The 60,948-nt window shown below is 44.0% G+C and overlaps 2 protein-coding genes across 2 annotated transcripts in view; both read left to right on the top strand.

Moving 5' to 3' along the window:
- The first annotated feature begins 2,675 nt into the window (after positions 1-2,675).
- Positions 2,676-45,673, top strand: PIP5K1A (phosphatidylinositol-4-phosphate 5-kinase type 1 alpha). The gene is given in 16 exon segments (XM_047784673.1): positions 2,676-3,218; positions 24,362-24,393; positions 26,566-26,646; positions 29,043-29,173; positions 29,608-29,725; positions 30,017-30,169; positions 30,976-31,275; positions 35,381-35,586; positions 36,565-36,648; positions 37,786-37,834; positions 38,034-38,118; positions 39,161-39,307; positions 39,502-39,546; positions 39,549-39,630; positions 43,682-43,739; positions 44,015-45,673. Coding segments are annotated over 15 exon segments (1,554 nt in total). The 5' UTR covers positions 2,676-3,218; positions 24,362-24,381; the 3' UTR covers positions 44,018-45,673.
- An 8,488-nt stretch (positions 45,674-54,161) lies between these two features.
- The window catches only part of PSMD4 (proteasome 26S subunit ubiquitin receptor, non-ATPase 4), a 10,844-nt gene continuing 4,057 nt past the window's right edge, over positions 54,162-60,948 (top strand). The window contains 2 exon segments of the mRNA XM_047784674.1: positions 54,162-54,249; positions 60,106-60,246. Coding sequence (XP_047640630.1) covers positions 54,224-54,249; positions 60,106-60,246 — 167 coding nt within the window. The 5' untranslated portion in view covers positions 54,162-54,223.

Raw genomic sequence — 60,948 nt, 5'->3', positions numbered from 1 at the left:
ACGTCACCCCAGTTCTGCTATGCCAGGAATGTTACTGGGGAAGAGTGGCTTTATGACTCAGAGGCCTCCCCAGGGATTGAGTGGAAGTGGGGGCAGAGACAAGGTTTAGGGTGAAAATATGGGAAACACACCTAGCCCCATTTTTAAAATTTTGCCTTCATCCATTCATAAATTCAGGAGAATTTAGGTGTTGGGCACCTGCTTTGTGTCAGGCACCATTCTAGTTGCCTGAGATATAAAAATAGAAAAGATGTAGGGCTCTCTTGTGGCGTAGAGGGTTAAGGTACTCATCCTCTTATTTTGCCTCTGCGGAAGGCATTGTCACTGCAGCGGCTTGGGTTGCTGCTATGGCACAGTTTGATCCCTAGCCCGGGAACTTCCTCATGCCCCAGGAGTGGCCAAAAAGAAAAAAAAAATGGATAAGATATAATCTTTGTCATAAAACATTCATAGTCTATGAGAGAGACAAACAAGTAAACCAACTGACATAATACAAGGTGGTAGGAGTAATAGTAGATATATTCTGGTACATAAAGGAGAAACAAAGACCCTCTAAGAAGCTACAGAACAGGAGGCTCTTCTTCCAAGCGTGCTGAAATCAAATTCATAGATCAGATTCTTGGGAGAAGATCCCTCTGTTGACCTATTGCTTTTTTTTTCCCCCCATCTTTTTAGGGCCACACCTGGGGCATATGGAAGTTCCCAGGCTAGGGGCCCAATTTTTTTTTTTTTTGTCTTTTTGCCTTTTTTAGGGTCTCTCCCGCGGCATATGGAGGTTCCCAGGCTAGGGGTCTAATTGAAGCTGTAGCCACCAGCCTATGCCAGAGCCACAGCAACATGGGATCCGAGCCGCATCTTCGAGCTACACCACAGCTCACGGCAATGCCGTATCCTTAACCCACTCATCGAGGCCAGGGATCAAACCGAGTCCTCATGGATGCTAGTCGGGTTCAATAACTGCTGAGCCATGATGGGAACTCCTATTGCTTTGGCGAATAAGGGTTTTACTGGTCTATTTCCAGCTTTAAATTCAGAAACAAAATACTTCAATGCTATACATTCCATTATCATGGAGTTACAAATGGCAATTCAACCATTTGAAGTTTGTCTACCTTCAGCACCCAAATGAAGACAGATAACCCAGCAGGTGGCAGTAGGGAAACAATTATTTTAGAATTGTTTAAAAATATATTTATTTAAAAATTATTTAAAAAACAATCCTTTTTCTTTTGCTTTTTAGTGTCGTACTTGCGGCGTATGGGACTTCCCAGGCTAGGGGTCAAATCTGAGCTAAGGCTGCCAGCCTATACCACAGCCACAGCAACTCCAGATCCTATACCACAGCTCACTTCACCTTGAGGCCAGGGATGGAACCTATATCCTCATGGACACTGGTCGGATTTGTTTCCGCTCTGCTACAATGGGAACTCCAAGATCTTGATCAAGGGAGGGAGAAGGCAGAGGTAAATGCATGGGTTATTTTCTGGGCTTTTGGTCCTAGTTTCCTTTTTTTTTTTTTGTCTTTTTAGGGCCATGCCTGGGGCATATGAAGGTTCCCAGGCTAGGGGTCGAATCGGAGCTGTAGTTGCTAGCCTACACCACAGCCATAGCCAAGCCAGATCCCAGCCATGTCTGCGACCTACACCACAGCTCATGGCAACGCCAGATCCTTAACCCACTGAGCGAGGCCAGGAATTGAACCTGTGTCCTCATGGCTACTAGTCAGATTCGTTTCTGTTGGGCCACAATGGGAACTCCTTAGTTTCCCTTTCAATGACCCAGAAGACATGTGGATAGAAGACAACCAGGTCATCTTGGGGGTTACAATACATAGGATTCCCCCTCCCTAATCCTCTTCATTTATTCATTCCACAAATAACTATTGAGTTCTTACTATGTACAGAATTACATCATGGGAGGAGCTGGAGATAGAGTGAAATAGTTGTTGCTCTCTACCAGCTTACAGCCTATTCAGAGAGTCAGGTCTTCAGATCGCCACAAGAGTTCATAATTTCCAGGGTATATATATATATATTTTAAACTTTTCAGGTTAGTACAAAGATTAGAATAGAGTGGGGAATTTCTCTGTGCGCCTCTATGCTCTTTCGAACATCGGTAACTAAGAGAGGTTAAGGCTTGGATCGCAGGAAGACCGTGATGTTTCCGATCGCCTTTTGTGACCCTTTTTGACAGGTCTTCATTCGTTGTTCACTTTTCAAATATTTACTGAATTCCATCATCGTGCTCAGTATTAGGCTTGAGGCAAAGTGTACGTTGTGAACGTCATTGAGAGGAAGGCAAGACAGACATGCACTTTAAATAAAGCAGTAAAGCTGGAAGAATACTTGGTGGCATGTGATGTTTTATGATATTAGAATGTTGAATGTCTCTGGACAGCAGCGCTTCTATCGGGAGTTTTTCCTGGTCTGTGAAACGGAGAGGGCCTGCCCCGCGGACTCTTGCAGAGCTTAGACCTCTCCACCCAGTCCCTTCAAAGAGGCGAGCCTAGGTGGCCTCACCGAGACACCGTAGGGAAGGTCTGCTGAGAGGGACGCGCTGTCTTCGACCCTTGGATTCGTTAGGGCGCGCCCCACACGCGTCATGTGATCTGTAGCAGCCTCCTGATTGGTTTGGCTTCCCAGGCTGGGATGGGCACCAAAGGTTGGGCGCGTGCGCAGTGCCCGGATTTCACGGGCCACCCGGAGTCGAGCCTTGGGGTTGGGCGATAAACAGGCCGTGGCCAAGGAGGAGGGGGGAGGGGGCGTTCGCTCTGCCGGGACTTCTCACAGACACCCCCTCCTTGTTATTTTAGGTGTGGTTTGGTCCAGATGTGGGGTTCCGGTAGCGGGTTTGAGATTAATCTATTGTGAAAGGGGAAAGTAGCTCCGGCGGAAAGCGGTTAAATCTGCGGAGAGGCTTCGAGACGGGAGTTCTCCCCCATGCCAACCGAATGGTGTGGCCCTGAGTTGGTCTGGGAGCCGGCCCGACGTGTCTGAGAGAGGCCCCAGAGGGGGCGGGGAGGTGGCCCGCAGAACGCGGGTTCTGTGAAGAGACGTGGGGAAGATTCGACTCCGAGAAAAGGAAGATCCCGCTTGAAAGGGAGGGAGGCCGCTGAGGGGGCGGGGGGCTGCCAAGATGGCGTCTGCCTCGTCTGGGTCGTCGGCGGTCGGGTCTTCACCCGTGGATTCCGGGGGTCCCTCCCTGCACCTCGTCCTCAGGTAATCACGGTGGGGCGTGGGCTGAGGGTTGATGATGGCTGTGCAGTAGGAGGAAGAGCGAGACCCTGGAACGGCACCTTTAGCTGGGGGTGTCCGAGGCGTTGCCGGTAAGGACAGAGGGCTAGGCTTTCATACAGCAGGGTTTTCTGAGCGGACTGGGGGAATCTAAGGAAAGGGTGGATTTAATTGAGAAAAAAGAAGCTGTCAAAGATGTTGGTTGTCTTCGAGGAGACCGAGTTGAGGACTTGTAAGGAGTAGGGTCAGGAAGGGATGGAGATTGACGGTGGGAGTAGGAAGGAACCGAAGAGAGTAGAAAAAAGTAAATGGAGGCTTCACAAGTAACGAGGAATTACGTAGTGTGAGAGGTTGGTAGAATCCAAATTGATTGTGATGTTAATTGGATTAAATGTGGCAGAGAAACCATGGGACTTAAAAGGTATGGTGAGTTGTGGGACGCTTTCGATTGCTGGGGAGTTAGGGAATACTGTGGGTTTTGTTGGGGGTGGGAGTATTGAAGCCGTCTTTTTCACAGACTCCCCTTAATGCGTCATTACTTCTCACTGCGTGCCCTGCCCGGCCCCCCGCCACACATACAAACACGCGCCATCTCGCAGACACACGTACACGTTTTATCGAACATCCTCCTTTGAAGACTTACATCTCTAGACTGCCTAACTTGGGAAGGAATGGGAAGTTTTGAAAAGAGCCTGAGGAATGTGGAAAATTAGGGCTAAAAGACCTTGAAAACAGATGGAGAAGGCAGAATGCCGAAGTCTTGAGTTATGGTAGATATTGAGGGAGGTGATGCTGGCAATTAGGCCTGAGAAGGATGGGGTTGGGGGTGGCTCTTAAGTGTTGTTGGAGAATATTGCATAATAGGAAATGGATTGGAAGAATGCTTAGGCAGGAAATTGACAATTGGAGAAGGGAGCTAAGGGCATATAGCTCAGGGTAGTTAGAAACTGTTGAAAATTGAAGGAGGGCAGAAGAACCCACTAGAAAAGCAACAGATTGTGTGTAGGAGGGAAAATGTGTGGTGTCGGGATGTGTGTGTGTGTTGTGGGGGTAGTTTGAATCAGAAACTGTTCTAGAGCTTCCATCAGAAATGTCTGGTCTTCCATAGTGACTGTTGCCTCCACACTGAACAGGAGAGGCTGCCAGTTGATGGATGTTTTTCTTTAGACATTGACAGTTCCTTAGGCCTGGAATTGTATCCTTCCCATTTCAAATTGATTAAATAGAGGGTTCCATCTTTCATAGTCCAGCTCAGATGAGCGAATACTTGGTCACAAATATCTTTTTCATAAACTGCAGTTTTATTTATGTACATCTATTTTTAGTTTCTTGGGAGGTAATTTTTGCCTTTCCTGTAAAGGATTAGAGGGCGGGAACAACTCATGTTGCATTCTGTGGAGAAGGATAAAGTTAAAAATGACAGTTTTTGGTTTTTTTGGCTGCTCCCGGGGCATATGTAAATTCCCAGGCTAGGTATTGAATCTGAGCCACAGCTGTAGCAACTCTGGATCCTTAACCTCCTGCACCACAGCAGAAACTCCTAAAATGACAGGTTTTTTTTTTTTAACACAGTAGCGCCTTAACTTAAAATCTTTTCTTTCTAGGAGTTCCCGTCGTGGCGCAGTGGTTAACGAATCCGACTAGGAACCATGAGGTTGCGGGTTCGGTCCCTGCCCTTGCTCAGTGGGTTAACGATCCGGCGTTGCCGTGAGCTGTGGTGTAGGTTGCAGACGCGGCTCGGATCCCGCGTTGCTGTGGCTCTGGCGTAGGCCGGTGGCTACAGCTCCGATTCAACCCCTAGCCTGGGAACCTCCATATGCGGCGGGAGCGGCCCAAGAAATAGCAACAAGAGACAAAAAAAAAAAAATCTTTTCTTTCTAACTCACAAATCGGCTATTAGAAATCAGTTTAATCTTAAAAACCATGTGTTTATAGCCCAAAACTTGATTCACCTTCTATCTCCTGCAAGTATTGGCCGGGTGGACAGATTTAGGAGTAGAAGGAAATATTTCTGTCACATATTGATATATCATCCTCCTCTTTAGGTCTCAACTCCTATGAAGAGAGTCCCATTATCTTTATTTATTTATTCATTTATTTTGTCTTTTTAGGGCTGTACCCACAGCATATGGAAGTTCCCAGGCTAGGGGTCAAATCAAAGCTGTAGCTGCTGGCCTACAGCACAGCCATAGTAGATGTCACACTGTTTGATATTTTTGTATGTTTTTATATTTCCTGCCAGATCCTAGGACTAGCAGAATGTAATTCAGATTCTATACATGTTTATTCCTATTGTGTTTTCACCAGAAAGTCAAGTATTAGGCTTCAGTGGACTTCATAGCTCCTTGACTCTACTGTGTTCACATGTGAAGTCAAGATGTAAAAATGACTAAAAATAAATACCTTTAGATTCCTTTTTTATTTTGTTTCTTTTACACCCTCCTTCCCTACTTCTTTGGCAAATATTGAAACATTTGGGTTAAGAAATTAAGAAAAATTCTCATAAATATTCTTAAAAACATTACAGGATTATCATGGATATCATAAAACACAGGTATGCAGTGTTGATTTTTTTCTGTGTATCTGCACGTTCACTTAGGTTTTGGCTTATTGAATGTAATAGAATATTTTATTTCAAGGATTTTTTTTTTTTTTTTTTGCTTCTTAGGGCCATATTAGTGGCATATGGAGGTTCCCAGGCTAGGGGTGGAATTGGATCTACAGGTGCTGGCCTATACCACAGCCACGCTGGATCCTTAACCCACTGAGCAAGGCCAGGGATCGAACCCACAGCCTCATGGTTCCTAGTCAGATTCGTTTCCGCCGCACCACGACAGGCACTCCTTAAGGATATGTTTTTGAAGAGTATATGATGTTTGGTTCTGATGCAGAAAAGCTGTTGAGAATATGTTTTGTTTGTGATTGGAGAGGAGTGGTTCTCTGTCTGGATTGTACCAGAGAAATTAAGAATCTTTGGCCTTCAAATTAGGAAGGACAGGTAATTTAGAACTGTTGTGGGAGTTCCTGTCGTGGCGCAGTGGTTAACAAATCCAACTAGGAACCATGAGGTTGTGGGTTCGGTCCCTGCCCTTGCTCAGTGGGTTAATGATCTGGTGTTGCTGTGAGCTGTGGTGTAGGTTGCAGACGCGGCTCGGATCCCATGTTGCTGTGGCTCTGGCATAGGCCAGTGGCTACAGCTCCGATTCGACCCCTAGCCTGGGAACCTCCATATGCCGCGGGAGCGGCCCAAAGAAATAGCAAAAAGACAAAAAAGACAAAAAAAAAAAAAGAACTGTTGTGGTCTTTTATTCTGCTGACAAGTGAAATACAGAGGGTAGAGCAAAGCATATACTCTTAAGAGATGTTTGACATCCTTTCTCATTGAAGTAATTACCATGTTTGGATTTGAAGGAGGCAATTATAATGAATGTCAGCTTACAGCAGCCATCATCATGTGCTTGTTCTTAAACTTTGGTTGTTTATAAAAGGTGTTGCAGTTTCTTGTCAGCTGTTCCTTGTGTGAAGGAAATTTATTTCTTCTCTTCCTTTCTCCCACATCATCATTATTTGGACTGTGGCACCACTTAAAAAATCAGCCCTGATGAGGTACTGTTGACAGTACAACCATATGTCACACCAGTGTAAAGGGAACCTGTTTCCCTGTCTGCAGTTTGTCTAGTCCATCAAAAGAGTTTGAAATTGAGCCACTGAGTTCCCTTTTTACTACCGGAAAGGGAGTAGAGAGAGTTTCTGTTTTGGAGACTTGATTTGAAGTTAGTGGAGGAGTTAAAAAGTAAAGTTAGAGGGCTAAAGTGTCCATTGATCCACTGAAATAAGAGCTGTGTGATAATATCATGTGTGACTTCCCTGAGAAAAGCACTTGAAACTTTAGAAGTTGTACTTGAACCTGTAGCTTCTTTTGCTTCAGACCAGAAGATTTCTGAAATTGTCACACTTCACCAAAATTTTATCATGAGCACAAATGACTTGGAGGTAACTTTTACAGCTCCTTTTCTGACCTTTTCCCCCCTTAAATACTGAGGGAAACCACAGAAGACACAGGATTCAAGGGTTTTTTTGCTGGAAATCTTTATGGTTGGGCCGTTCTCATCAGTCCTTGATTCTGGTGGCTTTGTTCTTCCCCGAAGAGCTCCACCAGTAAATGTATACTGTAATCTGACAACTCCAAATGGTAGGGATTTTGTTGAAGTTTTTTTTGGTCCGTGTTCTTTGTCTATAGTGAAAGCTATTTGTACTGATCTCTTTCCTTTAAAGTCTTCCATACTAGTGAAATTAAAACAACCCTAAGCCACTTTACCGGAGTGAGAAATTGAAATTTGGAAGTGTTAAATATATATTAAAAAAAAAGAAATTTGGAAATGTAAAGATAGAACACAATGCCATGTAGTCAGACTATTACCCAGGTACCATTTTGCTAGGTATTTTATAAGTAGGGAGAGAATTTTCTTTTTTTCTCCGCAAAGGGTTTTGACACCTACACACCTCTTCCTTTTTTTCCTTTTATCCCCTTGGTAGATTCTATCAGAAAACTGACATCAGAATGTTTTTTTTTTTTTTTTTTTTTGCCACACCATAGCATATGGAAGTTCCTGGGCCAGGGATCAGATAGGAGCCACAGCTTCATCTCATCAACACCAGATCCTTAACTCATACCACAACGGTAACTCCCAGGATGTCCTTTTTTTTTTTTTTTGGTCTTTTTGCCTTTTCTAGGGCTGCTCCCGTGGCATATGGAGGTTCCCAGGCTAGGGGTCGAATTGGATCTACAGGTGCTGGCCTATACCACAGCCACGCTGGATCCTTAACCCACTGAGCAAGGCCAGGGATCGAACCCACAACCTCATGGTTCCTAGTCAGATTCGTTAACCACTGCACCACTATGGAAACTGCCCAGAATGTCATTTTTTAAATTACCCATTTATTTCCACCATGGCCGATCAGTGTCAAGTGTAATTATATGAACTTACTAGGCATCCAGTATGTGATACTAATTGGTAATGTGTACTTACAAGTTAGCTTTGAATATCAACGTGTGTATTATGTTTGTTAATTTCTGTATGCTATTGTGGGTTGATAAAAATTCTTCTGATTAATAATTTGCCTCACATATGTGCTAGCTGCTAGCTGTTACTTATTTTATCAGCCTATTCTTTGATAATGTAATAGCAACTATAGCTTGTGAAATGTACAACAGAGATAACACCAGGCCAAACTGGGGAGCAGGAAGATGGGGAGGTTATTTATCCTTTAAGCTGGATGTTTTCTTCCTAAAATTTTGGGGATATTCTTACTTGACATGAAGAAAGCAAAAAGACCAGAGTTGTCAGTTTCTTCTTCTCTTTCTTTTTTTTCCTGGGTATATCCTCTTAATCGAGGATACAAGTATACTTCGGGAAGTATGCTAATTTTCTGATAATCTGGTGGAGGGAATCTCTGTGTTACAAAGGTTCAACCCACCATTCAGATTCAGAGTATTTGGATTGATGGTGTTTCCTAGAGGATACCCCTTTCTAGCTCACTTCCCCTGCTGACTTTACTTCTCCACCCTTTCTTATCAAAGAGAGCATTGTTTAGTTTGTACATAATGGGTTGATCTTGTTTTGTTCATCTCTCCTAATGTGCTACTGTTATTTCTTTATTGTTTTCTGTTTGAACTTTTTCCCTCAACCCCTCCAAACTTTTTAAACTTTATCACTGATCATTTTTTTCTCCTTCTCTGAAATTAGTCTGTTTATTTTTAATGGCTGGATACAGTATGTATTAATTTTTAAACATCTGATTCCCAAATAGTCCCCTTACTGTTGGAATCTGAGGGAGACTGATAAAAAAAGAGAGAGAAGGGCAGGGAGTTCCCATCGTGGCGCAGTGGTTAACGAATCCGACTAGGAACCATGAGGGTTGCGGGTTCGGTCCCTGCCCTTGCTCAGCATTGCCGTGAGCTGTGGTGTAGGTTGCAGACGCGGCTCGGATCCCGCGTTGCTGTGGCTCTGGCGTAGGCCGGTGGCTACAGCTCCGATTCAACCCCTAGCCTGGGAACCTCCATATGCCGCGGGAGTGGCCCAGAAATGGCAAAAAGACAAAAAAAAAAAAAAACAGAAAGAGAGAAGGGCAGATTCTTTGTAGGGAGCTCAGTATAATTATTTGCCTTGTTTACTAAACTGAGCAATATGGAATTAACCCAGGATAAGCACTGTCCCAAAGGATCAGTAATGTTGATGGGCAGTGGGCAAAGGGAAGTTTCGGGAAGAGAATGAGAAGAGGTTTTTTTTAGGATATATAAGTAGCTTAGAATGTTAGCTTTCTTGTGCAGTGTAAGTAAACATACCTGGTAAACTTCAAGTTCTCGTTGACAAGAACGTGTGTAAAAGGGATGGCAGAGGAATTCCTGTCTTGGTGCAGTGGAAAAGAATCTGACTAGGAACCACAAGGTTTGCGGGTTCAATCCCTGGCCTTGCTCAGTGTGTTAAGGATCTGGCATTGCCGTGAGCTGTGCTGTAGGTCGCAAATGTGGCTTGGATCCTGAGTTGCTGTGCTGTAGGCTGGCAGCTGTAGCTCCAATTAGACTTAGATCCCTAGCCTGGGAACTTCCATGTTCCTTTTTTTTTTTTTTAGCTTTTTAGGGTGCAGCCCTAAAAAGGGGGGGGGGATGGCAGAGAAGTAACTTGAATGTGTCTCTGATTTTCTTGCATTTGAGTCCGGGGGTAGTTGAAGTGCATTGTTGGGAAAGTTAATGCTCATTATATCATTATGTTTGATTTTCTCAGCTCAAATACACACATTCCAAGTCAGGAGTATTCACTGCTTTTTTTCAAGATAGTTAAAGCCAGGTTTGGTAATAGAAATGGGAGGTGGTGACCTTCCAGAAATCTCAAATTCTTCTTGGCCATGGGTTGCCTTACCTGTAAGTCTTAAGTCTTTTAAAAAGGACTCAGTTTTTTTTTCCCCCCATAAATTTCAACAAAAATTTTAGTGCCAAGAGATACATAGTCGAGACCTGAGAACCATGAAATTTGCCTTATAGAACTTGAAATGAAAATTTATCACTAGAGGAAAATATAGAGGGTTTTTTTTTTTTTTCTTTTTTTTAGGGGCTGCACCCATGGCATATGGAGAGTCCCAGGCTAGGGGTCAAATCAGAGCTACAGCTGCTGGCCTACACCACAGCCATGGCAACACTGGATCCTCAACCCACTGAGGGAGGCCAGAGATCTTGAACCCGCAACCTCCTGGTTCCTTGTCGAATTCTTTTCCACTGCACCACAGTGAACTCCGAGATGTTTTCATTTTTAACCTTCTCATTTTCCAAATTAGGAAGCTGAGGTTCAGAGACATTGTTTTTTGGTTTGTTTGTTTGTTTTTTGTCTTTTTGCCATTTCTTGGGCCACTCCTGCAGCATATGGAGGTTCCTAGGCTAGGGGTCTAATCAGAGCTGTAGCCACTGGCCTACGCCAGAGCCACAGCAGCGTAGGATCCGTGCCATGTCTGCAACCTACACCACAGCTCATGACAACGCCAGATCGTTAACCCACTGAGCAAGGGCAGGGATCGAACCCGAAACCTCATGGTTCCTAGTTGGATTCGTTAACCACTGCGCCACCACGGGAACTCCCAGAGACATTGTTAATAGTCCAGAGACTTGGCATAAAGTCTAATAAATAAGACAGCTCTTAGTAAACCTTTGGCTCATTCCTTGCTGTTTACTTAGTTGGCTCTTAGCTGAGGTTACCCCAGGACTGGGAGATCAAACTGCTTTTGAGCTTTTGTTTTAAGAGCGTCTTTGCCTTTCTGACTTTTTTGTAGAAGATCCTTAGGAAAAATTGATACCTGCTAGGAAACAAAATTTATCTTTTCTCTGAGATGTGGCTTGATTTTCTAATTGGCTTGGTTTAGTTCTTTTTTTTTTTTTGTCTTTTTGCTATTTCTTTGGGCCGCTTCCGCAGCATATGGAGGTTCCCAGGTTAGGGGTCGAATCGAAGCTGTAGCCACCGGCCTACGCCAGAGCCACAGCAACGAGGGATCCCAGCCGAGTCTGCAACCTACACCACAGCTCACGGCAACACCGAATCCTTAACCCACTGAGCAAGGGCAGGGACCGAACCCGCAACCTCATGGTTCCTAGTCGGATTCGTTAACCACTGCGCCACAACGGGAACTCCTTGGTTTAGTTCTTATTGAGGGTATAGTAATGGTGTGTGTTTGTTTTTTGAACACCATCTCTTAGAACTGTGTGCTCTGCAATACTTCTCATTAGACAGGCTGACATTTTAGACATATTTCTGAGTATTTTCATTTGGATAACATGCCTCCTACATGCAATGATATAATTAAAATGGCTTTCAGTATTTCAAGTTAAAGAGGGCCAGAGAGATTGTTTGAGATAGTCCAGCAGACAGCTAAGCTGATGACGTTGTTTTGTTTTTGTTTTTGCTTTTATTTCTTTTTATTTTTTTGGTCTTTTGTCTTTTTTTGTTGTTGTTGTTGTTGCTATTTCTTGGGCCGCTCCCGTGGCATATGGAGGTTCCCAGGCTAGGGGTTGAATCGGAGCTGTAGCCACCGGCCTACGCCAGAGCCACAGCAACGAGGGATCCCAGCCGAGTCTGCAACCTACACCACAGCTCACGGCAACGCCGGATCGTTACACCCACTGAGCAAGGGCAGGGACCAAACCCGCAACCTCATGGTTCCTAGTCGGATTCGTTAACCACTGCGCCATGACGGGAACTCCTGCTTTTATTTCTTTTTAAATCTCTGGCTCTCAGGAGTTCCCGTCGTGGCTCAGCCGTAACAAACCCTCCTAGTATCTATGAGGATGCAGGTTTGATCCCTGACCCCACTCAGTGGGTTAAGGAGCTGGCATTGCCAGGAGCTGTGGTGTAGGTGAGCTGTGGTGTAGGTGCAGAGGTGGCTGGGATCTAGCATTGCTGTGGCTATAGCGTAGGCCATCAGCTGCAGCTCCAGTTCAATTCCCTAGCCTAGGAATTTCCATATGCTGCAGGTGTGGCCCTAAAAAGACAATAAATCAAATCAAATCAGATCAAATCTCTGGCTGTCAATGTTATCAACCAAAATACCCCCTAGGAATTAGCAATTTGCTTCCAAAGAGCCAGCTTGTCTTTTGGGCCTTACGTATAGGAATTATGGACACATTTGTGGGGTAGTATTATTGGTAGCTCATTGAGCTAGGTCTCCGGGATTGCTTCTTTATGACCTGTTGAGGCAAACCTCCAGTTGTCTGAGGAATGCACATCCGGCCAGCCTCTAGTGTCCCCCAAATTATATGTGTACTTAAACACTGAAGTCAGCCACACACTGCCTCAGTTTTTCATCTAGTACATGATGTCATCTCATCGCTGACGGAAATGCTTTTGCTCTGAAAGCACTGGGAGAGGCTCTGGTATTAGGGCCAGCTCTGTTTTGTTCTTGGCACTGGTAAGGGTGTGGGTATAGACTATAGGTCTTCTTTTGGAGCTGTTACTATTTGAAAATAACTTTGTTTCAGTTATCTCCTCTTTTTATGGCTCCCCCCTCTGAAGTTTGCATTTTTTCACACTTCTAAGAATTATATTGATTTTTTTTTCTACCATTTTCTCCTTCCTCTCAATAGTGAATCTTAGTCTCCAGTGTTTTAGTGGTAGCAAGCAGATTTATGAAGTCATGGTGGTGTTTTGCCAAGTGACTAGAAAACCAGCCCCTTTGGGTACCTTTTTTTATCACAAACACAACTTAGTTTGGGGCCAAGGACCAAAATGGAGTGCTCCCTTAAGACTAGTACAGAGTTACCCAGAAAATTTTCTGTGACATGGTGTGATGATTCTGCTTTGTATTTTAGTAAGAATTTATTGGGTTGTTTCAAACTTTGGCACTTCATTTGGCTGATTCAGCTGTTTTGAAATTATTTTAGTAACATTAAAGATTTATCAGATAGTTTTTATAATTTAGATCTTTTATATTTTTCAAGTATCCAGGAAATATGCTGAAACTAGGTATCCCTGTTTTATAGGAGAATTTCTATAGTTCTGAAGGATATGAAAGGTAAACTCTTTAGAGAGGACCTGATATCAAATGTAGGTTTGTTTCAGGTTGTATAGGCATCTCAAAGTAATAATAGAGAAAGGGAGAGAGTGTATAGAACTCATGCTTATTTGTAGCTTGGAATTGTCAGCAGCTTTCGAAGCATCATCTTTTCACATTTTTCCATGTAGTCTATTTCTACAGCAGCATAATATGATTGTAATGAGCTTGAGTTAATATGTGGGGAGGGAGGTGATGGTGTTCTGTATGTGTGGAAGTGTTGATAGCAGTTTACTGGGAAAAATGGGTTATAAAACAACAACAATAAAACTATTCCTGTTTATCTTTTCTTTCATTGTTAAATTACCTAATTATTTCTTATGGAAAGTTTATATAGACAAGGAAAAATAGAAATTTAAAGTTACAAAATCAGGAGTTCCATGGTGGCCTAGCAGTTAAGGATCAGCCATTGTCACTGCTGCTGTGGCATGGGTTTCATCCCTGGCCTGGGAACTTCTGAATGCAGACCAAAAATAGATAGATAAACACGAAGTCTCCAAAAGTAATAAATAAGTATATAGGAATTCCCGTGTTGGCTCAGTAATTAATGAACCCAACTAGCCACTATGAGGACGTGGGTTCAATTCCTGGCCTCACTCAGTGGGTTAAGGATCCAGCATTGCCATGAGCTGTGGTGTAGATCACAGACGCAGCTTGGATCCTAAGTTGCTGTGGGCTGTGGTGAAGGCTGGTGGCTACAGCTCAGATTCAGCCCCTAGCCTGGGAACCTCCATATGCCATGAGTGCTGCCCTAAAAAGATAAATAAATAAGTAAATAAAAATAACGTTATCAAATCAACTTAATCCTACTAATATGGTCATATTTTAACATTTTGGTATATAATCTTTTGGAATTGTTTTTTGACTGCACCTATGGTATATAGAAGTTCCCAGGCCAGGGATCAAACCTGAGCCACAGCAATGACAACGCTGGATCCTTAACCCACTGTGCCACCAGGGAACTCCCTATACCTGAAATTTTTTCGCCAATCTGAAATCACTTCATATTGAAATTGTTTGGGTTACAAGTTTTGTGATAACTCCTGGAATTTTTCTGCCAGAGAGTCTCCTTTTCCCTCTGTGTGTGTGTGTGTATGTGTGTGTGTCTATATATATATATATATATTTTTTTTAATTTACCTAGAACTGCGGAAAATCATCTCACATTTCACAGTATGGTGCTGGGGATCAGGCCAGGTCTTGTTCATAATTTTAAACTTTAGGGAGTTCCCCTTGTGGTACAGCAGAAAGGAATCTGACTAGAATCCTGAGGATGCCGGTTCGATCCCTGCCCTTGCTCAGTGGGTTAAGGATCCGGCGTTGCTATGAGCTGTGGTGTAGGTTGAAGATATGTCAGATACTGTGTTGCTATGGCTGTGGCATAGGCCAGCAGCTGTAGCTCCAACTTGACCCCTAGCCTGGGAACTTCCATGTGCCAGGAGTGCGGCCCAAAAAAGCAAAATAATAATAATTTTTAAACTTTAGAGTTGTGATTTTTTTTGTAATTTTGGAGGAAGTTGCGGCATTCAGAAGTTCCTGAGCCCAGTATCAAAGCCATGCCACAGCAGTGACCCAAGCCATAGCAGTGACGTCTCCAATCCTTAACCCAAACTGCCACCAGAGAACTCCTGCTGTTGTTTTTTTAAATATGTATATTCTGCCGTAAGCAAGTAGAACTCCAGAAGTAAGTGATAACTTTCTGTTTTTCCTCATTTAGGTTTCAACTTTCTGTGCTGTGGGGTCAACCGTAAGAGAGGTAGATCTGATGCATATCTGTGCTGAAGAAGCATGAGCTCCTTGTAGTTACTAGCAGCCAACTCCTCTTCCCTGTAACAACTGCAGACTTTTTTTTAGTAGTAGTACATGGTCTTCTTCTGAGAAGGCTGTGGATGTCTTGCAAGCATTATTTGACTTCAGCTCCCATTTCCCTCTACCCTCTCCAAAAAAAAGATGCTATCTTAACATTGAAACTTATTTCTCACATTTCCATGGTATAAAATGAATCAGTTGAGTATCTTTTATCTCCCTCAAAGTTTCCCATAATTCCATCTCCTTTTCTTTCAGTAAATGGATCTCTTTTTCTTTTTTTTTTTTTTTTTAAGGGCTGCACCTACAGTACATAGAGGTTCCCAGGCTAGGGGTTCAATTGGAGCTGCAACTGCCATTCTACTCCACAGCCACAGCAGTGCCAGATCTGAGCCACGTTTGTGACCTACACTACAGCTCATCTGCAACACCAGATCCTTAACCCACTGAGCGAGGCCAGGGATCGAACCTGCATCCTCATGAATACTACATGGGTTCATTACTGCTGAGCCACAATGGGAACACCTTCTTTTTCCTTTCTGTTGCACCTCTCATTTCCCTTGACCCTTCCTATCCTGTAGATGGAGTTTTAATTCACAGTGATAATATCTCCATTTTAGGAGTTCCTGCTCTGGTGCAGTGGGTTAAGGATCCAGTGTTGCTGCAGCTTTTGGGGCTTGGATTTGATCACTTGCCTGGAAATTTCCCTATGCCTCAGGTGTGCCCCCCAAAAAAAATCTCCATTTTAATTTAATTACTTTATTTTTTTTTTTTTACTTTATAGAGCTGTACCTGTGACACATGGAAGTTCCCAGGCTAGGGGTCGAATTGGAGCTATAGCTGCCAGCCCATACCACAGCAACACCAGATATGAGCCATGTCTGTGACCTACACTGCAGCTCACAGCAATGCTAGATCCTTAACCACTGAGTGAGGCCAGGGATCGAACCCACATCCTCATGGAGACTCATAGGGTTTGTTACCACTGAGCCACAACAGAAACACTCCAAAATCTCCATTCTAATAGATGAGGTAACCAAGGCCTAGAGAGTTTTAACCAACTTGTCCATGATTACCTAGTTAGTAAATGGTAGATCTAGTATTCAAACCTAGCCAACCTGGGTGTTCTGATTTCAGAGTTCACATTCCTACCCAGTATACCTTAATGCTCTCTCACTAATCTGCAAGTCTGTGTGTGAACTAACTTGGCTTTAAACCAGATTAAATATTCATTGTTGAATGGCTACTGACTGAACCAGGAGTCCTTGGTGAAGAAAAGTGTAGAAAGGAACTTCCCATTCTGACTTAGAGCTCTTCTAAAAAACGCAGCAGAATTCTGAGCTCCTCTATGCACAGTATGTGGTGTTATTGATCATTCTTTCAGAAAATATTTTAGAAGTTAATGTGGATTTATGCTAAGGATTGGTAACTGATTCTGCAGTCAATTCCGAGATCACCAATACAAAACAAAAGAGTGCCTTTTTAATCATTGCAAATTCAGTAATCATAACCTTCATGCTTTTAATCAGAGCAAGTCACAGTTTACACCAAAAAAAGAAAAGTCATCTGAGACGAATGGAGCTCTTTCCCCCCACCCCTCTTTTTCTTTTTTTTTTTTCTTTTCTGGCCTCCTCATGGCCTGTGGAGTTCACAGGCTAGGGATCAGATCTGAGCTGAAGTTGCAGTCTGTGCCACAGATGCACCAAGACTGGATCCTCTAACCCACTGTGCCAGGCCAGGAATTAAACCTGTGTCTTGGTGCTGCAGAGGTGCCACTGATCCCATTGCACCACAGGGGGAACTTCAGGGACCTTTTATATTTATTATTGTTATTATTACTATTTGCTTTTTAGGGCCACACCCGCATCATATTGAAGTTCCCAGGCTAGGGGTCGAATTGGAGCTCCAGCTGCCAGCCTATACCAGAGCCTCAGCAACGCCGGATCCGAGCTGCATCTGCAATCTACACCACAGCTCACCGCAACACTAGATCCCTAACCCACTGAGCAAGGCCAGGGATCGAACCCGAAACTTCGTAGTCGGATTCGTTAACCACTGAGCCATGATGGGAATTCCTATTATTGTTTTTTTGTGTGTGGTTTGTTTTTTTGTTTTGTTTTGCTTTTTAGGGGCCATACCCATAGCATATGGAGGTTCCCAGACTTAAGAGTCTAATCTGAGCTGCAGCTGCCAGCCTATACTACAGCCACAGCAACTTGAGATCCAAGCCTTGTCTGTGACTTGCACCACAAGCTCATGGCAGTGCCAGATCCTTGACCCACTGAGCGAGGTCAGGGATTGAACCCATAACCTCATGGTTCCTATTCAGATCGTTTCCTCTGCACCACGACGAGAACTCCTTGTTATTGTTTATTTTATTGAGAGGAACTGAAGGAGGATTCTACTGTTAATCCTGTCAATAAAAATAGTGTCGTTTGGACTTTCTGTCATGGATCAGCAGATTGCCCCACCTCCACCCCCACCCCCTATAACCTTTCTAAAACTGTGTTAGCATTTCAGTTTAGTCTTATAGTCAGCATTAAGGAGAAATAGGATAATGAAGATACCCATGCAGTGAAAAAAAAAGGTAGAGATATCATAAACTTTTCCAGGTCAGGAATACATAACTCTTTGTCTATAGTGCCTAGCATAATTCCTGACATATAACCAATGATCAATAAATAGTTACTGAAAAATGATGGAGGGGGTTGTAGAACAGAAATAATCCAGCATTGAACTGGTGCTGAGATGTATTAAAATTGAGCCAGCGAGGAGAAACTGGCTTAGGACTTTGTCTATAGCATTTATAGCAAGCCCTCAGCTTTTTTGTTTTGTTTTGTTTTTGTTTTTGTTTTTTGTCTTTTTGCCATTTCTTGAGCCACTCCACGGCATATGGAGGTTCCCAGGCTAGGGGTCGAATCAGAGCTGTAGCCACCGGCCTACGCCAGAGCCACAGCAACGCGGGATCCGAGCCACGTCTGCGACCTACACCACAGCTCACGGCAACTGCCGGATCCTTAACCCACTGAGCTTGAGGCCAGGGATCGAACCCGCAACCTCATGGTTCCTAGTCAGATTCATTAACCACTGAGCCACAACAGGAACTCCAAGCCCTTAGCTTTTATACCTATGCTTGGGTAATGTGTTCTCTCTTGTAGCATATGCCACATTGCCTAGTGTGGACTGATGATAATGTAGGCATTTAAGTAATAATCCTTCACAGAGTTTTGGCTTCGATGGGGACAGGCAGGTCCCAAATTCCTCACAGAGAAAGGTTTTTTCCCTGAGGAAGGGTAACTATAACATTAGGACTCTGAAAGTTTCCACTGGTGCAGGTTGAGTGCAGGTTCAATCCCTGGCCTTGCTCAGTGGGTTGGGGTTCAGCGTTGCTCTGAGCTGTGTTGTAGGTCGCAGATGTGGCTCAGATCTGGCATTGCTGTGGCTATGGTATGGGCCAGCACCTGTGGCTCCAGTTCGACCCCTAGCCTGGAAACTTCCAGATGCCAAGGGTACGGCCCTAAAAGCAAAACAAAACGTTATTACTCTGCCTACACTCAGTTTCCCCCCTAAAATGAGGATGATGTGTATGGATTGTGGATGTGGATTATAAAATGATAGCATATACTTTTCAGAGGGTATTTTTCCACAACACGCTAGAAAACTTTCTTTTGAGTAATACTCTAGTCTTATCCACAGGGATGAATCTCATTCTCTGTAAATATTAGCTGGATGGCGTTACTAAGCTGGATGTTGGCATGCTGAGTTGGCCTTCTCTCTTTTTTTCCACTTCTTCCTCCTCTCCCTTCTGAAGAGAAAGCTTGATGATGAGATGAGCAGGTACAGTGCTGATGACTCTTCAACCTCAGTAGGCATTTTCTCATTGGGAGAACCTTGAGCCAAATGGTCAAGCCTTAGCAGGTGGTATCTAGTTCCTTGAAATGTCACTCTGCTCTTACTGGGTTTCTCGTGGACACAGCAACACTGATACAATTCTCTAGATATTTTTCTCTTCTTGTCTATTCTTCTTGGTTGGAGCTCTGATCTGTTCCCTAGGGGCAAGACTTCAGGCAAGGAAGAGAGCAAGTCTTAGGTCCTGATCCTCCTTCCTGTGTTACTTGTTCTAATTATCATTATTTGGACCCTGATATCCTTCTAACTGCTTCAGCAGTGGTGTTCTCGGTATTAATCCAAGCTTCGCAGTTGCAGATAGCTAAGTAATCGGCACCATATTCTACTGAGTGAATTTCTCCCACCCTCATTCTGGGTACTTTACAAGCAAAAGAGTAGCAATCCTAGAGCTATGTGTCTGTGTGATAAAACTAGGAAAGGTAGCAAAGTAGAACTTTTAGGGAGTTTCTAAGAAAGCCCCAAACATACTCTCTGCTGTGAAGTCACTTAATCACTTACCTTGCTTCTTTTTTCTCCTCACTGTTGTTTACCTTGGTCCAGTGAACTCCTTCATGCAGAAGGTTATGTTCTAGAAGAGGCTGTTGGCTCTTGATTCTGCAGATCCCTCCAAACTCCTTCATCTGGGGTAAGAGGAAGGGATAAGCCAAGCACTGACCAAGGAGGCCAGAATCAGTGTTTTCTTCTCAATTGAAAGCATACTGATTTCCTCATTGAGAATCACTGATTCTGTAGTTGCTTGTACACTTGCCAAAGGGAGGAGAAGGCTGAGGGTTTTTGGAGGAGCTAAGAACTTTAACATGCTAATTAGAATTTCATGAAGGTCTAGGTAATTGAACATTAACCCTTCCTGTGGGCCTAACTTGCCTCTTACATTAGAAATCGCATATGATAACATTTGTATAGCATGTCACAGTCCATGAAATACTTTGATTTAGTTTATCTTTCATCTTTACATAAACCTTCTAATATAGGTTCCCTTTTTTTTTAGTTAGCAATTTGCCCGAATAACAGGGATTTGAAGCCAAGTATTTATTTATTTTTTTTATCTTTATTTTAGGGCCACACCTGCAGCATATGGAGGTTCCCAGGCTAGGGGTTGAATCAGAGCTGTAGCTGCTGGCTTATGCCACAGCCACAGCAACATCAGATCTGAGCTGCATCTGCAACCTACACCACAGCTCATGGCACACCAGATCCTCAACCTACTGAGCGAGGCCAGTGATCGAACCCACAACCTCATGGTTCCTGGTCGGATCTGTTTCCACTGCACCACGATGGGAACTCCCTGAACCCAAGTCTTCTGATTTTTTTTTCTTTTCATTTCTTTTTTTTTTTGGTCTTCTTGTCGTTTTAGGGCCACACCCACTTCATTTGGAGGTTCCCAGGCTAGGGGTCCAGTTGGAGCTGGTCTACGCTAGGGCCACAGCAGTGCTGGATCCAAGCCGCATCTGCAGCCTACACCACAGCTTGCGACTACTCCAGATCCTTAACCCACTGAGCAAGGCCAGGGATCAAACCCTCGTCCTCATGGATGCTAGTCAGGTTTGTTAACTGCTGAGCCACAACAGGAACTCCTCCTTATTTTTCTTTTTTGGCCACCCCTGTGGCATATAGAAGTTCCCAGGCCAGGGATTGAATATGAGCTGGAGCTGCGACCTCTGCCACAGCTGTAGCAAGACTGGATCCTTAACCCACTGTACCACAGTGGGAACTCCCAAGTCTTCTGATTTTTAAATAGCGTATTGGCTCGCTCATCTAAATGTTTTTTTGTTTGTTTGTTTTTTAAATTTTTGTCTTTTTTTTTTTTTTTTTTGCTATTTCTTGGGCCGCTCCCGCGGCATATGGAGGTTCCCAGGCTAGGGGTCGAATCGGAGCTGTAGCCACCGGCCTACGCCAGAGCCACAGCAACGCGGGATCCGAGCCGCGTCTGCAACCTACACCACGGCTTACGGCAACGCCGGATCGTTAACCCACTGAGCAAGGGCAGGGACTGAACCCGCAACCTCATGGTTCCTAGTCGGATTCGATAACCACTGCGCCACAACGGGAACTCCCTAAATGGTTTTAAGATATAAAAAGTTTACGTTTTCTGGATGCCTTAAATTTTGCCATAAATCAGTAGCAGCTTTTCTTGTTTTTGGTTTTTTGGCCACAGTGTACAGTGTCTTAATGTGGGATCTCAGTTCCCACATCAGGGATTGAACTGGACCATGGTAGTAAAAGCACTGAGTCCTAACCACTAGACCACCAGGGAACTCCCAGTAGCAGTTTTAATCAAAGTGCGTCCTGGTTTGTTGTTCATGGAAGCTTTAACTTAGTGTTCCAGTCCTAAAATGGTCTTTTTACCTGAAGTCCACCTGATTGAAGATGAAGGATCCTACAAAAAGCATAGTTTGTTGGACTGCCGGTTTTTAAGTTTCTGAATCATTTTATGAAGCACATCCTTCTAACAGCTAGATGACATTTCCCTTGCCTCCTTTTTGGGGAAGAGGATTGAAAATCATCTGTTCCCCTTAATTTTGTTACTCTGACTTACTAGGGGAAGGAAATTTTGCTGCTTTGCCTCTTAGTACCAGTAATGCTTTGTCTGTGGCCTTTGTACTCCTAAGGCTACCACAGTCTCTTCTTTGAGCCTAGCTATATTCTGAAATTCTCAGGGCCCTTGATCATTGGTCTTACTCATAATCAGAGCTTTACCTGGTGGCTCTTAATGCTATCTTGTCTCTTTCTGTTTTACCATTAATTTTTTTTTTTTTTGGCTGCCCCATAGTATATGGAGTTCCTGGGCCAGGAATCAGATCCAAGCTGCAGATACGACCTACAGCTGTGGCAACACTGGATTCTTAACCCACTGTGCCTGGCCTGAGATCGAACCTGTGTCCCAGCATTCCAGAGATGCTGCCAATGCCATTGTGCCACAGCAGGAATTCCACCATTAATCTTTTTTTTTTTCTTCTTTTTTTACAAGCTACTTTTTTTGGGTCTTTTTGTCTTTTCTAGGGCTGCACCTGGGGCACATGGAGGTTCCTGGGCTAGGGGTCTAATCGCAGCTGTAGGCACCGGCCTATGCCAGAGCCACAGCAATGCCAGGATCTATGTCTGCAACCTACACCACAGCTCACCGCAACGCTGGATCCTTAACCCACTGAGCAAGGCCAGGGATTGAACCTGCAACCTCATGGTTCCTAGTAGTCGAATTTGTTAACCACTGAACCACAACAGGAACTCCTCCACCATTAATCTTTATATTATTGAGGGTTCATCCCATTTAGATTCTTCTTTTTAATTTTCCTTAAACTGGCTAATCTTTTTATTATAGTTGATAAATTGGCTAATCTTTGTTCTTTCTGAATTCCTTAGAACTAGATCAAAGTAATATATCAGTAGTACTTGAAGAAAAAAGGCCAACATTCTCCAATATGTAGTGAGAGAAAGGTCTGTTTCCTTGAGTGATCATGTCTCCAGTGTGATCATGGATGAAAGTTATAAGCATGACAGACCCTTAAGAATTGATCTAACTGGAGTTCCCATTGTGGCTTAGCGGTAACGAACTCAACTAGTATCCATGAGGTCGCTGGTTCAATCCCTGGCCCCGCTCAGTGGGTTACAGATCTGAAGTTGCCATGAGCTGTGGTGTATGTCACAGATGTGACTCATATCTGACCTTGCTGTGGCTGCAGCTCTGATTTGACCCCTAGCCTAGGAACTTACATGTTCCATGTCTGCAGCCCTAAAAAGAAAAAAAAAAATGATATAATCTTTGAGGGTTTTTTTTTTTTTTTTTCCTGTAGATAATAGTCTTTTAGTCACTTTTATTTTGGTTGCGTCCGCAATGTGAGGAAGTTCTTAGGCCAGGGATTGAACCCATGCCTCAGCAGTGACAATGCCAGATCCTCTTTTTTCTTTAAATTGGTTAAGGATTTGGTGCTGTCATGAGCTGTGATGTAGGTCACAATGCAGCTGGCATCTGGTGTGGCTGTGGCGTAGGCCAGCAGCTGCAGCCCTGATTGGACCCCTAGCCTGGGAACTTCTATATGCAAGTATGCCCTAAAAAAGAAAATTACACAGTTATCTTACATCTATGCAGGTTAAATATTTAGCAAGTAAAACTTACTTTAGTAAGTAAGTAAATACCAACAAATTCCTGTTGGGTTTACAGCAGAAATCAAGACAAGGTTATAGAGAAGTTCCCATTGTGGCACAGCGGAAACGAGAATCTGACTAGGAACCATGGGGTTTGGGGTTGCGGGTTCGATCCCTGGCCTTGCTCAGTGGGTTAAGGATCTGGCGTTGCCATGAGCTGTGGTGTAGGTCAAAATGTGGCTCGGATCCTGCATTGCTGTGGCTCTGATGTAGGCCGGTGGCTACAGCTCCGATTTGACCCCTTGCCTGGGAACCTCCATATGCCACGAATACAGCCCCTAACAAACAAACAAAAAAAAGGATATAGGAATGTAGAATCAGTTTCTACCTGCACTGAATGCTCTGTCATTATTTTGACTTTGCATTTTCCCATCCTGAGCTGCTTCATCTCCATAGGCCAACCTTTTTGTTAAATGAAATATAATTGATTTATATTAGTTTCAGGTACACAACATAGTTATTCAATATTATTATAGATTTTACTCTCTTTTAAGTTATTACACAATAATGGCTATATTTCCCTGTGCTGTGCAATATATCTTTGTTGCCTGTTTATTTTATATATAGTCGTTTGTGTCTCTTAATCCCCTACTCCTAAACTACCCTTTCTCCCCTTTTCTCTCCCCAGTGGTAACCACTAGTTCTCTGTATCTGTGGTCTGTTTCTGCTTTGTTATATACATTTGTTTGTTTTATTTTTAAGATTCTACATACAAGTGATAACAGTATTTGTCTTTGTTTTGACTTATTTCACTAAGCATAATACCCTCTAGGTCCATCCACATTATTGGAAATGACAGAATTTCATTATTTTTTATATATGTCTTATGCCCTTTCTCTTTCAGCCATGGTATCAAACAAGAACCTCTGGCTCTGAGGTTAAATGTATCAAAAACAGGGAAAATATTAACTATTTTCCTAGGGAAAATATAAACCCTTGTGTAAGAACAAGGACTAGAAGAAGAATGGAATATGTATAAGGGCTCTGTGAGTGTGGAGGAGGGAAAGGAAGGAACATTTAAATCCCTGTTAAAAAGGATCTGGCACCACTGAACAAGAGGCAGGAATTCATTTTCAGGTTGAGTGTGACCTAGTTCCTAATTGTTTCATCAGTGTGCTTGATAGAGATTGTGTGGGTGTGTGTACACGCTTATGATTGTTTTTATTTACTTTTAACAGCGTCTGGAATCAAGAGACCCATGGCATCTGAGGTGAGTTTTGTATTGATATAGTAGTTCTAAAACTTTAATTCTGGGATAGAAGGATACCTGTTTATGACATCCTTATTGTCACCCTACTTGGATCTTGGAATCTAGATAAGAATCTTATATCTCTTTGTTAGGCTAGTAATTTATACAACTCACTTTTGCACAATTTATTATGAATGTTAATAATAGCTCAGACTTACTGAATTTTTTTTTTTGCTGCACCCATGGCATGTGGAAGTTTCTGGGCCAGTGATTGGACCTGTGCCACAACGTTAACAACACTGGATTCTTAATTGCTAGGTCACCAGGGAACTCCCTTTGAGCATTTTTTAATGTATCAAATGCAGTGTACCCAGTGCCTTATATAAATATTCTTATTTAATCCTGCAAAGAGCCCCTATGAGGTTACATACTGCTGTTATCCATGTTTTACAGATGAAGAAAGTGAGGATTAGAGGTTCTATAGCTTGCCCAGTGTCTCACAATTAATGGGTGACATTAACAAGGTTGGGATTTGGAATTCCTGCTGGGGCACAATGGGATTGGCAGTGTCTCTGAAGCACTGGTACGCAGGTTTAATCTGTGAGGTGGCCAGAAAAAAGAAAAGAAGAAGTGGTTGAAATTCAAAACTAGGCTGACACTAAAGCTTACTCTCTGTTTTTGCTGTTAATACCTCCTGATTGCACAGCTTCAGTGAATATGGTGAACTTCTTTTAACTATACTGAAACTATTGACTCCTAAGTTTTCTTTTTTGTGTGAAATATCTTATATTTGCTTAATACTTCCCATGGAGTATTTCCCAACCCTCTTTTTACTTCTTGCATTTCTCCTGGGTTTTGTGGACAGGGCCTCACAATGCAAACTCTTTTGGCGTAGGATTTTAGGTGTTTCTCTCAGAATATCTTCCAGGATCCATCAGGTTATATACTGAGAATCTTTTGACACTAAGGGCCTTAGCAAGAAGAGTAGAACTTTAATATCAGGCCCTAAGATCATTACATCCTATTTCCAATAGTCTTTGCCTTCTGGCTTATTAATTTAATGAGTATTGACATCATGAAGAATACCTTCACATCTGTTGTGCTGGCATCTTGGCTGTGAAGAATAGCCTTCTAAGCCCTATGCCACAGATTTTTACCTCTTACTTTTCTCAGAGGCTGTCATGTGAGTAGAAAACAAAGCCATATCAAGTTGCCAGGAATCTGTTCAGGCACTGAGGCCCTTACCTTACAGAATTCATTCATCTTAATACCTCAGCTTTTTTTTTTTCCCTCCGTCTTTTTAGGGCCATACCCACAGCATATGGAGGTTCCCAGGCTAGAGGTGAATCGGATCTGCAGCTGCCAGCCACAGCCACAGCAATGTGGGATCCAAGCCGCATCTGCAATCTACACCACAGCTCACAGCAAAATGCCAGATTCCTTAGCCCACTGAGCAAAGCATAGGGTACAGCCTGTGTCCTCATGGATACTAGTCAGATTTGTTTCCGCTGAGCCACAACAGGAACTCCCGCCTCAGCTTTTTAATTCCTGGGCTTGCAGTACTTCCATTTGCCAGTGGCTAGATCACTCATTTCTGCTGGTGACTTCAGTTTGAGCAAATAGTGTTCATGTTGGGTTGAAGGTTAGAGGGGTAGTAATTTCTGAAAGGAAGCTAGGTCAGTGGAGTTCTACTACTTTATTGCTTTTATAAATGTGAGAGTCTGTTCTTTTTTCTGGAGCCGCTATTTCCTACTTCCCCTGTGTCTACTTTTCTCTTTCTTCCTTCCTTTCTCCCTCCCTTTCTTTCTTTCTTTCTTTTCTTTTTTCTCTCATCTGTGCCCACAGTATGCAAAAAGTTCCAAGGCCAGGAATCAAACCCGCATCACAGCTGTACCCAGAGTGACAATGCTGAATCCTTAACCAGCTGAGTCACTAGGGAACGCCTCTACTTTTCTTTAATGATACTCATTTTTATTTTCTGAGGACCGAAGGTGAAATGTGTGTCCTTTGGAATTAATTTTTTGGCAAGCAACAATATAGCTATGTGTTTGAATGGTGTGGCTCTTCTGAAGATTTTACAAAATGTCCTTAACCTAAAAAGGGTGTGTTGAGTGTTTTATTTTGTTGTACCATTATGGTAGTGTTTGGTGTATTACATGGGAATCATATACTAATCTCGACTTTTTTTTCTAGGTGCTTTATGCCTCTGGCATGCCCATGAAGAAAATAGGCCACCGAGGTGTTGATTCCTCAGGAGAGACAACATATAAAAAGGTGTGTCTAGGACTTCCCACCATGGTGCAGTGGGTTTAGGATCTGACATTGCCATGCCTATGCTGTTTGGATTCAATCCCTGGCCTGGGAATTACTCCAGGAAGGGTAGTTCTGTCTCCTTGATATTATTCTCCAAGTTCTATCCCGTTTCTTGGTACCCCAAACCTTTGCACAATAGCCATCACATAATTTGAACTTTAAAATTTACTTCATGGAGTTCCTGTCGTGGCGCAGTGGTTAACGAATCCGACTAGGAACCATGAGGTTGTGGGTTCGATCCCTGGCCTTGCTCAGTGGGTTAAGGATCCGGCGTTGCCGTGAGCTGTGGTGTGGGTTGCAGACATGGCTCGGATCCTGCGTTGCTGTGGCTCAGGCGTAGGCCAGCGGCTACAGCTCCGATTTGACCCCTAGCTTGGGAACCTCCATATGCCGCGGGAGCAGCCCTAGAAAAGGCAAAAAGACAAAAAAAAATTATAAAATTTACTTCACAAAGGGTGAACTATCTCCCACATCTGTATATGTGTTTCTTTTTTTTCCCTTTTATAGCCATACCTGTGGCATATGAAAGTTCGAGGGCTAGGGTTCAAATCAGAGCTACAGCTGCAGGCCTGTGCCACAGCTTGTGACAACTCTGGATCCTCAACCTACCAAATAAGACCAGGGATCAAACCCACATCCTCACAGACACTAAGTCAGGTTTCTTAACCTGCTAAGCCACAGCGGGAACTCCCACATCTGTATATGTGTTTAAATTTCTCTTTTTTGTTGTTGCTTTGTCTTTTTGTCTTTAAGGGCTGCACTCACAGCATATGGAGGCTCCCAGGCTAGAGGTCCAATTGGAGTTGCAGCTGCTGGCCTACGCCACAGCTACAGCAACAGAAGATCTGAGCAGTGTCTGCAACCTACACCATAGCTCATGGCAACACTGGCTCCTTAACCCACTGAGTGAGGCCATGGATCAAACCCCACAACCTCATGGATACTAGTCAGATTTGTTAATGCTGAGCCACAGTGGCCACAATGGGAATTCCAGCTCTTTTTTTTTTTTTTTTTTTTTTGCTGCAACCACAGCATTTAAGAATTCCCAAGCCAGGGCTCAAACCCATACACAGTAGCTACTTGAGCCGCTATAGTGACAATGCTAGATCCTCAAGCACTGTGGCGCAGGAGAACTCTCTATTGAGCTCTTTTTATGTGCTGAACACAAGGACAAAAAGATGAGTTTCTTGTCTAATTGGAGAGACAGACACTTAAAAAAATAGTTATGATTTTAATGTCTGATGAGGACTAGATAGAAATACAAGTAATAGCTCTCTAAGGGAGATCACTTAGAACAAAATTGTCCAATAGAACTTTCTAAGTGATTGAAATGTGCTATATCTGTGTTATCTAATGTGGTAGCCATAATCATGCCTGAATGTAGTAAGACTGAAGAAGTGATTTCTAAATTAAATTAAATTTCAATTAACTTTAAAGTGTAGCTAGTAGCTACTACATTGGGTAGTGTAGATCTAGATAATAAGACATTTTCCTGTGATATTGGAATCCTGGATTATGAGGGGCCTCTCGTATTTGTGTTTTGACCATAGTATTGATTTTTTTTTTTTTTGGTCTTTTTGCTATTTCTTGGGCCGCTCCCGAGGCATATGGAGGTTCCCAGGCTAGGGGTCGAAACGGAGCTGTAGCCACTGGCCTACGCCAGAGCCACAGCAACGCAGGATCCGAGCCGCGTCTGCAACCTACACCACAGCTCACGGCAACGCCAGATTGTTAACCCACTGAGCAAGGGCAGGGACCGAACCCGCAACCTCATGGTTCCTAGTCGGATTCGTTAACCATTGCGCCACCACGGGAACTCCGATAATTTTAAATTAAATACTTCTCTTAAAAATAATTTGAGTCCTTCAGGCTTTCTTCTTCAGATTTTTTTTTTATTGTCACTGTTGTCCTTGGGACACCAGTCAGGCCTTGCCTTAGAGGACTGAAGCTTCAGAAACCAGATAGTCAGAATATCAGTTATTTTAGTTACATGCTATATCAGATGAATAATATGTTTGGAGGGCCCTCTGTACTCTGGAGGCAGGAACCTTTGCAGTGAAACCTAACATTATTAGCTCAATACAGTGTATCTTCCGAGTGTAGATATGGGTAGGAGGGAATACTTTGTCTAGCCAAGGCTGGCTCAGACAGTCCCAGCTTTGCTACTCTGTGTCTCCATGTCCTTCCAATCTTTGCAGGCTTAACTGCCATGTAGAACTGGACTGCCCCAGTTTAGCCTGAACTGTCAGAAAGTCATTTGCTTTTCAATGCCCCTTCTGATCCTTCTCTCCTGAGTTTTTATTGCAATGATCAGATTTAATACTAGAAACTTTCCTCTTTTTTCTTTTGTTTTTCAGACAACCTCATCAGCCTTAAAAGGTGCCATCCAGTTAGGCATTACTCACACTGTGGGGAGCCTGAGTACCAAACCAGAACGTGATGTCCTCATGCAAGACTTCTATGTGGTGGAGAGTATCTTCTTCCCGAGGTACAGAGCTTAATGTTCAAGGGAATGTCCTGGAAAATGTTTTTTTTTCATACCAACATCAGGGCATTTTAGGGATTCATGTCTAATTTAGGCATGCATCCAATCCTTAACCTGGTTTTAATCAGGGTGATGTAGGACTGGAGAATTTGGAGAGCAGATGCTGTCCTTTGGATGCTTCCATGAGCCTTCTGGCCTATGGACTGAGCCTAAAAAACAATTCAGTGCATTGGGTAGGAGGTAATCTGATTCCCCGTGCCCATGTCTTAATTCCCCTGTTGTTCCTTTGTCCCATTATGTAACTGACTCATCCATTCCTTTGGGTTATTTCAGGAGGGATGTATGGACCTGCCTCTCGGTGACTGTCTTCCCAGGGTGCGGGTTCCCTAGATGGCAGGGACTGGAAAGTTATGCCTTCTTCTATTTAAACCCCACAGTGAAGGGAGCAACCTGACCCCTGCTCATCACTACAATGACTTTCGGTTCAAGACTTATGCACCGGTTGCCTTCCGCTACTTTCGGGAGTTATTTGGTATCCGGCCTGATGATTACTTGGTAAGCTTCTGGATCTCAGGACCCTGGGACTCCAGGATCAGAGGGATAGTTCCAAAGGCAGACCCTCTCTCCACACTCCTGCTCTAATGTCGTTGTTGTTTGTTTGTTGCCACACCTGCAGCATGTGGAAGTTCCTGGGCCACAGCAGCGGCAACATGATCTTTAACCCACTGAGACACCAGGGAGCTCCCTCTAGTGTTTCTTTGGAATAGAATTTCATCTGTAGTTGATTTCTGGTTGGGCATGCTCTGGTATCTTTGAACCTCTTGCTGTCTTCTCTCTGGGCCCCAGTACTCCCTCTGCAGTGAGCCGCTGATTGAACTCTGCAATTCTGGGGCTAGTGGTTCCCTCTTCTACGTGTCCAGTGATGACGAATTCATCATTAAAACTGTCCAGCACAAAGAGGCGGAGTTTCTGCAGAAGCTGCTTCCAGGATACTACATGGTAAGGCGGAGAAGAGCACTGGCTGCCAGTGCTGCCCATTCCACTTCTGAACAAGGCTGGGGAGGCCATCATCAGCAGGGCAAAACAGTGTTAGCACCTCTGTCTTAAGACTGTAGTTAATTTTTATGCTTTTGGTTCCATCTCTTTTGCCTCTCTGTGGCTAAAGGGTGTTTTGTTTATCTGTCCTATTTTAGGGATTACTTAATTTAGACCCTTCTACCCAAAGGCAAGATTCAGTGATGGCTTTGTTTTCCACTCTTAGTCCAGCTCCTAGATTAGGGAATGAAGTTGGTTACTTCCCTTGATAGTACCTTTTTCATTTTTATGCTGTTGAGAGCTCTTGGAGGTGATAGAGAAGTTAGGGAACTCTGCTTTGCCTCCCTTCATACTTGTGAAATATATTATATAGAAGGCTAAGGGTTAAGACTTTTTCAGTGCTTCTCTTAAACCTCTCTGAAGGAATATATTCATCATAATTTTAGTACCCTGACTGTTTGTTATATTGCAGGTCTGTGGCTTAGCTTGGTGGTGATCCCATTATTGAATAGATGCTTTAAATAAATATGGTGTGGGCTTATAGGCAGGCAGATTGTATCTGATTCCCACGTAGCAGGCGAAGGTGGGTGGCAGCTTTTGCCCTGAGTTTCACTGAAAATCTGCTAACTTGACAAAAAAAAAAAAAAAAGAAAGAAAGGAATGTTCTCCCCACTGTACTCCAGCCTCTCTCCGAGGTTTCGGCCCTAAAAAGACAAAAGTAAAAATCTACTAACTTGCCCTCCTACTTCTTTTTACTTTCTTGCCCTCAGAACCTCAACCAGAACCCTCGGACTTTGCTGCCTAAGTTCTATGGACTCTACTGTGTGCAGGCAGGTGGTAAGAACATTCGAATTGTTGTGATGAACAATCTCTTACCACGGTCAGTCAAGATGCATATCAAATATGACCTCAAGGGCTCAACCTACAAAAGGCGGGCTTCTCAGAAAGAGCGAGAGAAGCCTCTCCCCACCCTTAAAGACCTGGACTTCTTACAAGACATCCCTGATGGTCTCTTTTTGGATGCTGATATGTACAGTGCTCTATGCAAGACCCTGCAGCGTGACTGTTTGGTGAGTTTGTCATATTTTCTTCTTTCTTGGGCACCAGAAACCTCACCGAGACCACACCGATAATGTCAGCTGTCACTGGGACAGATAGGTTGTTCTTAGGCATCTAATCTATGGGAGATGGGACTCTGTTCCTTTGCTCCATATGCCCTGGACTTCATTTAAAATAATTTTATTGGGAGTTCCCATCATGGTGCAGTGGAAACTAATCTGACTAGGAACCATGAGGTTGCGGGTTCAATCCCTGGTGCCCTGCTCAGTGGGTTAAGGATCTGGCGTTGCTGTGAGCTGACAGGATCTGGTGTTGCTATGGCTCTGGTGTAGGCCAGCAGCTATAGCTCCGATTAGACACCCCTATCCTGGGAACCTCCATGTGCCGTAGATGTGGCCCTAAAAAGACAAAAGACGAAAAAAATAATAGTAATTTTATTGGAGTTCCCATCTGGCTCAGCGGAAATGAATCTGACTAGTATCCCTGAGAATGTGGGTTCAATTCCTGGCCTCACTCAGTGGGTTAAGCTGCCTTGAGCTATGGTGTAGGTTGCAGACTCTGCTCGGATCCCGAGTTTCTGTGGCTGTGACATAGGCCAGCAGCTGCAGCTCTCATTCATCCGCTAGCCTGGGAACTTCCATGTGTCACAGGTGCGGCCCTAAAAGGCAAAATAAAATAAGATCATTTTACATTAGATCATTGCTATGCCTTTACATTTTTACTTTCTCCATGTTTATCTAACTCCCCTTCCTATCTTCATTATTTTCTCTACCTGTCCGGGGCAACAATTATATATTCTCCTTATTTTCCTTTTCTTTTTCTTTTTTTTTCTTTTTTTGTCTTTTCTTAGCTGTACCCGCGGCATATGGAGGTTCCCAGGCTAGGGGTCTAATCGGAGCTGTAGCCGCCAGCCTATGCCAGAGCCACGCAACGCAGGATCCAAGCCGCATCTGCAACCCACACCACAGCTCACGGCAACACGGGATCCGTAACCCACTGAGCAAGGCCAGGGGTTGAACCCGAAACTTCATGGTTCCTAGTTGGATTCGTTAACCACTGTGCCAAGACAGGAACTCCATATTCTCCTTATTTTCATATCAGCACACTCATTCCTCAGATTGGTCCTGCCTGTGAAATCCAAATTTATGTCTCAGATGCCAAGCACTGCTATTAAAAAAAAAAAAAAAATCACACCGCTGTGTATACTGGCATCTCTACAGATTTACAATAATCCAGTGGCCACCTGGACCCCCATTATTGCCTATCAGTCCATTTCCTATTCCTCTCAGATTTCAAATGGTTGGCACCCTCTTCAAACAATTTTCTAACTCTCAACCCGCCAGCCTTCTTTTTCAACAAACTTCTCCAACTTTCTATTCTATGCCATCCCTTTGTTCTGCCCCCATCACCAATTTATAAATGGATCTACACTTAACCATCCTTAATCTATATTTTCTTTCCAACTCGGTGGCTTATTCCAGATCAGTCCCTTTTGTGATCTAGATCCATTTCTTCCTATTCCTTTAGGATCCTGCTTCATCACTTACTTCCTTTCTGTCTTCTGGCTTCAGCCTCTACTGACTTTGCTGTCTACATACAGAGTTATCTCTTTTTAATTTTAAAGTTAGGAGAGGAGTTCCCCTCGTGGTGCAGTGGAAACTAATCCGACTAGAAACTGAGGTTGCAGGTTCAATCCCTGGCCTTGCTTAGTGTGTTAAGGATCCGGCATTGCTGCGAGCTGTGGTGTAGGTCGAAGATGCAGCTCGGATCTGGTGTTGCTGTGGCTCTGGTGTAGGCCGGCAGCTATAGCTCCGATTAGAGCTCTAGCCTGGGAACCTCCTTATGCCACAGGTATGGCCCTATAAAGACAAAAGACAAAAAAAAAGGTTAGGAGAAATTTTTTCAGTCTTCCTCTAATGATGCCTCCATTTCTTCTTTCCCTTCTCTTCTTTTCCTGCCTCAACCCACTGTATCCTGGCTTTTGCTCTTTTTTTTTTTTTTGGTCTTTTTGTCTTTTCCAGGGCCGCACTCACGGCATATGGAGGTTCCTAGGCTAGGAGTCTAATCGGACCTGTAGCCACCAGCCTATACCAGAGCCACAGCAACGTGGGATCCGAGCTGAGTCTTTGACAAACTATACCACAACTCATGGCAACGCCAGATCGTTAACCGACTGAGCAAGGCCAGGGATCGAACCCACAACCTCATGGTTCCTAGTCGGATTCGTTAACCACTGCACCACGACAGGAACTCCCCTGGCTTTTGCTCTTACCATTTCAGTTGAACTGCTCTCTCTGGTGATCACCTAGATCCTAAACAGAGTACTTTTAGTTCTTTGAATTTTCTGCTGTGTTCGACAGTTGATTGTTTCCACTTTCTTAACATCTTTTGGTTTTTTTGAAATCTTTCTCTATTGATTTTTCAATATCTGGTTTTGAGTTGTTTGTTTGCTTTTGTTTTTTCTTTTTTTTTTTGGCTGCACCTGTGGCATGTGGAAGATCTGAGCCTCTGCAGTGACAATGCTGGATCGCTAACCCACTTTGCCACAAAGGAACTCCTTTTTTTTGTTTTTGAAAACTGCTTTTGTAGGATCATTTTATATTCAATCCATATTGTCTTCCGTCCATCCTTGCCTTTCTCTGCTTACTCTGCATCTGCTTCCAGGATAATGCCTATTTTAGTTTAGCTCTTTAAGTTATGAAGACTGGAGATTTAGTGGAGCAGAAGGGTTTTTCAAACTATGAATGAGAATCACACCAGTAATCTTTATCCATTACTCTACCCACCTACCAAAACACCCTTGGTTGAGCTGCATTACCAAAGTGAGCTAGTGGAACTGTTGGAGGTATACCAGCTTGAGAACTGTAGGAGACAATCCACGATCCTTAATATGACATATCAGGCCTGTCATTGTCTTTCCCCTACCATCCTCTCTAATGCACCAAACACCTATCCTTTGTATTTTATGTTCTAGCAACACCACATTATACCTCCCTGCCTGTAGCCTGTTGTTCCTTGCCTCTGGGCCTGGCATTATTCTTTCCTTCGCTTTGTCACAAAGTGTACTTTCACCAGACCCTCCTTTTGGATTCTTTAGAGCACAGATACATATTCCTTATTTCATTGAGAGTATAGTGCTCCTTTCTTTTCTTTTTTTTTTTTTTTTTCCCCTGGCCGTGCCTATAGCATGCAGAAGTTCCCAGTCCAGGGATTGAACCCAGACCACAGCAGTGACAGTGCCAGATCCTTAATCACTGAGCCATCAGGAGACTCCAATATAATTCTCTTTTCATGAAGAGATACAAGGAAAGAATAAAGAGGATCTTGTAGGCTGGGCTGTGGCCTAATTTATATCTACTCCAGTAAAGGAAAGCTGAAGAGATATCAGTGAGGGGTGACAGAGGAGGTTAATACACTCTTCTCCAAGGAGTAGGAGGAGCAAAGGATAATCCTGTGGATAGCTGTGAGGTTCACTGTTAAGAATAAGTAGATTAAGGGAGTTCCCATTTGGCACAGCTAAACGAAAAGAATCCAACTAGGAACCATGAGGTAGCAGTTCGACCCCTGGCCTCTCTCACTGGGCTAAGGATCTGGTGTTGCTGTGAGCTGTGGTGCAGGTCACAGACGTGGCTCAAATCTCTCCTGGCTTTGGCATAGAATGGCAGCTGTAGCTCTGATTGGACCCCTAACCTGGGAATCTCCAAATGCCACAGGTGCGGCCCTAAAAAGCAAAAAAAAAAAAAAAAAAAAAGTAGATTAGGAAAGGTGTAAGAGCCTCAAAAAAGATATTTATTTATTTATTTATTTTGGTCTTTTTGCCATTTCTTGGGCCACTCCTGTGGCATGTGGAGGTTCCCAGGCTAGGGGTCAAATCTGAGCTGTAGCTGCCAGCCTACGCCAGAGCCACAGCAACATGGGATCCGAGCCGCGTCTGCAACCTACGTGACAGCTCATTGGCAAAGCCAGGTCCTTAACCCACTGAGCAAGGGCAGGGATCAAACCCGCAACCTCATGGTTCCTAGTCGGATTCGTTAACCACTGAGCCACTATGGGAACTCCTCAAAAAAGATTTTTAAACTTTCCAAGCCTCAGATCATGTTTTTTTCCTTCCCTTAGGTTCTGCAGAGCTTCAAGATAATGGATTATAGCCTTCTGGTATCAATCCATAACATAGATCACGCACAGCGAGAGCCTTTAAGCAATGAAGCACAGTATCCAGCCGACACTCGTAGACCAGCCCCTCAAAAGGCTCTCTATTCCACAGCCATGGAATCTATCCAGGGCGAGGCTCGACGAGGTGGTACTGTGGAGACAGATGACCAGTGAGTGGACTCAAGGGCACCAAGAAGGAGAGAGCATAGGCTAAGCATTTTTTCTCGCTGGAGGGAGAAGGAGTAGCCTTGGTTCAGCACTTAAATCTATAGTGTTAATGCTTTAAGAACTATAGAATGAGCTTTCTTAAGAATATAAAAGGGGAGTTCCCATTGTGGCACAGCAGAAACGAATCCAACTAGTAACCATGAGGTTGTGGATTTGAACCCTGGCCTCGCTCGGTGAGTTAAGGATCCGGTGTTGCTGTGAGCTGTGGTGTAGGCTGGCAGCTGTAGCTTCAATTCGGCACTTAGCCTGGGAACCTCCATAGGCCATGGGTGTGGCCCTAAAAAGCCAAAAAAAAATATGTGTGTGTGTGTATAAAAGAAAAGTAAGATGTCTTAGAGTTGAGATTTGTACTTCAGAAGGAGAGCTGTTCAGAATTAAGGGACTTTACAAAATGTATTTTAAGAATCTTAGATACATGCCTGCAAATTATATTAGAACTTCATGAAAGACAGTTTATCCTAGATTTCTTTGTGGAAGGCATCTTTCTTACCGTCATGGATCAAGGAAGTGTAGTTACTGAAGTATCATAAATGTCTTTTAGGTAGTTTCATTTTAAAGTATTCTTTCTCATGACTCTCAAGAAGAGGGTTAGTGGACATAAATTAACATATGTGAAAGTACCAAGAAAGTTTAGAGTTAATTGAGGGAGTGTTCCTAAAATCGATGAGTTGGGGTGATTTTTAAGATTCTCTTTGGTGAAGTTGGGGTGGGAAAGGCAAGCAAGTGAGATTTGGGTAGAAAGAGGTTATAATACATACTCCAAAGTGTTTCTCGGGGTTAGGGGAAGGCTCTCTTTTCCATGGAAGATGGGACAGTTATGTTTAGGTCTCAGTTCCATGTCCTGTTTGATTTGAGGTTAGAAGAAGCCTCTGCCTGCTAGCCCAAAGTTTTTCTTACTCTTTCCTTTTTATTGTCTCCAGTATGGGTGGTATACCAGCTCGGAATAGTAAAGGGGAAAGGCTGCTGCTTTATATTGGAATCATAGACATTCTACAGTCTTACAGGTGAGGAGCACGTGGGTCTTGGGGCACAGTGGATGTAGATTCACTCACTCGCTCTTTTAGATGGGTTTGTCACCATATTCTTCCTGAAGCAAGAACAATGAGTTGCAGTCTGGCTGCTTGCCTCACTGGGTTTCAAATTGTGGTTTATTTTCTTGATTTTGCCTGTCTCTTGGCTTCCTTACCCCACCACCTCCCCAAACATAGCATATACCTCTGTGGAAAGCTGAGTCAGTCCTCGGAAGCACCAGAGTCGAATACACCATCTGTCTGGCTCTTTGTGGAAAACCTATGAGATGAGTCATACCCCACATTGGGATACAGCTGGAAAACACATTATTCTTTTCTGTGGAAGAAAAACAAGAGGATCACTGTGTTCTGTTCAAAGTATTAGCCTGTGGAGCTAAGAGGCAGTGGAGTGGTAGTGAAAGAGGAGCTGGAAATGTTGGATGCCAGTTTTGCTCCTATTAGGTTTCAGGCATTAATGAGGACTAGATAATATTTGACTTACTGATTCAGCATATTATCATCCAATTTTTACTTCCCTCTTCCAGGCTTGCCTATCTATCCCTCCAACTCTCCTTTTACAAAATATTCTTGTCCCTGACTTGCCGGCACATGGTAACTTTTACCATGGGGAGATAAGTAATTGACTCACCTAAAAACAGCTTTGATCTCCATACTGAATAAGCACTACCATATCTAATATTTGGAAAGCCAGTATAATGGGGGGGAGGTTGCTTCCCAGCTTCTGTCTTTTTAAGTTTTTCTACTATGATTGCTCTTTTTAACTCCCTAAAATGGAAAAACTGTAAGGTCATTCATTTAAAACCTATGTGAGGCGTTCTCGTCATGGTGCAGTGGTTAACGAATCCGACTAGGAACCATGAGGTTGTGGGTTCGATCCCTGGCCTTGCTCAGTGGGTTAAGGATCCAGCATTGCCATGAGCTGTGGTGTAGGTCGCAGACTCGGCTCGGATCCCGCGTTGCTGTGGCCCTGGCATAGGCTGGTGGCTACAGCTCAGATTGGACCCCTAGCCTGGGTACCTCCATATGCCGCAGGAGCGGCCCTAGAAAAGGCAAAAAGACCAAAAAAAAAAAAAAAACCTATGCGAATGTGTGACACATTTTTCTTGGCAGGTTTGTTAAGAAATTGGAGCACTCTTGGAAAGCTCTGGTACATGATGGGGTGAGTAGCAGTCTGCCAGAGGCTTCCCTCTTTCTGCCTCTTTCACTTCTGATTTGCCCCCCTCAGTTTTCTCTTATTTCATTTGGGGGTTCTAACCTTCTGCTAGGTCTCAGCCTAGGGAAACATGGCCCTTGGACTAGAGGTCTTCTTGCTGGGCCTCCTACTTTCTAACTCGGCAGTCATATCTTTTACTCTGCAGGACACCGTATCGGTGCATCGCCCAGGCTTCTATGCTGAACGGTTCCAGCGCTTCATGTGCAATACAGTGTTCAAGAAGATCCCCTGTAAGTGACTTCTGCCAGATGACCCTCCAGTGGCTCCCTTACTTCAGGAGATGGGGGGCAGGACACCTCTGTCAGGGAACTGCCAAAGCCAGAGGCTTCTGCTCTACCCTCATCCCATGAGAGCTGCTGCCAATTCTTATATCAGTCACTCTGTCCACCTGTGTTTCCAAGTTGGTACTTTCCCCCCCGGCAATCCCTCCATGTGTCAGTGAGGTGAGGGGCATTTCTGAGAAATCGGTGGGATTGTAAAAATGTGTAGTTGTGGGTATGTCTAGGACCCATGCCACAGGCTGAGATGGACAAAGCCAAACTTTTACAGACAGATAGGTAAGGATATATTACCACATCCCCAATGCCAAAGAATTCTCAGATTAGGAACAGAAAGTTGGAGAAGCATTTGCTCATTTCTGCTTAGCAGGTACTCTTAGTCTCTTCCTTCAACTTTTTTGGTTGGGAAGTGCCAGTGTTCTTCTTTCCAAACCTTGCATGCTGCCGTCACTGGGAAGTTCCCAATTCCTTCCCATTTCCTCATTATAGGCAGTAGTTGTCCCTCGTGAGGCAGAGAGGATTTTGGCATGCCAGTCTTAAAAAATGTGGAAAAATCCTTTCAAAGTCTTTTCAAAGTGATATATAAACAAGTGTAAAGTATCATCATAGTGCCATGTGTATAAATGCTGAGGATATAGAGCAAAGGGATCATCTTTGGTTTAAACTGAAGGATGTTGAACAAAGGAATTATGCAGTAGGGGACATATCATCAGGTAGAAGCAAAGCTATCAAGTTTGCATGTAGGAGGGGAGAGATGTGTATATGTCTCCTTTACTCTAGGTTTTCTGCTTCTTTTTCAAAGTGAAGCAAACTGAGATGTCTCCTTCTCTGAAGAGTGGTTCATAGAGTCCCTCTTTGTTGACATTAAACCTTTTTCCTGCTTTGCAGAAGAACAACTTTGGGTTTGTGTTGGGGATGCTAGCAAGTTGTGTCTGTGTCTTGGTGATGGTTCCTGAGGTGGGTGCTAAGTAGGCTCTCTCTTTCCCTTTTGAAGTGAAGCCTTCTCCTTCCAAAAAGTTTCGGTCTGGCTCATCTTTCTCTCGGCGAGCAGGCCCCAGCGGCAACTCCTGCATAACTTACCAGCCGTCGATCTCTGGGGAACCCAAGGCACAAGTGACAACAAAGGCGGAAGTGGAGCCAGGTCAGCACCAGGGTTGGGGTCCCCATGTGATGGGGCACTCCCTCCCTTCCTTCTGAGCCCTTACTTGCCTAGGACTTCTGCTCCCCGTTCCTGTTCAGGAACAGCCAAGTTGCTACATATTTTCCTATATTTCCCCCACCCCATTTTCTCTTCTTTTTTATTTATTGATTTTTCTTCCCCTTTCTTTTTTCCAGGCGTCCACTTAGGTCGTCCTGATGTTTTACCTCAGACTCCACCTTTGGAGAAATCAGTGAGGTCTCAACTATTCCTGACCCTTATTTCTCACCTGTAATTGGAGAGACTTTGCAAATGCTAACTACAAGGTTGGTTCTTTGGCCCCTTTCTCCATGTAATCTTCTCATCTCTCTCTTCAGGTCCTTGAGAACCTCCATAATCTGTTGTTTCCAAAGATCATTGTCTTTTGCTCTTCACTAGATTTTTGTATGTTCGCCTTCCTAAGAGCTCATCTTTAGTGATTTGGAAAAGTGTATCAACATCTCTGCATTTTTAGGGGGTGGTGGGAAGCCTTTACATAGAGACTTTCTGATATTTAGTCAAAATACTCCAACTTATCCTTCATCTCCTAGTGAGTTAAAAGAATTCTTTTATTGTTTTTCTTTTTAGGGCCGCACCCGTGGCATATGGAAGTTACCAGGCTAGGGGTTGAATCAGAGCCACAACCACAGCAATGCCAGATCCAAGCTACGTCTCTGACCTACACCACAGCTCATAGCAATACTGGATCCTTAACCCACTGAGCGAGGCCAAGGATTGAACTCGTGTCCTCAGATTCGTTTCCACTGCACCACAACGGGAACTCCCTAAGCGAGAATTCTTTGATTAGAATTTAAGACTGGAAAGATTGTCAGCCAGTGAAGACAATGAACAGGCAACCTTTCAAAAGGATGCAGTGTAAATATTATGAATCTATTTTTGTTTTCAGTGTGATAATCATCATAATAAATTAGCCCCAAACTTAGCGACTTAAATAACACATATCATAGTTCTGTGAGTTAGAAGTCTGGGTACAGCCTAACTGGGTCCTCTGGCTCAAGGTCTTTTATGAAGTGGTAGTTAAGCTATTAGCCAGGAGGTCTCATCTGAAGGCTCAACTGAGAGGCTTCACTCATTTATGTGATTATTGACAGAAATCAGTTCCTGGTGGCTTGCTGGACTGAGGGCTTTATTTCCTTGCTGGCTTTTATCTGGGAGCTGCCCTCAGTTCTTTGCCACATGGGCCTCTCCATGGGACAACTCAGAACATGGCAGCTGGCTTCCCTTAGAGTGAGCAAGGGAGAGTGCTTGCAGGCAGAAGCCATAATCTTTTCATAACCAAATCTTAGAATTGACATTCTGTCGCCTGTAATCCATTCTAGTCACTAAATCTAGTCCATACCTAAGGGAAAAGGATTACCCAAGAGTGTATCAGGAAGCAGGGATTACTGTGGACCTGTGAAATAAAGAGACTAGGATATTTTCCCACACACCCAGCATTACAGACCAGCCATAGATAACCTCTTTACACATTCCTGTACAAAAAAGGAGATTGGGAGGCAGAGTCATTAATCTATATAGTTGTCTAAAATGTTGGAATTTCTTTTATCAGTTCTCAAAGGGTAAGAATAATTCATGACTCTTGGCTCTACCTTTTGGACTCTTAGTTTTGCCTTCTGAGTCTTCCTTTTTCATGAAAAGTAGAATGTATTTGCAGCTGAGTAATATTCTTAGCCTACTTCTTGCCAGAATTTTGGGGATCCAGTGGTCTGTTTCTCTTCATGGTGTGTTGTTTCTGTCCCTTTCAGTCCAAGCCGAAAATGTTACTGCTGCTTTAATACCCTCAAACATTTTGTGGGCCTCCTATGAATCACATTGGAATTCACTCTATTAGACGAAAACCACACCCACAAATACCTTTTTGATAAGCTCTATGTTTCTTAGAGATCCTTTTGTTAAATTGAGAGAATCTGAGAGACTTGCCCTTAATCTTTTGAATAGCCTTTTGTATGACTGAATAGTGATTTGAATTCTTAAAAAATGTTTTACAGTCATACCCTTGACTTCATCTGTAGACCACATTTTCCTGGCAGTGCCTTAGATTTTATCCTTTTCTTAATTTTAACACTATTTGCTCTCTGGAGAGGCTCAGCATTTTCAAAACCATGGTTTCTTTTTGTTTTATGGCCCTTCGTTTAATTTTTTATTCCCATTTTTAAAAGTATTACTGAAGTGTAATTGATTTATAATGTTGTGAAGTCCTTCCCTTAATTTAGTTTTCTCCTCTCATATTTTACCAGGTGGCATCTCCAGCACCTGGTTTAGAAATGTCCCCGGCTAGATCACCCAGGTCATTAGGCACATATTCTACTTCCTATGTAACTGTAGGTGACATTGTTGCCAAACTTTGTTTCATTACATTACAAAGATCCCTTCTTCAGTTTCCACTAAGAGTTTTCACACTGTCCTTGAAGCCTTCACTGGCAACCCCCTTAAAGTCCAGAATTCTACAATATATTGAGGGCACTTTTAAACTTAACTCTCCTTAAAGCCCAGTTCCAAATTTTAGATTTATATTACAGCAGGACTTCATTTCCAGGTATAGAAATCTGTATTATCTATGGTTTTGTGACAAATTACCAAAATTGAGCAGCTAAAAACAACAAACACTATCTCAGTTGTTTTTTGGGTTTTGGTGGGGGGGGTTGGCTACACCCATGGCACGTGAAAGTTCCCAGGCCTGGAATCAAACCTGTGCCACAGCAGTGACCAAAGCCACTGCAGTGACAGCGCCAGATCCTTCTGCAGCACAAGACAACTCCTACCTCAGATTTTATGTGATTTGAAATCTGGGTGTGAAAAAAAATTGATTAATTAAAAGAAAAGGTGTTTCCGTCATGGCTCAGCGGAATGAATCTGACTAGTATCCATGAGGACGCAGGTTCAATCCCTGCCCTCACTCAGTGGGTTAAGTCTGGCGTTGCCGTGAGCTGTGGTGTAGGTCACAGACACAGCTTGGATCTGGCGTGGCTGTGGGTGTGGTGTAGGCTGGCAGCTGCAGCTCCAATTAGACCCCAAGCCTGGGAACCTCCATATGCCACAGGTGTAGCCTAAAAAGACCAAAAAAAAACCAATCTGGGTGTGGCTTAGCTGGGTACCTTTTGATCAGAATCTCTCAGGAAGTTACAGTCAAGCTATTAGCCAGCACTGGTCTCATCTGAAGGCTCACCCAAGGGTGGATCAGCTTCCAAGCTTACTAATGTGATTGCTGGCAAGATTCAGTTTCTTGCAGGCTGTTGGACTAAGGGCTCAGTTCCTTATTGGCTCTTGGTCATTGAGACTCCCTCAGTTCCCTGTCACATGGTCATCTCTAAAAGGCAGCTCAGCATGGCAGCTAGCTTTCTCATAGTAAACAATGAGAGAGCACGTTCCCAAGAGGACAGTATAGTCTTTTTGTAGCATAATCTCAGAATTGACTTTCTGTCACCTGTGGTGCTTTCTGTTCACTAGAAGAAAATCATTAAATTCAGCGCACTCTCAGGAGAAAATTACACAATGGCATAACTATCAGGTGACAGTGATCATCAGGTACCTACTACACCTGGGGATTGAAGACACTAGAGGAGGGTGTTAGGAAGTATATTATATATATTGTTGGGAAATATAAATCAAGAAAGTAAGTAGTAATTCCTGTCGTGGCTCAGTGGTTAATGAATCCGACTAGGAACCATGAGGTAGTGTGTTCGATCCCTGGCCTTGCGGTGAGTTAAAGATCCCGCATTGCCGTGAGCTGTGGTGTAGGTCGCAGACGCGGCTCGGATCCCGAGTTGCTGTGGCCGTGGCTGTGGCGTAGGCTGGCATCTACAGCTCTGATTGGACCCCTAGCCTGGGAACCTCCATATGCCGCAGGAACCGGCCCTAGAAAAGGCAAAAAGACAAAAAACAAAGAAATTAAGTAGGTAATTAAAACAATGCTTCCAAATCTAATAGCTTCTTAGACTCTCTTTTCTTTTTTTTTTTTTTCTTTTTGTCTTTTAGGGCTGCACCTGTAGCCAGGCTAGGGGTAGAATTAGAGCTACAGCTGCCAGCCTACAACCAACAGCAACTTAGGATCCGAGCCGTGTCTACAACCTACACCACAGCTCATGGCAGCACCAGATACTTAATACACTGATCAAGGCCAGGAATTGAACCTGAGTCCTTATAGATACTAGTGGGGTTCGTTATTGCTGAGCCACAACGGGAACTCCCTTAGCCTCTTCTTTCTGCATCCTAAATTGATTCTGAATGAAATATGGAGAAACTATGAAATTTGACTTAAAAGTCCTTTTTCTTATCTATTTCTTCTCTCTGCCTCCATTTTTTTCCCCCTCCTTTTAGCTCAACCATCTTGGAAAAGCCTGAAGTTACAGATTTTACAGAGTCAGAGTTTATCCACGTGAGTGTCTGGGATGCGGGGTAGGTAGATGCTTTGAAGGGTGTAAAGAGCATCACTGATGCTGTAGAGCAAGTAATTAACTGGTTGAGCCAGGGGAGCTGGGTGCCCCTCTAAATCTTACTTTAAAATTTTTGTTTTTGGTACCTTGTACTTGGAAGCTGAGATTGAACTAGAAGGAGACCTTAACTGTGCCATCTAGTTTGAAATTACGTGAAATTCCTTTCCTACCTCATCTCATAATTCACATTCTTAACTTTACTTGTTTACCTTTTCAGTGAGCAGAAATCCTCAGAAGACCTGGAATAAGATTCTACCATCTCTGTGATCACAAGATGTCAGCCCTTGGACCCAGCAGTGCTGAATTTTCTTTTTATTGGTCATCCAAAAAGGAGTGTTAATGGAGGCTAGGGGAGTTCTCCATCTCCTCCCTGAAGAAGAACCTCTTCTACTTCCCCTTCCTCATGAGTGGGCATTAGTGCCTCGGACAGTTGAGGACAGCAGCATCCTCTCCACTCCTGTGCTAGGGTGGCACAAGTTTTCAACTAGCCAACCTTGGCTTCCACAACTGAATTATTTTCATACCCCTATTCTTCCTGTTGGGAATGGGGGTTGCTGGACTTGATAGTTTTCTTCCCCCTCACTTACCTTTCACCAGGAGCTGGACTCATTATTAATTTCCTCAGGACAGACTGGCTGGTACATCATCCCCACCTTAGCTCTTTCTCTCTGGAAGAAGACCCCCGTAATCTTTGTAAAGGTTTTTTTGCTGGGTGAGGGTGTTTAACCACCTCCCAACCCGCTTCCTTTATTTCCTTAAAAAAGGAAAAGAAAAATGGCACACAGCACACAGTTTCAAGCCAGACAGTGTCAGAGCAAAACTCCAGAAGCGTTGGGGAGATGCCTATTCGTCGGGTTCCTGCAGAAGAGCCCCGGGTATTTGAGAAGCAAAAGTCTGGTGTTTGCTCTGCGAGGAGCAGCTCCTCTTTAACTCCTCCTCTCTAATGAATTTCTTAAGGCTGAAGGAATGGAGAGAGTGGGACATGGGGTAATCTTTACCCCTTTGTTAAACAGTGGGGCAGTGGTGGGGCTAAACGATCCAGAACCCTTCTTAGGCAGGACCTACTCACTGCCAGGCCATAATGATTCTTACTGTTTTTCAATTTGAAATGTATTCTGCTTGTTTTTCTAAATACGAAGACTTATCAAATGAATTTTAGATTCTTCTCCAAAGGAGATTTCTTCCTTGCTTTTACCACCTTTTTCCAACAGTGTTCTGCTGTTCATGGAGCTGAGATGTAGAGGGGACACCTGTGTCCGGTTAGCAGGTCGTCCATAACTATGAGGCTAGAGAATATTCTCTTAAACTCATGGGAAGCCAGCAGATTCTTGCCTTAGTGAGGTCATTGCTGTGCTACATGCCTTGCTGCCTCTCTTCATGCAGAGAACTTGGAAATGGGGGCTGTGTAATCCCTCTCCTCCTCATGTTCTCCATCCAATCCTCCTCCTGTCAGGGGAAGAAGCAGGCCTGGCATCTCAGGCAGATTGTTGAATCCTTATACTATCCCCTCTCCACCCCACCCAACGTTGATAGTAAGTTAGCCTGTACCCCCAAGTAACTGTCTATATTAGACACCCCAGCCAGTTTCTGGCTGCCTGTCTTTGCTGCCATGTTCTTTTTTACGAGAAGGAAAGAAACAATTCTTGCTATTTTTTTTCATAATTTACTATTTATGATGTATTTAAGTGTTTTATTCAGGACAGAGTTCTGTAGGGGGTGGGAGGGAATATTTGAGGGAGGCTGGGTCTTAGGGATGGGAATCAACATTTTTATGAAGTGTCACAATTTGCCTCTACTTTGTTCAGAAATGGCAAATACAGTATAAAAGTGATAAATACCTGGTTTTAATGTATTAAACTTTCATCAGTTATTTAGACTTCTTGTTTCTTTCTGGTTCTTTTTTACATACCGTCTGCTCTACCCTCATACTGCATCACCTCAGCTCGGTTTTGTTCGTGTTGCCCTGAACAAATGCATCCTTTTCCAGTTTCTCTCCAACTTCAGTCTGACTCAGGCTTAGAGAAAGGGCATCATTCACTACCTTCTAGCCACCGTCTCCATCTTAACTTAAACTTGAGAAGGAAAAACTATGAATGAATAGGAAGGAAATTAATGTAGGTCTGTTGCCTAGGGATTTGGGGATCCAAAGTTCAAAATTTTACTCAGGTTTAGGAGGAAAGGAAGAGGACAGTGGGAAAAGCAAGCTTGAGATTGGCCCTAGGATTCTCTCCCTTTCCTTCCCTCAATCTGGCCCCGGATGTCATCAGAAAAGCAGAGACTGCTTTCCTCAGCTCCTGTGTTTTCTCTTCTGTGAGACTGAGCTTAGGCTATTTTACTGGAATGGGAAACTAGACAAAAAGGCATCATTCTAAGGCATGTGGGTGGGGGAGCTTTTGAGAAAAGCAAATAATTATAAGCAATGTTAAAAATATTGTTCCTTTCCACACCACTATTACGTATCTTTTAAAGGTCATTCTACAAATATTTATGCAGCAGCTGATGAGCAATGAATCCACTGGGCAGTTGAAGGTCAAGAGAAGTAATCGACCTTCAAGAGTTAATGGTGAGGAGTTCCCGTCGTGGTGCAGTGGTTAACGAATCCGACTAGGAACCATGAGGTTGCGGGTTCGGTCCCTGCCCTTGCTCAGTGGGTTAACGATCCGGCGTTGCTGTGAGCTGTGGTGTAGGTTGCAGATGAGGCTCTGATCCCGCGTTGCTGTGGCTCTGGCGTAGGCCAGTGGCTACAGCTCCGATTCGACCCCTAGCCTGGGGACCTCCATATGCCGTGGGAGCGGCCCAAAGAAAGAGCAAAAAAAGACAAAAAATAAAATAAAATAAAGAGTTAATGGTGATACAGAAGAATCACTGTTATTCAAAAGAATTCAGTTCTCTGAAAGAGTGGTAGAGAACGTAAAGGTGGAAGAAAATTAGAGGTGACTGTGTGTAGGAAGTGCTGGGGAAAGTTTCACTTGAGCATGAGGGCCTGGAGGCATGAGAATGATCTGTTTTGGAAAACAAGGACAGGACTGTGCCGAAAGCAGTGGTGGCGGGAGACCTGAGTGAGAACAATGGAATAAGTACAGGTGGAGGCAACACTGGAAACCCTGACTGCTGCGCTGAGGAAATTTTATTTTAAACTGTAGGCAATGGGGAAATGTAGAATTTTTTGTCACTAAGTGGGACATGATCAAAATGCTGAAACTAATCTTGACAAAGTTTACCAAAGTGGATAGAAAAAGCAGACTGGTTAGACTACCAGTTTAAGTATGAGGTGATGTTCATCTAGGATATCAGTTGAAAAGGAAGGAAGAAAATTGAGACATAAAAAAACAGCTATGATGGAATGAGAAATTGGAGTGAAGGAGAAATTGAGGATTCTCAAAGTATTGAATTTGTGTTCAAACCTCTGTTCTCTTTGAGGCTGCATGAGAAGACTATCCCAAATGGAATTGAATCTGAACATATTTTAGGGGAAATATGATCATTCTGCACCCCTTACCTTGTCACTCCTAAACATGCTCAGGCAGCTGCTGAATGAGTACACTAGATACCCTCTGTTCAGAGGGTCCCTCTAGCGGTGAGCAGCTGCTACTACTTACTCCACAGGCAAACTCCACTATCTATATCCAGACAATTAGAGCCTATTCCAAAAATGTGTAAATCAAAACCACAGGATAATAAAGCTGGAAACCCTGGTCTAGCGTTTTAATCTTAAGCATATCAGTCTCAGCTAGTCTGAAAGTTATTCACCACAATTGGAGTCTCATTCTTTTTTTTCGGTCTTTTTGGGGGAGAGGAGCATGCCCATGGCATATGGAGGTTTCCAGGCCAGCAGTCAATTGGAGCTGTAGCTGTTGGCCTATACCACAGCCACAGCAACATGGGACCCAAGCTGAGTCTGCTACCTACATCACAGCTCACTGCAACGCCAGATCCTTAACCCACTGAGCGAGGCCAGTTATCTAACCCGAGTTCTCATGGATACTAGTCACATTCATTTCTGCTAAACCTCGACGGGAACTCCCTCATTTATTTTTTAAATAAAGATTTGCCAGTTAAAATAGATATCAGATTATAGTTTTTTGAAGACACAGAAACAGGTCAAATAATCTCGTGTAAAATTCTTGAAAGTTCATTAGAAAGTGACATCTGGGAGTTGCTGCTGTGGTGTGGCAGGATCGGTGGCATCTCTGCAATGCCAGGATACAGGTTTGATCCCCAGCCTGGCACAGTGGATTAAAGTATCCACATATTGCTGCAGCTGCAGCTTAGTCGCAATTGTGGCTGGGATGGGATCCCTTCCCTAGGAACTCTCTAAGCTTTTTACCATGGAAATTTCCAAACAAAACTCCATTTGTAGGAGTTCCCTGGTGGCTCAGTGGGTTAAGGATTTAATGTCACTCATAGGGCTGGAGGCAGGTTGTAGTGCTGGTTCAGTCTCTGGCCTGGGAACTTACGCATGCCGTGGACGTAGCAAAAAAAAAAAAGAAAAAAAAAGCGCTATAGCAAACTGACAAATACGCATCACCCATCTTCAACAATTGTTGATGTAGGGATTTCCTGTCATGCACAGTAGAAGCGAATCTGACTAGTATCCATGAGGTTGTGGTTTTGATCCCCGGCCTCACCCAGTGGGTTAAGGATCCAGCGTTGTGTGAGTTGTGGCTCTGATTTGACCCCTAGCCTGGGAACCTGCATATGCCAAGGGTGCAGCCCTAAAAAGCAAAAAAAAAAAATTTCTTTTTGATGTAAATAAGGCCAATCTGTTTTATCTTTATTTCCTACCCTAATCCTGCATTTTCTTTGCATCTCCAAATTATTAAGTTAAAATAAATCTCAGAGGGAATTTTCTTGAGGTGCAGGGTGTTAAGGATCCAGCATTGTCCCTGCTGCAGCTTGAGTTCAATTCCTGGCCCCAGTTTTTTTGTTTTGGTTTGGTTGTTGGTTTTTTTTCCCCCGTTTTTTTATTTTTAAGCCATGCCCGCAGCATAAGGAAGTTCTTGGGCCAGGAATCAAATCCAAGCTGCAGCTGCAACCTATTCCATAGCTGCGACAATGCTGGATCAACTGGGCTGGGCCAGTTTTAGAACAGGCTGCCCCAGATCATTCATCCACTGCACCATAGGGGAGCCCCATAAGGGCTCTTAAACCTAACTGTAGCAACATTATCATGCCTTTCTTGAACAGTTAATGATTCCTTAATAATAAATACCCAGTCAGTGGTTAAAGCTAGCCATTTGTCTTACAAATCAAGTTTTACAAATAGCTTTTTTTTTTTTTTTTACCCCAATCTCAAATTCACTCCGTTTTACCCCCACCAACCAACCAGAACACTTTTATTAAGGTCACTGATGACCTCCATGTAGCTAAATATATCAGTACTCATCTTACTTGACATGTCAGCAGCATCTGACAGTTTTATTACTCACTCCTTGAAATATTTTCTTCACTTAGCTTCTGGATGCTATGTACTTTTTCCTAATTGTCCTTACCAAGGTGCTACATTGCTCTCTCTCCATCCTCTCTGGTTCCTCCTTTACTTTCTAACCTTTAAGTTTTGAAGTGTCCAGGGTTTAATCATAGGGCCCCTTCTTTTAGTCCACATCCTCTCCCTAGGCAATTTTTAAAAGTCCTCAAGACCTTATATAATTTGTCCAACTCCCCTATCACTTCATGATCAGCTAAAAACTCCCAAATTTCTACCTCAAGCCCAGGTCTTTTTCCTGAACTTGACATCTTCATTTAGGTGTCTAATAGGTTTTTTTGTTGTTGTTGTTTTATTTTGTTTTTTAGAGTCACACCCGAGGCATGTGGAAGTTCCCAGGCTAGGGGTCGAATGGGAGCTGTAGCTGCCGGCCTAAGCCACAGCCACAGCAACGCCAGATCCAAGCTGCATCTGTGACCTACACCACAGCTCACGGCAATGCCAGATCCTTAACCCACTGAGCGAGGGCCAGGGATCGAATCTGTATTTTCATGGAGCTAGTCAGTTTCTGCTGAGCCACAACAGGAACTCCTCTAATAGGTATCTTAAACCTAAAATGTCCAGTGCTGTATTTCTGGTTCCTGTTCCTCCTAGTCCATCATTCTTCTAGTTGCTTAGAACCAACTCTAGTGTCTAACACTTCCTTTCCTTACATCTTCCATCAAATCCATTGGGAGATTTTGTAAGTGTTGTATCTTATGACATACTCGAAATTCAGCCATATGTCACCATTTCAGGTCCTGCTGCCACCCTACATTAAGCCCCATCATATCTGATTATTGAAGTAGTCTCCTAACTGATCTATTGCCTGCTCTTCTCCCCCACAGTCTTTTCTCAATGCAGCAGCCAGAGTGATCCTGTGAAAACACCTCCTAGCTCCACTGGGAACTATGTCTAGACACTTATGATGGAACATGATAATGCGAGAAAAAAGAATGTATACATGTATGTGTGACTTGGTCACCTTGCTGTACAGTAGAAAACTGACAGAACACTGTAAACCAGTTGTAATGGAAAAAAATAAAAATCATTAATAAAAAAACATCTCCTATCTCAATAGTCCTTAAGATAGTCTTTGCAGCTGTACATGATCCAATGTTTTTACTTCCCTTTCCCTCTCTGGCCTCATTTTTTTTCCTCTCTCTACTCCAGCCTCTACTGACGTTCTGTTCTTTTTTGGCCACACCCGCTGCATGTGGAAGTTCCCAGCTCAGGAATCAAACCCACACTACAGCAGTGACTACGCTGGATCTTTAACACACTGTGCTGGGCCAGGAATTGAACCTGCTCAGTGCTGTGAAAATGCTGCCAATCCTTTGCTAAACTGGAAACTCCTACTCTACATTTAGAAGAATACTAATTTATAGTTATTTCTGATATTCAAATTGTCTTTGGAGCTGCATTTTTCTGATTAACTCAGAACATTTTCTGTTGATGAATATTGTATTTCATGAAATACTCTTCTTTTGCTCTGATTTTAGATATTTTGTTGATCCCCTCGCTCCCTCCTCCCTCCCTTTCTTCCTCGCTTCCTTCCTTCTTCCCTCCCTCCCTTCCTCCCTTCCTTTTAGGGCTGCATATGGAGGTTCCCAGGCTAGGGGGTGATTGGAGCTGCAGCTGCCTGCCTACACCACAGCCACAGCAAGGAGGGATCTGAGCCAAATATGCAACCTACACCACAGTCCATGAAAACACTGGATCCTTAACCCACTGAGGCCAGGGAATGAATCCAAATCCTCATGGATACTAGTCTGGATACTACACTATAGAGTGTAGCCATATAAATATTACACACACACCCACACACACACACACACAGACACATATATAAGTAATACTTTCTTTTATTACCATTGCCTGATATATTTTTCCTCTCCCTTAACTTTTTGCCTTTTGTCACTTAGTTTTCTCTATTTACATTGTATATGTTCGGTTTTTTTTTTTTTTTTTTGCTGTTTATATTTTCTGGGCTGCTGTTTTTTTTTTTTTTTTTTGTCTTTTTGCCATTTCTTTGGGCCGCTCCTGCGGCATATGGAGTTTCCCAGGCTAGGGGTCTAATCAGAGCTGTAGCTGCCAGCCTACGCCAGAGCCACAGCAACGCGGGATCCCAGCCGAGTCTGCAACCTACACCACAGCTCATGGCAACGCCGAATCCTTAACCCACTGAGCAAGGCCAGGGATTGAACCCACAACCTCATGGTTCCTAGTCAGATTCGTTAACCACTGCGCCACGATGGGAACTCCTTTTTTTTTTTTTTTTTGCGGTTTTTTTTTAAAATGTATTTCTTGGAGTTCCCATGTGGTACAGTGGGTTAAGGATCCAGCATTGTCACTGCAGCACTCAGCTGCTGTGGTGGCCTGAGCTGCTGCAGTGAGGGCAAGATCCTTGGCCTGGGAACTTCCACATGCTGTGGAGATGGACCCCCCCCCCAAAAAAAATGCAATTCTTGTCTTGTTTTTAAAATACTTTGTTTGGGAATTTCTATTGTGGCTCAGCAGTAAGGAATTTGATTAATATCCATGAGGATTCAGGTTTGATCCTTGTCTCTGTTCGGTGGGTTAAGGATCCAGTGTGGCCATGAGCTGTGGTGTAGGTCGAAGACGTGGCTCGGATCTGGTGTTGCTGTGGCTGTGGTGTAGGCTGGCAGCTGTAGCTCTGGATTTGACCCCTAGCCTGGGAACTTCCAAATGTTGAAGCTGTGGCTGCCGCCCCACCCCCCAAAAAAGCAAAAAACAATACCCCCCAAAAAAAAAACTACTTCACCAACATCTGGGAGTTCCCATTGTGGCTCAGCAGTTTACAAACTTGACTAGTATCCATGAGGACTCGAGTTTGATCCCTGGCTTCCCTCAGTGGGTGAAGGATCCAGCATTGCCATAAACTATGGTGTAGGTCACAGATGTGGCTTGGATCCCTTCTTGTGCGGCTGTGGTGTAGGCCCAGGAGCGGCTGGCTTTGATTCCATATGCCATAGGTTTGGCCCTAAGAACAAAAGAAACAAAAACAGGAGTCCCCATAGTGGCGCAGTAGAAACAAATCTCACTAGGAACCAATGAAGTGGTGGGTTCAATCCCTGGCCTTGCTCAGTGGGTTAAGGATCTAGCATTGCTGTGGCTGTGGTGTAGGCCAGCAGCTGTAGCTCCGATTTGACCCCTAGCCTAGGAACCTCCATGTGCTTCTGGTGCGGCCCTAAAAAAAAAAAAAAAAAAAAAAAAAAAAAGCAAAAACAAACAAAAACAAACAAAACGTCTAGGTAATACCGACAAATTTACCATCTCCATCTAACATCTCTGTAGCCATGCCCCACCCCCATCCCTGCCCCCATCCTTGCCCCCCCCTCCAAGTTAGAGACCTGGAATTCCTTTACGTTGGTGTATGTGTAGCAATGTAAGCCAAAGCATTTTATTTTATTTATTTATTTATTTTTGGTCTTTTTGCCATTTCTTGGGCCGCTCCCAGGGCATATGGAGGTTCCCAGGCTAGGGGTTGAATCGGAGCTACAGCCACCGGCCTACACCACAGCCACAGCAACGTGGGATCTGAGCCAAGTCTGCGACGGACACTGCAGCTCATAGCAATGCCGGCTCCTTAACTCACTGAGCAAGGCCAGTGATCGAACTGGCAACCTCATGGTTCCTAGTCGGATTCCTGAGCCACGACAAGAATTCCAAGCATTTTTATTTTTATTTATTACTATAATAATGGTTATTATTTTTGGCCCCGTTGGAGGCATGTGGAAGTTCCCGGGCCAGGGATCTAACCCTCACAACAGCAGCAACACAAGCCGCTGCACTGATAACGCTGCATTCTTTTTTTCTTTTTAGGGCCGCGCTGGCGGCATATGGAGGTTCCCAGGTTAGGGTTACAGCTGCTGGCATACGCCACAGTAACATCAGGTCTGAGTACACCACAGCTAATGGCAAGGCGGGATCCTTAACCCACTGAGGGAGGCCAGGAATCGAACCCACAACCTCATGATTCCTAGTCAGATTCGTTTCCGCTGGTCCACGAAGGGAACTCCAATAACGGATCCATCCTTAACCCACTAGGACACAAAAGAACTCCTAGCATTTAAAAAAAAAAAATTTTTTTTTTTTTAAGTGATGCCACTCAAGGCATACCGAACTTCCTGCACCAGGGATTTGAATTGCGCTGCAGTTGCAACCTAAGCTACAGGGGGTAATGCAGCATCTTTTAACCCACTGCAGCCAGGGGATGGGGATGGATTCCTCACCTCCATAGCCACCTGCAACTCTGCATGGGATTCGTAACCCATTGCGCCAGAGCGGGAACTCCTTAAATGGAATTTTTGATTAAAATCCAATATGGTTGACTAAGTTATCTCCCATTCTTTGGGAGATTAGTTAAAATTATTGATTTGTAAAAACTTTTCTGCATTCCTACCATGTGTTAGGCTATGTAGTGGGCTCAGGGATAGAAGTGATTAAGACAACTTTCCTGCCCTTAATGAAAAGGGAGCGTTAGACACACAAACAAATGCAATTCAGGGGTAAAAGGGTTTAGCAGTTAGACGTACAAAGTGCCATGGGGAACAGGGGGAGCTGAAAAGTCACTAGTCATCCCACCATTATTTTTAAAAGATGATGCTGGAACAGACATAACCATAGCACTTGTCTTTTTTCTTTTTTGCTACGCCGGCTGCATGTGGATTTCCAGGGCTAGGGATGTAACCAGCGCCACAGCAGCCACTCAAGCCGCTGCAGTGACGAGGAAGGATCCTTAACCCCTTCAGCCACAAGGAAACTGCAATCCCTTTTATTTTGGCGGCGCCTACAATTCCCAGAACGCATCGCGGAGGATGGAGGCGGAACCAGTTGGCCGATCAGAGACCTATGATTGGTGATGAACGCTGGGCCAATTGGAGGAGTTGTTGTTAGGTGGTCCAGGAGAACCGGTCGGGGAGGGAGAAAGCTAGCAAGATGGTGTTAGAAAGCACCATGGTTTGGTGAGGAACTACTTCGGGCCCCTGTGGGGGAGCGGGACTGGGTCGGGGGCGCGTGTAGCTCGGAGGCCGGGGTGGGGACGGGGCCTTATGGGCGAGTTGAGGCCCCGGGCCGGGAAGCAAGGCGGTGCATCGACTCCCTGAGTCATCCCCGGGCCCCGGAGTTAGTTCCCGAAGAACAGGCCCCGGGTGTACCCCTTTAATCCTCAGCCCGCGTACAGCCATTGACCGGCCGATTCCTGCTGCCTTTCTCTATTCCAGCGTCTTTAGCTAGAGTCCGACTCTCAGACTCATCCTGATGGTCTTCTGCCCGCCTCTTCTTCTTCTTTTTTTTTTTTTTTTTTTTTTGTCTTTTTGCCATTTCTTGGGCCGCTCCCGCGGCATATGGAGGTTCCCAGGCTAGGGGTCCAATCGGAGCTGTAGCCACCGGCCTACGCCACAGCCACAGCAACGCTGGATCCAAGCCGTGTCTGCGACCTACACCACAGCTCAAGGCAACGCCGGATCATTAACCCACTGAGCAAGGGCAGGGACCGAACCTGCAACACCCAAGGGTTCCTAGTCAGATTCGTTAACCACTGCGCCACGACGGGAACTCCTGCCCTCCTCTTCTAAATGATGGATGTTAGGAAGAGATGATAAATCCCTTCCCCGTCCCCATTTACTCGTGTCTAACTCTATTGCCTTTCTCTGTATCATCTTCAAAGGCACAGGTTGCTTTCTAAATGTCAGGCGTTTAACTTACTTTATTTCACTTTAACTTACTTTATTTCACTTAAACCTCACTGTACTTAAAGTCCCTCCCTTTTACAGATGAGGATACAGAGTCTCGTCAATTTTAAAATGACTTACACAAAGTCACACAGCTAATTAAGTAGTGGAGCTAAGATTTAAACCCAGAATTATCTGACACAAGGGCTCTTATCCAGTGAGCTAGCTCTCTTCATCAGTCTCATACTTGGCTGAGTAGCTATTAGGAGTCGGATTAGAAGCTGAGAACACAAACTTTTGCAGGGTTTCAGGAGTTTCTTCTAAGTGTGAGCATAGAATAAACACAGACTAGTACGCAAACACAAACAAATAGCCAGTTGGATGGACAGACACCCAAGAGTATCTCTGCCAGGAGGGTAGCATTGCTAGATTGCATATAAGATGCCCATTTAAATTTGAATTTCAAATAAGCAATATGTTTTGATGTTAAAAATGGATGTATCTCAAATATTATGTGGAACATACTTATACTAAAAAGTTACTGTTTATCTGAAATTCAAATTTATTTTTATTTTTTTATTTTATTGTCTTTTGTCTTCTTAGGGCCTCCCCTCGGCATATGGAGGTTCCCAGGCTAGAGGTCCAGTAGGAGCTGTAACCTCTGGCCTCTGCCAGAGCTGCAGCACTGCAGTATCCAAGCTGCGTCTTCGACCTACGCCACAGCTCATGGCAGTGACAGATCCTTAACCCACTGTGGGTGGCCAGGATGCTACCCAAGTCCTCATGGATGCTAGTCGGGTTCATTAACTGCTGAGCCACAAAGGAAACTCCTGAAATTCAAATTTAACTGGGACTCTGCTGTCGATCATGGCTCAGCGGAAACAAATCTGACTAGCATCCATGAGGATGCAGATTTGATCCCTCTCCTTGCTCAGTGGGTTAAGGATCTAGTGTTGCTGTGGCTGTGGTATAGACTGGCAGCTACAGCTCCAGTTCAGTCCCTAGTCTGGGAACCTCCATATGCCATGGGGGCAGCCCTAAAAAAAAAAAAGGACAAAAAAAAACATAGAAAGAGGACAGGATTTGGAATCAAAAACCTCTGTTTTAGGTCATGACTAGCTACATGTTCTTGAGAATGTATTAAATCTCTCACTTTTTTTAAAAAATGAGAATAATAACATCTGTTTTTCTTATGGCTTAGGTAGGTAAAATGTATAATAAGGAGCTCTGTAAACTGTATAGTACTGTACGTATATTGGTTTCCATTGCACTTGAGGAATCCTTGAGAAAGAATTTAAGAAAGGTCTTAGATGTTGAGGAAGGGAAGCTATTACATGTGGAGAGAAGAGCATAAAGCTGCTGCAGTGTAAATTCTCAAGGTATGTTTAGGGAGTAGGAAATAGATTGGTGTGACGTTTTAATTGTTGGTGTAAGATGGTTCTTTTTTTTTTTTTGGAGAATGTATATGGAAGTCCACAATTGTCGGGCTAAGGACACTGAGTTCTGTCTTGTACCTTCAATAGAGGACTGCTGAAAAAGTTCTGAGTCTGGTGGAGGTGGAACTGTGTACAAAATGGCATTTAAGAATATTGATCCAGGGGGTTCCCGTCGTGGCGCAGTGGTTAACGAATCCGACTAGGAACCATGAGGTTGTGGATTCGGTCCCTGCCCTTGCTCAGTGGGTTGACAATCCGGCATTGCCGTGAGCTGTGGTGTAGGTTGCAGACGAGGCTCGGATCCCATGTTGCTGTGGCTCTGGCGTAGGCTTGCGGCTACAGCTCCGATTAGACCCCTAGCCTGGGAACGTCCATATGCCGCGGGAGCCGCCCAAGAAATAGCAAAAAAAGACACACACACACAAAAAAAGAGAATATTGATCCAGGAGTTCGAGTTGTAGCTCAGCGGCTTACGAACCTGAGTAGCATTCATGAGGATGCAAGTTCGATCCCTGGCTTTGCTCAGTGGATTAAGGATCTGGTGTTGCCGAGAGCTGTGGTGTAGGTCGCAGACGCAGCTTGGATCTGGTGTTTCTGTGGCTGTGGCATAGGTTGGCAGCTGCAGCTCCAGTTCAGCCCTTAGCCCCGGGAGCTTCCATATGCCGAAGGTGCCCCCTTTAAAAGGAGGGGGGAGGTATTAATTTGATTTGGTGTAAAGGAGGAAAGATTAGGCCTAGAGAGACACATCGGTGGCTTATTGTAAGAGCCCAGCCTTGGGTGGAATAACCATGAGAGCCACTCCTTTTTATCTGCAGGGGCTCATGCCTTGCTCTGCATCAGAATTCTCTGAAAGAGCTTTTTAAAAATTGTGTATAGGAGTTCCTTCGTGGCTCAGTGGTTAACAAATCCGGCTAGGAACAATGAGGTTGCGGGTTCAATCCCTGGCCTTGCTCAGTGGGTTAAGGATCCAGCATTGCCACAAGCTGTGGTGTAGGTTGCAGACGCAGCTTGGATCCCGCGTTTCTGCGGCTCTGGCATAGGCGGGTGGATACAGCTCTGATTCGACCCCTAGCCTGGGAACCTCCGTATGCCACAGGAGCGGCTCTAGAAAAGGCAAAAAAAAAGACAAAAAAAAATAAAAAAATAAAAATTGTGTATATTCGGAGTTACCGTTGTGGCTCAGCAGTTAAGAACCTGACTAGTATCCGTGAGGATGCGGGTTCAATCCCTGGCCTCAATCAATGGGTTAAAGGATCTGGTGTTGCTGCAAGCTGCAGTATAGGTTGCTGCAAGCTGCAGTATAGGTTGCAGACATGGCTTGGATCTGGTATTGCAGTGGCTGTGGCATAGGGCAACAGCTGCAATTCTGATTCGACCTGTAGCCTGGAAGCTTCCATATGCTGCAGATTTGGCCCTAAAAAACAAAATAAAATAAAATAAAAAATTGTGTATATTTGACTGCTGTCGATCTGAGAGTCAGACTCCCAGCCAGGGAAGTCTAGGCATCTGTGTTCTTTTTTATTTTTTGTCTTTTTAGGGTTGCATTTATGGCATATGGAAGTTCCCAGGCTAGGGGTCAAACTGAAGCTGCAGCTGCCGGCCTACACCACAGCCACAGCAACGTGGGATCTGAGCCTCATCTGCAACCTACACCACAGTTCACGGCAACACTGAGCAAGACCAGGGATTGAACCTGTGTCCTCATGGATACTATTAGGTTTGTTGCTGCTGTGCCACCATGGGAACTCCAAGCTGGATAATACCATAAGCCCTTATTTTGATAGAAATTTTTGTTAGGAAAAATTACATACAATTGAGCAAAAGTAGTCAAAAGAAGTATATATATTATTCCATTCATATAAAGTTCAACATTGGAAAAACTAAATATTGCGTTTCTTAGGGATGCCTACATCGGTGTAAAGGCAGCTGGGTTTTGAATGTAAATGCCAGCGTGACCATCACCCTGGCAGTGGTTCTGATGCACACAGGACCCATTGTGAGAGCTGCCGCCCTGTTCTGCACCATCAGCTCTCCCTCCCTCTCAAGCCCTCCCTCTTCCTCAACACCTTCCTTCCAGCCCTCATCCATCTGCTGGGCCTGCCCACAGTCTTTATACTTAGTAGCTCTTCCATCTACATGCTCCTCAAAGCTTCCATTGTTTTTATATTCAGATCCACCACTGAATTTGAAGCTAGAGAAGCAGTTTCTTCCCTGCTGGGAGAGATATTGGAAACAGTGTATCAGAGTAAAAAATATACCTGCATGTTCAGGAGGGGCAGCCTTTGACCGCCTTTATGCAGATTGAGTTTCCCCTGTGAGAACTAGTCTGTGTTTCATGATTATGGTTAGGCACTGTGCTGAGTATTTGCCATGCATTTACTTCTCATAGCAACCCTATGAGGGTAGGTCTAATAAAACCCATTTGTCCAATTAGGTAACTGGACCTTAGAGAAATGAAATAGATTCCTCAAGATGATAGATCTAGAGAGTAGTAGACTAGGGATTTGAACCTGTGCCTTAACGCTGCCCTTCCTTCCCTGTTCTACTTGTCTTCCAGTGGCTTCTTAATTAACCTTTCTTCATCATTTTTCCTTTAATTTTACTGCCAGGCAAAGGATACTAAAGAAAAAATATTTTCCCCAAGCCCATATTTTGCTTACCAGTAGAAATGGGGCCACTGGTTCCTTTTAGGGTTCTGAGGGACCTCAGGTCAGCGAGAATTGATTCTGTTCAGGAGCATATGTAACTGCCTCACTTACTTGCCTTCTTTTGGGCTCCAGGAAACTGTACTTGTATTTCATGTTATTTGGATTTTTATAGATTGTGCAAAGTTGCAGGGATAGGATAGGTGAGACCCCCAAAACTATGAGACCTCATTTTTGCACTTCAGTCCAGCTGGCAAAGCTGTTAAACATTTAACTGGAAAATTACACTGGGCTTTCCTGCACTCATTTCTGCCAAGTGTGTGTTATTTTATAATTTTTTTTTCTTTTTGTCTTTTTTTAGGGCCGCACTCACGGCATATGGAGGTTCCCAGGCTAGGAGTCGAATCGGAGCTGTATCCACCCACCTATGCCAGAGCCACAGCAACTCGGGATCCGAGGTGCGTCTGCAACCTATACCACAGCTCACAGCACCGCTGGATCCTTAATCCACTGAGCGAGGCCAGGGATCAAACCTGCATCCTCATGGATACTATTCGGTTTCTTAATCTGCTGAGTCACAACAGCAATTCGGGAATACTCCTGTTTTAGTGGCAGACAGCATGTTCCTCCATGACCATGCTTAGTAACATGTAAAAGCACTTTATAAAAAGGTGGATGTGGTACATCAGTAGATTGCAAGCCTCGGTGCTTATAGAATCCCTTGCAGACATTCCATTTGTTTTTCCTCCGTTGGTTATTTTGAGTCAGTAAGTCTAGAGTAAGCCTAAAAAAAAAAAAAAGTTCCCTCATGACCTAGCAGTTAAAGATCTGGCGTTGTCACTGCTGTGACTCAGGTTCGATCCCTGGTCAGGGAACTTCTGCATGCTGTAGGCATGCCCCCATCCCCAAAAAAAGGTAGCAGGTGATTCTCTGTTCCACAAAGACTGAAGCCACAGGGCCTCTTAGGGGAGAGGGATTAAAGGAGGCGGGGGTCCCTGGAACGGGAGGGAATGTCTCAGAGAGCTCCTGCAGTATGTCTTTTCTCTCCTTCACTCCTGACCTGACAGTGTGGACAACAGTGAGTATATGCGGAATGGGGACTTCTTGCCTACCCGGCTGCAGGCTCAACAGGATGCCGTCAACATAGTCTGTCACTCGAAGACCCGCAGCAACCCTGAGAACAACGTGGGCCTCATCACCCTGGCCAAGTACGTGGGGCGGAGCAGACGGGGGTTTGGGGGAGGTTGGGGTGTTTCCTGTATGTGACTTGCTGTGGTAGCCAGGGGCCTACCCTGCTGTAGATTCTGTGAGGCTGCTTTTGCCCATCACCTTCCTAGACTACCTTCTGCACCATTCAATATAAATAGCATCTTGTTTTTACTGTTAACCTGAATTCAATACAGTCATGAAGCTAAATCTCCTGGGGTAAAATGTCACAGTTTATTGTAAAGGCAATAAAAAAGTAATTTTGGGGTGTTCCCGTTGTGGCACAGTGGTTAACGAATCCGACTAGGAACGATGAAGTTGCGGGTTCGATCCCTGGCCTTGCTCAGTGGGTTAAGGATCTGGCATTGCTGTAAGCTGTGGTGTAGGTCACAGACGTGGCTTGGATCCTGCATTGCTGTGGCTGTGGCATAGGCTGGCAGCTACAGCTCCGATTGGACTGCTAGCCTGGGAACCTCCATATGCTGTGGGAACGGCCCTAGGAAAGGCAAAAAGACAAAAAAAAAGTAATTTGGGGGTCAGTGCCCTAAGACACATTATCATACATCCTGTTACCCCAAAAGTGATTCGTTTTGGGAACTGACAGTCCTTAAATGAGTGACCCCCCCCCCATCGCAGTATACCTGTTATTAGCTAGAAATGGAGAGGGTGGGAGAGATAAGAAGTAGCATCCAGCTGTTGAGGAG

The sequence above is a fragment of the Phacochoerus africanus genome, chromosome 6 (genome assembly GCF_016906955.1).
Source record: "Phacochoerus africanus isolate WHEZ1 chromosome 6, ROS_Pafr_v1, whole genome shotgun sequence".
In the NCBI taxonomy this organism is placed as follows: Eukaryota; Metazoa; Chordata; class Mammalia; order Artiodactyla; family Suidae; genus Phacochoerus; species Phacochoerus africanus.
The sequence above is the reverse complement of the archived record's forward strand: the minus strand, read 5'-3'. Positions and strand labels throughout refer to the sequence as shown.